This window comes from Procambarus clarkii, chromosome 59, assembly GCF_040958095.1.
Source record: "Procambarus clarkii isolate CNS0578487 chromosome 59, FALCON_Pclarkii_2.0, whole genome shotgun sequence".
Lineage (NCBI taxonomy): Eukaryota > Metazoa > Arthropoda > Malacostraca > Decapoda > Cambaridae > Procambarus > Procambarus clarkii.
The window spans coordinates 22,447,462-22,505,488 of record NC_091208.1 but is presented as its reverse complement, the minus strand read 5'-3'; the positions used below and the strand labels follow the sequence as shown (position 1 = coordinate 22,505,488).

The window sequence follows — 58,027 nt, the reverse complement described above, 5'->3', positions numbered from 1 at the left end:
CTCTGTAGGGGTTGATGGGTCCTAGTAACTCTGTAGGGGTTGATGGGTCCTAGTAACTCTCTAGGGGTTGATGGGTCCTAGTAACTCTCTAGGGGTTGATGGGTCCTAGTAACTCTCTAGGGGTTGATGGGTCCTAGTAACTCTGTAGGGGTTGATGGGTCCTAGTAACTCTGTAGGGGTTGATGGGTCCTAGTAACTCTCTAGGGGTTGATGGGTCCTAGTAACTCTGTAGGGGTTGATGGGTCCTAGTAACTCTGTAGGGGTTGATGGGTCCTAGTAACTCTCTAGGGGTTGATGGGTCCTAGTAACTCTGTAGGGGTTGATGGGTCCTAGTAACTCTGTAGGGGTTGATGGGTCCTAGTAACTCTCTAGGGGTTGATGGGTCCTAGTAACTCTCTAGGGGTTGATGGGTCCTAGTAACTCTGTAGGGGTTGATGGGTCCTAGTAACTCTCTAGGGGTTGATGGGTCCTAGTAACTCTCTAGGGGTTGATGGGTCCTAGTAACTCTGTAGGGGTTGATGGGTCCTAGTAACTCTGTAGGGGTTGATGGGTCCTAGTAACTCTCTAGGGGTTGATGGGTCCTAGTAACTCTCTAGGGGTTGATGGGTCCTAGTAACTCTCTAGGGGTTGATGGGTCCTAGTAACTCTCTAGGGGTTGATGGACCCTAGTAACTCTGTAGGGGTTGATGGGTCCTAATAACTCTCCACAGGTTGATGGGCCCTAGTAACTCTCCACAGGTTGATGGGCCCTAGTAACTCTCCACAGGTTGATGGGCCCTAATAACTCTCCACAGGTTGATGGGCCCTAGTAACTCTCCACAGGTTGATGGGCCCTAATAACTCTCCACAGGTTGATGGGCCCTAGTAACTCTCTAGGGGTTGATGGGCCCTAATAACTCTCCACAGGTTGATGGGCCCTAGTAACTCTCCACAGGTTGATGGGCCCTAGTAACTCTCCACAGGTTGATGGGCCCTAGTAACTCTCCACAGGTTGATGGGCCCTAGTAACTCTCCACAGGTTGATGGGCCCTAGTAACTCTGCACAGGTTGATGGGCCCTAGTAACTCTCCACAGGTTGATGGGACCTAGTAACTCTCCACAGGTTGATGGGCCCTAGTAACTCTGCACAGGTTGATGGGCCCTAGTAACTCTCCACAGGTTGATGGGAACTAGTAACTCTCCACAGGTTGATGGGCCCTAGTAACTCTCCACAGGTTGATGGGCCCTAATAACTCTCCACAGGTTGATGGGCCCTAGTAACTCTCCACAGGTTGATGGGCCCTAATAACTCTCCACAGGTTGATGGGTCCTAGTAACTCTCCACAGGTTGATGGGTCCTAATAACTCTCCACAGGTTGATGGGCCCTAATAACTCTCCACAGGTTGATGGGCCCTAGTAACTCTCCACAGGTTGATGGGCCCTAATAACTCTCCACAGGTTGATGGGTCCTAGTAACTCTCCACAGGTTGATGGACCCTAGTAACTCTCCACAGGTTGATGGGCCCTAGTAACTCTCCACAGGTTGATGGGTCCTAGTAACTCTCCACAGGTTGATGGGTCCTAGTAACTCTCCACAGGTTGATGGGCCCTAGTAACTCTCCACAGGTTGATGGGTCCTAGTAACTCTCCACAGGTTGATGGGCCCTAGTAACTCTCCACAGGTTGATGGGCCCTAGTAACTCTCCACAGGTTGATGGGCCCTAATAACTCTCCACAGGTTGATGGGCCCTAGTAACTCTCCACAGGTTGATGGGTCCTAGTAACTCTCCACAGGTTGATGGGTCCTAGTAACTCTCCACAGGTTGATGGGTCCTAGTAACTCTCCACAGGTTGATGGGTCCTAGTAACTCTCCACAGGTTGATGGGTCCTAGTAACTCTCCACAGGTTGATGGACCCTAGTAACTCTCTAGGGGTTGATGGGCCCTAGTAACTCTCCACAGGTTGATGGGCCCTAGTAACTCTCTAGGGGTTGATGGGCCCTAGTAACTCTCCACAGGTTGATGGGCCCTAGTAACTCTCTAGGGGTTGATGGGCCCTAGTAACTCTCTAGGGGTTGATGGACCCTAGTAACTCTCTAGGGGTTGATGGGCCCTAGTAACTCTCCACAGGTTGATGGGCCCTAGTAACTCTCTAGGGGTTGATGGGCCCTAGTAACTCTCTAGGGGTTGATGGACCCTAGTAACTCTCTAGGGGTTGATGGGCCATAGTAACTCTCTAGGGGTTGATGGACCCTAGTAACTCTCTAGGGGTTGATGGGCCCTAGTAACTCTCCACAGGTTGATGGGCCCTAGTAACTCTCTAGGGGTTGATGGGCCCTAGTAACTCTCCACAGGTTGATGGGCCCTAGTAACTCTCCACAGGTTGATGGGCCCTAGTAACTCTCCACAGGTTGATGGGCCCTAGTAACTCTCCACAGGTTGATGGGTCCTAGTAACTCTCCACAGGTTGATGGACCCTAGTAACTCTCCACAGGTTGATGGGCCCTAGTAACTCTCCACAGGTTGATGGGCCCTAGTAACTCTCCACAGGTTGATGGACCCTAGTAACTCTCCACAGGTTGATGGGCCCTAGTAACTCTCTAGGGGTTGATGGGCCCTAGTAACTCTCCACAGGTTGATGGGCCCTAGTAACTCTCCACAGGTTGATGGGCCCTAGTAACTCTCCACAGGTTGATGGGCCCTAGTAACTCTCCACAGGTTGATGGACCCTAGTAACTCTCCACAGGTTGATGGGCCCTAGTAACTCTCCACAGGTTGATGGGCCCTAGTAACTCTCCACAGGTTGATGGGCCCTAGTAACTCTCCACAGGTTGATGGGCCCTAGTAACTCTCCACAGGTTGATGGACCCTAGTAACTCTCCACAGGTTGATGGGCCCTAGTAACTCTCCACAGGTTGATGGGCCCTAGTAACTCTCCACAGGTTGATGGGCCCTAGTAACTCTCCACAGGTTGATGGGCCCTAGTAACTCTCCACAGGTTGATGGGCCCTAGTAACTCTCCACAGGTTGATGGACCCTAGTAACTCTCCACAGGTTGATGGGCCCTAGTAACTCTCTAGGGGTTGATGGGCCCTAGTAACTCTCCACAGGTTGATGGGCCCTAGTAACTCTCCACAGGTTGATGGACCCTAGTAACTCTCCACAGGTTGATGGACCCTAGTAACTCTCCACAGGTTGATGGGCCCTAGTAACTCTCCACAGGTTGATGGACCCTAGTAACTCTCCACAGGTTGATGGGCCCTAGTAACTCTCCACAGGTTGATGGACCCTAGTAACTCTCCACAGGTTGATGGACCCTAGTAACTCTCCACAGGTTGATGGGCCCTAGTAACTCTCCACAGGTTGATGGGCCCTAATAACTCTGCACAGGTTGATGGGCCCTAATAACTCTGCACAGGTTGATGGGCCCTAATAACTCTGCACAGGTTGATGGGCCCTAATAACTCTGCACAGGTTGATGGGCCCTAATAACTCTGCACAGGTTGATGGGCCCTAGTAACTCTGCACAGGTTGATGGGCCCTAATAACTCTGCACAGGTTGATGGGCCCTAATAACTCTCCACAGGTTGATGGGCCCTAGTAACTCTCTAGGGGTTGATGGGTCCTAGTAACTCTCCACAGGTTGATGGGTCCTAGTAACTCTGCATCAACCAGCAGAAGGCAAGAAAGAGCTAAGGGCTAATAACCGCAATAACGCGAAAGATTAAGGGAGAAAGAATAATTAAAAAAGTGAGAAAAAGAATGGGAAGATAAGTGAGGCACTTTGGGTAGAGTTAAATTAGTTGAGGAAGAGGAGGAGAGAGGTGATGGATGGCCCACTCACTCACTCACTCACTCACTCACTCACTCACTCACTCACTCACTCACTCACTCACTCACTCACTCACTCACTCACTCACTCACTCACTCACTCACCCACTCACTCACTCACTCACTCACTCACTCACTCACTCACTCACTCACTCACTCACTCACTCATAACTCGTGAACACAGGAACTCTGCCTTTGGATGCTGTTATCTTCATTTGTCTTTTATTCCTTACCTTTTTAAACCTTTTTATTTCTACCTTCTCTATAGTCACTTCAATATTGTCCCATCACTCTCTGCTCCCTACGTCTTGCATGGCATCTTGCTTTCCCTCCTTGTCTCAAGACACTGTCTGTTACCTGTGGATCTTTGTGCCCCTCTCAGCCCTCCTTCAAGTTTCTTAGTGAGGGCGCGAATCTTTCAGGTAGATTACCACCCCCCTTGATCTATCTACTTCTTATCTACACTGCTACAGGAGTTCCTGTTCGTGTGAGGTCTTGTTATGACTCAGTTTTACTATGAGGGTTCCTCGAATACCAGTCTTTTTCCCCTATGGAGGAAACTTTGGGACTTTGTGGGACTTTGTGGGATTGTGGGACTTTGTGGGGATGTGGGACTTTGCTATATTACTGAGCTTCGACCTGGGTTTATTCTTTTGAGATATATACAAGAGTTGTTACATTCTTGTACAGCCACTAGTACGCGTAGCGTTTCGGGCAAGTCCTTAATCCTATGGTCCCTGGAATACGATCCCCTGCCGCGAAGAATCGTTTTTTCATCCAAGTACACATTTTACTGTTGCGTTAAACAGAGGCTACAGTTAAGGAATTGCGCCCAGTAAATCCTCCCCGGCCAGGATACGAACCCATGACAAAGCGCTCGCGGAACGCCAGGCGAGTGTCTTACCACTACACCACGGAGACTGCTTCTTCTTCTTTCTCATCCTCTATATCTGCCTCATCCGCGTCTTCTCCTGATGTTTCTGCTTCTCCTCCTGCTTCTGTACCTTGTCTGCTGGTCCTTGACCCTCCCCCCCCCTCGCCAGCAGCCTGGGTACACTCAGCCTCCGTCTTGACCTGAGACCTCACAGTTGATGATGTAAATATGTGCTCTCTCTCTCTCTCTCGCCCCAGACATGATACACATCTTTGTGTGTGTTTATTGACACACACACACACACTGACACATACACTGACACACACACACTGACACACACACTCACACTAACACACACACTCATACTGACACACACACACACAGAATCTGTACACCAGTCGATTGACAGTTGAAAGGCGGGACCAAACAGCCAGAGCTCAACCCCAGCAAGCACAACTCGGTGAGTACACACACACACACACACACACAGAGGACAAAGAGTACTGGGAAGACGGGACACCACGAGCGTAGCTCTCATCCTGTAACTACACTCAGGTAATTACACATCCGTACCATCATTTACTCACATTTCCTCCTTCACAAACTCTTCCTCCCTTTCCGTCAGTCTACTCCCCCCTTCCCATACCTCCGGCCTCCCCCTCCCACCTTCCCTTTCCACTCCAGATAACGAACTAATAACGTGTACGATAATCATTATACACCATACACCTCCAACATTTAAATTTTCCCGCCAACCAAAAACGTCCCATTTAACTGTCGTTCGTCGCGATAACGCGCAGTGATTTTTTTAACATTAAGTTTTACAGCTAAGATAATTTTTTTAATATTTTCCAGATGAGATACGAGTTTCCATCAGAGATGATTTTTGTCGCACGTTATTTGTAATTAGCGTCGAGTCTTTGGTCGAGAGGAAAGTCGTCTCCGGCGACAACAGTTGTCGTATCTCTTTCAAACATTTTTGCCTGTTTTATCGGGTTTTTGGAGGCTTATGTTTGCCTCGTTTTATACGTGTTTACTCACTTATTTGTGCCTGCAGGGTCAAGCTTCAGGTCGTGGACTCCGCCTTTCTGGTTATAGGTCATCTAATATAACGGCGCCGACCAACGTGGTCAATGTATTTATTATTAAAGTTATGTATGAAGGTGGTGTCAACACACACACACACACACACACACACACTAGTGTGGGCTGGGCGGCGACAGGTTCACAGTACAGAGTGATGACCTGTCCGCTGCTGTACCGCCGCCCGCCGCCCTCGCTTTCATTCTCACCTGAGATACTGGCTGGTTGTGTGGCCAAGTGGCGGCCAGGGCGTGGGCGTGGCCAGGGCGTGGGCGTGGCCAGGGCGTGGGCGTGGCCAGGGCGTGGGCCAGGGCGTGGCCAGGGCGTGGCCAGGGCGTGGGCGTGGGTTTGGGAAGGTAGATGGGCGTGAGAGTCGTATATGACGGAAGGGGGGTGAACTATCAGGAGAAAGCGGCAGGCCATTACGACTATATAGCCCTGGGAAGGGGTCAGGATAAGCTGCGGGTTATTCATGCCCGTGCCACCTCTTCAAGTATGTTTATTGAGATAAGCAATAAATACATCTCAAAGGGATAGAGTAGCTTAGGCTATTTCTACCCTCCCGTGCCACCTCTTGGGTGGCTTAACCTTTATCAATGACGATAAGGATTAGGGATGGGACGGAGGGGAAAGGAATGGTGCCCCAACCACATAGACGGTCGGGGGATTGAACGCTGACCTGCATGAAGTGAGACCGTCGCTCTACCGTCCACCACAAGTACGAAGCCAAGCATTATCTTGGTGACGCGAGTTGTGCTGCGGTCCAGGGGCCAGATTCACGAAGCAATTACGCAAGCACTTCCGAACCTGTACATCTTTTCGCAATATTTGGCGACTTTGTTTACAATTATTAAACAGTTAAAGCACTCTGAAGCACCAGGAGGCTGTTTATAACAATAACAACAGTTAATTGGCAAGTTTTTATGCTTGTAAACTGTTTAATAAATGTAACCAAAGCAGGCGATGAGTCACAATAACGTGGCTAAAGTATGTTGACCAGACCACACACTAGAAGGTGAAGGGACGACGGCGTTTCGGTCCGTCCTGGACCATTTTCAAGTTGATTGTTGATCTCGACAATCGACGAATTGATAGTCGACAATCGACTTGAGAATGGTCCAGGACGGACCGAAACGTCGTCGTCCCTTCACCTTCTAGTGTGTGGTCTGGCCAACATAACCAAAGCCGTCCAAAATTGAGGAAAGATGAACACGTTCGTAAGTACCTGCGTAACCGCTTCGTGAATCAGGGCCGTGAGCAATTTGTGGTGTGCTAGCAATAATGAACGCCAGATACCGTTTAGTCTCACCTCATCACCTCTCTCAGAATATATTTTATAATTCTTAAACATCAACCTCACTTACGGGCTCTCCATAGCCCGTGCTACATGGACACTTCGTCCTGAGTAGCTAAATCTGAAACAACATGAACCTCACACGTTGCAAAATCAACATCCATACATATCTAACACAACTTTTACACACTATACAACCCAACCCATAGCACGGGCTATGGTGAGCCCGTAACACCTTCCGCCGAAGGTATTATTTACACGGATAACGTTGACTTTCAAAGTATTCTCGAGTCTGGGAACAGGAGCGATGTTATAATGGACCACGACGAGCCTTAAGGCCCAATCTTCGTCAGTGTAATGAGAGCAGGAGTCGTGGTGAAGGCTGTGGGCCACAGTGTGGGTGAGGCGGGGAGCTGGTGGTGTAGTACACTACCTGCTGGGTGTATGGGCTGCTGGTGGTGTTAGAGATTCAGCTACTCGGAACAAGTTCCAAGTAGCACGGGCTATGGTGAGCCCGTAGTTACCTGGCACAGGAGCGGTGCTGAGAGAGGTCGTTGTATGTGCTGTTGTTGTTGTTGTTATAGATTCAGCTACTCGGAACAAGTTCCAAGTAGCACGGGCTATGGTGAGCCCGTGTGTGTGTGTGTGTATTCACCTGTTTGTGCTTGCGGGGGTTGAGCTTTGGCTCTTTGGTCCCGCTTCTCAACTGTCAATTAACTGGTGTGTGTGTGTGTGTGTGTGTGTGTGTGTGTGTGTGTGTGTGTGTGTGTGTGTGTGTGTGTGTGTGTGTGTGTGTGTGTGTGTGTGTGTGTGTGTGTGTGTGTGACCCTATGACTCTAAGCCTTAAACCATATAAAAACAATTAGGTCAAGTGATGTTAGAGACCAAGCAAAGATCGCAATAGACCTCAGTGCATTTACCTTGAATAAGAAAGAGTAATTTGCACAATTTAAACTTATAATGAAAAAATTGTATAATTGTTTCCTGAGATAAAGTTATATTTTCTCTCTTTACATAACTTTTATATTTACTATTGCAATGGACAGTAAGGTACTGGTAACTGTAAGAGTACCCACAGTGGTACTGGAAGTACCCAAAGTGACAGTGGAAGTACAAATGTTGGCAGTGGAAGTCCAACTGATGAAAGGGGAAGGTAGTTAAGACTTCTTTATGCATATGAAGGTGGTTGATGAACTACCTACACGAGACACTATAAGTGTCTTGTGTAGTATGAAGTGAAGTGTCTCAAGACACTATAAGTGTCTTGAGGCTTCAGTATGAGCCTCAAGACTTGGTGGAGATTGAGTAGGACTCTCAACTTATATACAAAGCAGGCGATGAGTCACAATAACGTGGCTAAAGTAAGTTGACCAGACCACACACTAGAAGGTGAAGGGACGACGACGACGTTTCGGTCCGTCCTGAACCATTCTCAAGTCGATAGAGAATGGTCCAGGACGGACCGAAACGTCGTCGTCCCTTCACCTTCTAGTGTGTGGTCTGGTCAACTTGTATACAAAAGTCAGGGAGCTTCTCTCTCCTTCTCCTGCTTCTCTTGGTTTACCATCTGTCAGTGTGGCCTCATATTAAGTCATGCACAATCATACCCTTTTAGCACACAATAACTCTCATTTCCACCTAGCATTTACCTAGCAGTAAAATAGGTACCTGGGTGTTAGTCAGCTGTCACGGGCTGCTTCCTGGGGGTGGAGGCCTGGTCGAGGACCGAGCCGCGGGGACACTAAAGCCCCGAAATCATCTCAAGATAACCTCAAGATATAACCTCCACATTCAGACGTATATATAATGCCAGTGAAACCCTATTGAAAGACCTGGCATTACGACCGACTGAATAATTTCACTGTAACAGATGAGGCACAAATGTGCTCCTATTTATTACCTTTCATAAATGGTAATTATCTAATAATTGGTCCGCCTCTCAACTGTCAATCAATCAACTGTTACTAATTTTTTTTCACACACACACACACACATCCCCAGGAAGCAGCCTGTAGCAGCTGTCTAACTCCCAGGTACCTATTTACTCCTAGGTAACAAGGGGCATCATGGTGAAAGAAACTCTGCCCATTTGTCTCTGCCGGCGCCGGGAATCGAACCCGGAATCTAGGATTACGAGTCCAGAGCGCTGTCCATTCAGCTATCAGGCCCGCCATATGTGTGTTGTTGTGTCTGTATGTGTCTTTCTCGGGGCTCTCTCATCACCGTGGTCGCTCTGCCTACACAGACACACTTAAGTGTCTCGGGCAGGTCAAGTCAAACACTTGCCAGAGTCACTTCTGGCACTCACAGTTCCTTTCACACTCTCAGCGGTCACTCCCGTCACTCTCACCTCCTTCACGCCACACCTGCAGCACACACCTGTGTGTACACAACCCACACCAAGCCTGCAGCACACACATGTGTGTACACACCCCACACCACGCCTGCAGCACACACATGTGTGTACACAACCCACACCAAGCCTGTAGCACACACCAAGCCTGCAGCACACACCTGTGTGTACACAACCCACACCACACCTGCAGCACACACCTGTGTGTACACAACCCACACCAAGCCTGTAGCACACACCAAGCCTGCAGCACACACCTGTGTGTACACAACCCACACCAAGCCTGCAGCACACACCTGTGTGTACACAACCCACACCAAGCCTGCAGCACACACCTGTGTGTACACAACCCACACCAAGCCTGTAGCACACACCAAGCCTGCAGCACACACCTGTGTGTACACAACCCACACCAAGCCTGTAGCACACACCAAGCCTGCAGCACACACCTGTGTGTACACGGACAAAAATCCGACACAGGGACCACGAACGAGACGTAAACACTGTGAAGGTGATGTGACTGTTAATGGTGAATGTAACCATAATGGAGTGACATGTGGGTCAAGAGACCAGGCTAACAGGCGGAGTGTTGTTAGTGTTCGTTCATTAGTACATGAAGATCGCTCAGTCTCGACATCGGAGGTCAACCCTAACATCCCTCTGTCTACCAGCAGCGACCAACATGTCAGAGAACAGGAGACTGAAGTGGCTGGGAGCCAGAACGCAACCTTGTTTAATCGTTTGTAACAGCAAATGCGTAAGTCACTTCCACTCTGATTATCGCTTCATGCAGGTCGGCGTTCAATCTCCGACCGTCCAAGTGGTTGGGCACTATTCCTTTCCCCCCTGTCCCATCCCAAATCCTTATCCTGACCCCTTTCAAGTGTTATATAGTCGTAATGACTTGACGCTTTTCCCCTGATAGTTCCATTCCATCCTGGTGAGGACCTTTCCTGCCATACAGACCAGAGAAAGTCTTCAAGACGTCCACTTCACCTTGTAAAGGTGAATAAATCGTTGAAGTCTTAAGTGATACACTTATGTTTCCACATCTCAGAGAGCATCTTAGTGAGCCTCTAAGTTACCTTTGGTCCGCCCAACTTGTAGACTTCAGCCAGACTGGAGTCACCTCCACGAGTGTTCCAACTGGACAGCAGGTCACTTGGAGCCAGACGCTTGGGGCTAGACTCACTTAACTTTGCAGGATGATTGGTGTCAGGTAGAGTACTGTCATAGGCTGGTCGGCGATTGGCCCCATTGTTCCCATTATCCAATTAAAAGAGGGTCGGCATCCATGACGTTCCATCATGTAATCAGTGATGAGAGATGAAAGGTAGCTGGCCCAGTCCCTAAAATATAATGTTCTCACCTTGGAATATGCTAGATCACCATATTCCAAGCAGAATAAGCAGTCTATCCTCCTAAAATGAAAGTACTTATAGTAGTAACTATTTAGTGGAAGGTACCAACATGTTGTGATGGACCACCATCCCTACATAGTAGTAGGCATCCATCAGTCTCAGGAGACTATGGAGTTACGCTCTGGTTGTCGGTCTGGAGAGGCCTCACCAGGGCGCAAAGCCTGGGTAGGTTGATACGGGGGAGAAGCTGTTACCCAAGCAGCAGGTCCCCCCTCTCATACTGTATTTTATATTAATGAATTTGGACAAACCAAAAAAAAAAAATTTTTAACTGCTAGATAAATATTAACCCAACTTAATCTCTGCCAGCAATCATCGGCCCAATAAATGCTATTTTTGGCCTAACATAGCATATATATATATGCTATTCTAGATATTGGAATATTTGTTTGGTTTCAACTTTTTTTCAGGACGCTATAAAATATAAAATTAACAATGTAAAAAGTGGTTTACTGGTTCTCCATCAATACATCTTGATGCTTTGGACCAAATAGTTACTATAAGTATCATTTCAGGAGGCTTTGGGTTGTATCAGGACCTGCCATAGTCCCTGATACAGTTATTTTTTATTATTATTATCATGAAAGATATTATTTGATAATATTTTAGGTAGGAGAGCGAGTGAGTGAGAGAGGTGCGATACTCGTCACATTACTGGACCCTGGCGACCACACTCACGCGGAAAGTGGTAATTGGCGAATGGCATTCAGAACTGCACGCCCACATCAACACCCACATTCACATCAATGCCCACGGCCACATCTACGCCCACATGCGCATCAACGCCCACACACACGCACACGCGCGTGTGTGTGTGTGTTGGGTCAAGGGGGGGGGGGGACACTCGGGGCCCCCGGGGCCAGGCCAGGTCAGCCCCGCGGGGTCTGAGAGCACTGTTGTGTACGGGACCAGACGCCCCGTGGACCATCACACTGCTAATGTACACACTTCCAACACTTTCCTCTATACTGGCTGGAAGGTCTAGACGCACGCGTGTGTGTGTGTGTGTGTGTGTGTGTGTGTGTGTGTGTGTGTGTGTGTGTGTGTGTGTGTGTGTATTCACATAGTCCACTACATAATATTCTTATAAAGGAGAGCGGGGCCTAGGACAGCATTTTGGGTTGAATTAAAAAATAATAGCTTAGTGGACGAAAGACAGTATTTTATTTATATTTAGAAATCCATTGAGCTTTCGTGTCTCTATAAAATAACATATAAATTGACATAGACATTGAAATACATTGAAATATGGTGTTTATTAATCTTGTTTATCTGTATCTATTGCTACCCAGTCTCCCAATCTTTATGTACCCAATCTGAACATCTTTACCATTGTGATCATTGCTGTCTTATATGTGCTGTCAATCTACTGTATGGTGTCTATTAATCTTGTTTAAATTACTAATCAAGCTGTCAATGTAATCAATCAGAGCTTTAATATAACAATGTGCTTTAATATACTTACTAAGCTCTCTCATCTCATTTTTCTCTTGCAATGTATCTTTATCATTTATCAATTCTGATAGAAATTACCTACTTAAAATTATCTGTTAGATTAAGGACCTGCCCGGAACGCTGCGCGTACTAGTGGCTTTACAAGAGTGTAAATACTGTACTATCCAATGTATTCTCACAAACCCAATGTACCTTCTTGGATATATATAAATAAATAAATAAATAAATACATAGAATTTGGCATAAATAAATGCTGCTATACATTCATACTCGTATAAAAAATACAGACTTATAAAGATGCTTGCATACATAAATACTATTATACAGACACTAGAATACACAGATATAATTATACATATATACTGATGTATAGAGATACTCACGTAAATGGTATATTATTGCAATTTTATACATTTGAGCAGCGGAGACTTGGCACAGCTGAAAGCGTTGTGTTTGTTTACATTTTGCCCGCCATGATGGGGTCCCTTTTATTTAGAAATCCGTTATATAATCACAAAGCCATTCTGTAGTCTTCTAAACATATTTCATATATATCTATTTTTTTATCCAAGATTTATTATTTCAAATTTTTAACTATTTATCCAATTAATCAAGTAGAAATTGAGTTTATAGAGCATGCGAGGAGGACTTTCCACCTATCACGGTAATAACGAGGTCACACACCTTTAACAAGGTCAGGCTAGGGGGGATCACGGACCTTGTCTGGTCATTAAACACTACTGTGAGGCAGAGAGGTGCCAGTGGACAGCCTCTCACGCCTCAACAAACACATGGAGTTCAAATCCATTCTCTCAATTTTGTTTTGAATGAAGCCTAATATAATTAGTATTTTTTGTGTTATTCTGAATTCTAAGGTTGCAGAAGGAGGTAATATTAATATATATATTATATCCAGAAACGAAGTCATATGTTAAAAATAACTGGAAAAGTAATATTAGTAGTGGTAGTTATGTTTGGCATTTACCAGTAGTTATTATACACAATTATTCGAAGAAATTACCTTCACATAAAAATCATTATTTGTAATTTAAATGGAATAAATATCATAATATTGATAAGCCAATTGCTTTATTGTAACGGGACCAATTATGTCATTTAGATGAAAGGATTTCTTAAATAACTCTCGTATCCCCCACTACATTTTGATAAATTTACAACTCGTGTATATTGTAACTACGCCTGTTTGCGTGTGAATATATATTATATAACTGTTACACGTATATACTCAAATGTATTCTTTAAGTTGAATATCCCGTCTACGGCAGCCATTACAGTGACGTCGTCAGGGAGTCGGTTACGTCCCGATGGTCAGGGATTCATTTCTCTTCCGCGCATCTTAGCCTATTATATAAAATCTGATAACTTGAACTATGAACTTCATTATCATACAATACAAATTACAGTAACTTTTCAAAAGATACTGTAATTGTTATTACATAACATACACATATATATGTGTTTTAATTATCACAAACACTTTGAATTAAGCAGTTTAGTGAGTGGTTTCAGTCACAGCAGAAGTATTCGAACCATACGAGTCTTAGTTCAACCTGGATGATGACTGAACGTCTGGCTGCGACGCGTATTCAACAGCTGCTATTGATACGATGTCTGGCGCACATATCACTGGGAATACAGGTAAGTTGATAGTTGTTTAACAGTTAACAGTCCAGGATGGTGCAGTGGTAAGAATTCGTTTGGAGCCCCGAGCCTCGCTAGCGATTTGGTCCGGGTTCCTGAACCCTGGCCAGGGAAGATAGTCTGGATTCCAAAGGACACCTAATATTTATGTGTGGCCACTGGGCGTTGATAGTCTTCCCCTTGGTCCTCTTCGGGGTGAAGGTTCGGTAGGGTAGCCAAACTTTCGCAGCAATGTGAAGCAAAATGAACAAAATATCAGTTAACAAGCTATATAAAGCAGTAAGGTTTATAGTTCCACAACTCTGAAACATCGTGACCCCCAAAACCTACAACGTTACCAAACCCTGACCTTTTGTACCATTGTAGGCTTCTTTAGAAACTTATTTATAACCTAAGAATTGTTTTTCGACTAGGCTATCAAAATATATTAAAATGTGTGTTTTTGAAGATGTATCAGTAAGTTGTCATTTATGGATAAGCAACGCTACATGAGATATGTTAATGTAGGTTAGGATGAGAGCATGTGTTTACCAGCGACCTGAAGTGGGGACAACGACCACCAAATATGGCGCAGGGAGGAGGCGCGTAAAACGATACACCAATCTAAAACTACGATAACTAGGAAACCAGACAAACCCATGGCAGGCATAACGATGACGACGATCTTTCGTTCTCTAAAGAGGCTGAACAAGACGATTTCATATATAACAAACACCACAGTAGGACAAACAAGGGGCCCGCGCGGCCTGAGTCCCAACACATACCCAATTTTAGGACAAATTCTCCCATTCAGAAAAACCTTCATCATTTCTTTTTACCCAATTTTAGGACAAATTCTCCCATTCAGAAAAACCTTCATCATTTCTTTTGAAGACAACTTGGATAATAGTGTTTTGATAATAAGAGAACTAGATGCTATATAAATTGTCATCCACACAGCTGTGGATCCTCTAGCGACTGAGCTACGAGCAGTCTTAAAAAAATGTAAGATTCCCGGAGTAACTTCTACTGCCAAGCTGGAATTAATTACTTTCCCTGACTACTACTGAAGCTAAGAGGAGTTAGTGATCAACGCCTATAATAATAATAATAGAACAATAAAACAAATTAGTTTGTAAACAATACGACAATAAAACAAATTAATTTGTAAACAATAGAACAGTACAACAAGTTTATAAAAGAACAATAATACCAACACCAATAATAAAATGAATCAATAATTGAATAAACAGACATATGCATCGAAAACAAATTATTAAAAGCCAGAACAAATATACGTATAAAAGCCTATGGAAAAATCTATCACGGGATTAATTTCCCCCCAAAGCCTATCAACAAAGGCGCGTGTGATAGCATTACTATTTTGACTCTCTTCCTGTCCAATGTCAGAAATGTGAAATGAAATGAATAATTACTTTATTTAAACAGAAAATAATGTTTTAATCTTTCAGATAAAACATTAAGCCGTTCCCTTTTTTTAAAGCCTAATGTATGTATATATATATATATATATATATATATATATATATATATATGTATATATATATATATATATATATATATATATATATATATATATATATATATATATATATATATATGGCAGAGGAAGAAGTGAGGGGAATGCAGGTAAGGATTGGGTTGGACAGGTTCACAAGGCTTGGGTATATACATGCAAATGTTCACCTCTCGCTGCTCTCTGGCCTTGCGCTCTATCCCTGTGACTCTGACTCTATATTGTTAGCTCTAATGCTTTCCCACTAACTCCCTCTCTATCTTGAATGTCTCTCAAGCTCTAGTTCTCTATGTAGCTCTAGTTTTGTTTGTTTATCTTTCTGCCTGTCTCTCGCTCTGTCTATTTCTGTAACTAGTTCTCTCTCTCTCTCTGTCTCTGTCTCTCTCTGTCTCTGTCTCTCTCTCTCTGTCTCTCTCTCTGTCTCTCTCTCTCTCTCTCTCTCTCTCTCTCTCTCTCTCTCTCTCTCTCTCTCTCTCTCTCTCTCTCTCTCTCTCTCTCTCTCTCTCTCTCTCTCTCTCTCTCTGTCTCTCTCTCTCTCTCTCTCTCTCTATATATATATATATATATATATATATATATATATATATATATATATAGAATCTCGCTAGCTCTAGTTCTCTTTCTCTATAGCTGTACTCTTTATAGCTCCAGTTTTCTATCTCTAAAGCTCTATTTCTCTCTCTGTATCTTTAGTTCCCTCTCTATCTCTAGTTCTCTCTTTTTGTATCTATTGCTTTAGTTCTCTCTGTATCTCTCTAATTCTACTATTTTAATTCTCTTACTAACTCTAATACTCAATACCAGCTCTTTGGCTCTATGATTCCAGTCAAAAAATGGCCTCTATTCAGTCAAAAGTTTCCACGAACAAGTAAAATCGTCCACGAAACAAAAAAAATTGTCCACAAACACAAAATCGTCCACGAAAGAAACAACATTGTCTTCAAACAAGCAAAACTGTCCACACACAACATTTTCCATGAACACGTAAAATTCTCCACGAACAAATACACTATACTCAAGCAATTTTGGTTCCAGAACAAGTAAATGTTTCCCAAGAGAAGTAGAAATGTCTCTTGAGTCCCTTTTTAATGAAACTCGATCATATTAGAGGAAAATAATATAAATTCGAGGCCAATCTCATCCGCTCTAGAAACAGTGTTCCCTCAACAATATACTCATTAATAACTATATCTTCTCTCAGTTCAAGAAACACTGAATAATCTCGTTTCCACAAAGATAATCTTCCCCATATAATAAAAATATATTTCTTGCAAGGTAAATCACCTTTGTTCTAGGAAAAGTGTGCATAATGTACAAGAAATTAGTTTCAATTTAATAAATATGGTTCATGTACCCCTGTCTGTACTCTCGGTCTGTTAGGCAAATCATCCCAAAGAATGAAAATAGTACCGCGTGTCTGGGGGATGATAAAACTCTGCCTCTTTCGAAGGAAAATAGTTATTTTTTAATATAAAATGTAGCCTGTGGAGTATTGTTATTGTAATCACATGTTAGGAGGGTCAGAAGGCGCCGAGAAGGGCGGGAACTGTGCTTGGCGGGAACTGTATTTGGCGGGAGTGTGGGCGGCCGCTCAAACATTATTTTATTCACGATTAACAAATACCCGTTACAATCAATGTTTACTTGAAATGTTTGGGTCTTAATCGCTTATCTTAAAGGGGAAGTTATTCTCGCGTGATTTTTTGTCTTATTCATCGTATCTGCTATTCATGATAAGTTGTTTTAATAATTTGCATCTTGGCAATGTGGACACTATGTTCGCCAATCAGGAGGTAGGAGGGCGGTGACGTCATGACCGAGGGGACCAATGCATGTCTGGGTGTTCGGTGAACTGAGCCAATGGGAAGCGTTAGAGTGAGTGACGTCACCGGGCGGGCGTTTCATATAAAGGGCGGGTGTTGGAGGGGAGTTACAGGAAGTGGACAAAGTTTGTCAGTTGCATCTGAGCCACCGAACAGTCAACACAGGTAGGTCGCGCCCTCAACCTCCCAACCCCATTCACCAGTCAACGATTTCCCTGGAGCAAGTTTCTCCAGCCATCAGCAGCTTCCTTATTTTAAGTAAGCTGCTGAAAAAAAAAATTCATTATATATCTTCTTTGGAAGTAATGTTCAAAAATAATAGTTTTAGAGCACGTAATATAGTAATTATACTTTATCCAGTCACCCTGTAATTATTCTCTTGTACAGTAGTGGAACCATTGAGCAAAGGGAGACGTAACTAAGGAGTAGTAGGTCGTATTAACACGTTGTAAGTGTGTATGGTTACCGTCTCTATGGTTGCTGTTGAGGAGCACTCTCTTCCTCCCGGCTGTCATTGACAACAAGAGATGTGCCCAGAGTAGTCCAACACTGCTCCCTGTTGCCCACAACGGCTCCCTGTTGCCCACAACGGCTCCCTGTTGCCCACAACGGCTCCCTGTTGCCCACTGTTGCCCCCAGCAGCTCCCTGTTGCCCCCAGCTGCTTCCTGTTGCCCACAGCAGCTCCCTGTTGCCCCCAGCAGCTTCCTGTTGCCCACTATTGCCCACAGCAGCTCCCTGTTGCCCACAGCAGCTCCCTGTTGCCCACAGCAGCTCCCTGTTGCCCACAGCAGCTCCCTGTTGCCCACAGCAGCTCCCTGTTGCCCACAGCAGCTCCACTGTTGCCCACAACTGCTCCCTGTTGCCCACAGCAGCTCCCTGTTACCCGCAACTGCTCCCTGTTGCTCCAACCTGTTTCCGTTGACCACAACTCCCCACCAACAGTAATCATTGACCAGCTAAGATAATCCTTCCCACCTCAACGCACCAGCTGTCTATTGACGCTCTGACCCACAGATCGGAGCCGTTGGCCACCGCTGTCAGTCGACGCTAACCGTTGTTAATCGACGCTAACCGTTGTTAATCGACGCTAACCGTTACCAATCAACGCTAGTCGTTACCAATCAACGTCAGTCGTTGCTAGTCGACGCTAGGCGTTGCCAATCAACGCTAGCCGTTGCAAATCTACGCTAACCGTTGTTAATCGACGCTAGCCGTTACTAATCAACGTCAGCCATTGCTAGTCGACGCTAGCGGTTGCTAATCAACGCTAGCCGTTGCTAATCGACGCTAGCCGTTGCTAATCGACGCTAGCCGTTGCTAATCAACGTTAACCGTTGTTAATCAACGCTACCCGTTTCCAGTCGAAGCTAACGGTTACTAACAGAGGGCACCCCGTACCCACCGTTGCCCGTCACGTGGTTCCAACTTTATAATACCCCGCTAATGCCCAAAAGTTTCCGTCATTAGCATAATACCGAATTCTTAAAGAGAGGTTTAAGCGATATATAATGTCGACTTCAGAGAATATTTTAACCGTATTTAACTTAGTTTCAAACTTGCCTGTATATTTTAACGCTAAATGTATTTGTGTATGAACCTTGAAAAATACACCTCTCTGTATATATATGTATACACATCTTATCTTGAGATGATTTCGGGGCTTTTAGTGTCCCCGCGGCCCGGTCCTCGACCAGGCCTCCACCCCCAGGAAGCAGCCCGTGACAGCTGACTAACACTCAGGTACCTATTTTACTGCTAGGTAACAGGGGCATAGGGTGAAAGAAACTCTGCCCATTGTTTCTCGCCGGCGCCTGGGATCGAACCCAAGACCACAGGATCACAAGTCCAGCGTGCTGTCCGCTCGGCCGACCGGCTCACATGCTGGTATATTTTTTCCCGTGGTTATAAAGGTATGTTTTTTCCATTTTATGTAAAATATGTCGTTCCCTCATTATTAAATTTGACAGTGACACGGTGTGTCTTTGTGAAATATATATATATTTTGAAATATATGGAAATTATATATTTCTTCATGTTTATCTATATAAAAGTCTATATAAATTGTATCATATGTGTTTGGTTGTCACAAGTTGGAGGTCAGACGTTTTGGGTTAACTTCACCGAAATTTGCACAGGGAATGCTGATGGGTAGGGGCCTAACATGGATGGGTCTGGGTTGGCCCCATTGTTCTCAGTAAAGCGTGGCCAGCGCTCATGACGACCCAAATAAAGTAGGTGGTGACTGGAATCGGGTTGACCCTCCCCCCCAAAAAAAAAACTAATTAAAATCAATAATTTGTCTATTTTGTAAAACATTATGCACTGACATCAGCAAATTAATAAAAAATTATACTCATCATAATTTGCTCATAGTGACCCAAGCACTGGGTTGACCAGCTGCCGGGTCGACCCGAGCACCGCCGGGTACACCCATCTAGGGCTGCATCTATAGGTCACATATGCAGAGCATTGCAGGTTTCTCAAATAGGAAAATCAGTAGGAGCCGTAAGGAGGTTTCGAACTTATGCGCGAGGTACAAAGCTACATTCGAACCCTCTTCGCGGCTCCTACCCATTTTCTCATCCTGTTCGTGTGATTTCTTTGTGCATTTCTCATTTGGGTTCAGATATATATCTTTATTTTATACTTAGTTAAGTTGCCAGTGATGAAGTAGTTAGGGGAACACTACGGAGCGGTGTAGTGGGTGAATAGGGGACAGAAAACGGGTAGAAATGGGTAAGAGAAAACGGGAAGTGATGGGTAAGACAGAAAACGGGTAGTGAAGGGTAAGACACAGACGAGGTGGTAAGCGCAGGTAATCGCCAGAAGTAAGCGCAGAGCATCTAGACAGAGTTGGCTGTCCACGTTTCCTTTCACCTGACGCACCTGTTCACCCAGCAGTAAATAGCTCCCCGTACCGTAGCCGAACGCGACGCCATCACTTAAATATATTTCACAGATATTGATTGTGTCATATATTAAGCATATAATGTATACCATTTAGTATATCAGGCTATACCTCTTCTAGTCATGGTCAGAACCTCAAATACAGTTTAGTATTTATTACATACAATATACTTCAAGAGTTTGCTGATTAGACTTGTGAGAGCTTGGTCCAACAGGCTGTTGCTTGGAGCGGCCCGCAGGCCCGCATGGCCACCACAGCCTGGTTGGTCCGGCACTTCTTGCAAGAAATTGTCTAATATTTTCTTGTCCAATTTTGTTCCTTCAGTGTTTTTCATGGTTGGTGGGAGGGTATAGAACAGCTGTGGACCTCTGACGCTTAGACAGTGTTCTCTGACTGTGGCTATGGCACCTCTACTCCTCTCTGTACCTATGGCACCTCTACTCTTCACTGGTTCTATTTTGAATTTCCTTCCATACCATTGGCTCCAGTATGTTGTTAGTTTACTGTGCAAATTTTGGACTCGACCTTCCAGAATGTTCCATTAATATATTACTCGACACCTTTCTCTCATGTCCTGCCAGAGAGTACATTTTAAGAGCCTTGAGACGGTCCCAATAGTTAAGGTACTTTATCCTGTCTATGTATGCCGTGTATGTTCTCTGTATTCCCTGTATGTCAGCAACCTCTCGTGCTGTGAAGGGGGAAGTGAGTACCGAGCAGCACTCAAGACGGGACAGCACAAGTGACCTACAAGTCAGAGCACTGTGGTGGGATCCCTGGATGTGAAGGTTCTCATAATACATCTTATCATTGTCCTGGCCGACGCTATGTTTGCTTGGTCTTGCTCACTAAACGTTGGGTCGTCTCATAATCAGTACTCCCAGATGCTGTATACCTTGTTTGGTCTTATATATGGAGATTTGATGATGTGTACTCATCTAGTTGTGCTTGCGGGGGGTTGAGCTCTGGCTCTTTGGTCCCGCCTCTCAACTGTCAATCAACTGATGTACAGGATCCTGAGCCTACTGGGTTCTGTCATATCTACACTTGAAACTGTCTATGGAGTCAGCCTCCACCACATCACTGCCTAATGCATTCCATTTGTCAACCACTCTGACACTAAAAAACTTCTTTCTAACGTCCCTGTGGCTCATGTGGGTACTCAGTTTCCACCTGTGTCCCCTTGTTCGCGTACCACCCGTGTTAAATAATCCATCCTTGTCTATCCTGTCAATTCTTCTGATAATTTTGTGTGTGGTGATCATGTCTCCCCTAATTCTTCTGTCTTCCAGCGACGTGAGGTGCATTTCCCGCAGCCTTTCCTCATAACTCATGCCTCTTAGTTCTGGGACTAGCCTAGTGGTATACCTCTGAACTTTCTCCAGATTCGTCTTATGTTTGACAAGATATGTTTACCTGAATTTACCTGAGGGCTACTAACACTAATGACCTCGACGAGGACAGGACGCCGGCGGCTTGTCGAAGCCGCCCCCCCCCCTTTGAATTGATGATCTTTTCCAATTTTCCATACTTTTCCAGTACGGGCTCCATGCTGGGGGCTGCATACTCCAGGGTTGGTCTTACGTATGTGGTATACAAGGTTCCGAATTCCTTACACAAGTTTCTAAATGCAGTTCTGATGTTAGCCAGCAATATATGCGTGTGTATGTGTGTGCGTGTCTGTGTGTGTGTGTGTGTCTGTGTGTGAGTGAGTGAGTGTGTGTGCGTGTCTGTGTGTATATATATATGTATGAGGACATGTATGTATGTACACAAGTGCACATAAAACCACTTAATAGCAAGAAAACCTGCCTCTCAATCAGCTAATTACCGGACAGTTAGTGTAAATTGCTGTGCTAGTCCCAAGGGTGACGGACGGGGCTGTTATTGGGTGAACAGACTCATCAACACCACCTGAAAGGGACCTGGGAGTCAATGGGGATTAGAGCAGGAGTCTAGGGCATTGATATCAACGAGGAGGGAGTCTAGGGCATTGATATCAACGAGGAGGGAGTCTAGGGCATTGATATCAACAGGAAGGGTGTCTAGGGCATTGATATCAACAGGAAGGGTGTCTAGGGCATTGATATCAACAGGAAGGGTGTCTAGGGCATTGATATCAACAGGAAGGGTGTCTAGGGCATTGATATCAACAGGAAGGGTGTCTAGGGCATTGATATCAACAGGAAGGGTGTCTAGGGCATTAATATCAACAGGAAGGGTGTCTAGGGCATTGATATCAACACGGAGGGAGTCTAGGACATTGATACCAACACTGAGGGAGTCTAGGGCATTGATATCAACGAAGAGGGAGTCTAGGGCATTGATATCAACAGGCAGGGTGACTGGGGTCCATGATATCAACGTCTGGCCTGAGGAGCTAAGTGTGTGTAGTGGTAAAGAGTTCGCATATTTACTAGCAGGGAAGGTTCCGGAGCGCATAGAGCAGGGGTAAAAATATTTGCTGGCAATTGGCTAATTTTTCACGTCCATTTAACCAATCGCACGAGTCGAAAGCAACTCTAGAGAGGTGACCAATCACATTGCGTGGCTCGGCAATCTCATGGACTAATCAGTTGCGCAGTTAGGAAGCAGGAATCACTAATCCCTGGCGAGGAATAATATCTCTGGATACCAATCCCTGAGTGTATTCGCGCACTACCCCTCAAGAGCCGACCAATCATAGGCGGAAGACGCTGGCTAGAAGAACCAATCACAGTACCTTACCTTGAGGTGCTTCCGGGGCTTAGCGTCCCCGCGGCCCGGTCGTCGACCAGGCCTCCAGTAGAGGCGAATCCTCTACTGGTGGATTCGCAGTAGAGCGAATCCTTCCCATATTTCAAGACCAATGATAAACCCAATAAAATATTCCGAAGGAAAAGTATTCGAGGTTATCTGAGAGACAGAGGAATAGATAGAGAAATAGATGAATAGCGATAAAGATTGATAGGGAGAGAAAGAATGCGCATCTCGTTGCGACACTGGAAGAGTCTTGGAGCTGGAAGAAGCGTTGAGAGAGCATTGAGATCCAAGATTGGATCCCGCGGTAAGTGTTGGCGTGTAGGTGCACCGGAGAGCTCCAAGGACACACACACACACACACACACACACACACACACACACACACACACACACACACACACACACACACACACACACACACACACACACACACTGACAAAAGTGTTGATCAGTGACGAGGATAAATTACGAGGGAACGAGCAAGCATAATATTAGACACAAAAGCGAATAGTCAGTTATTGGAAATGTGAATGTATACATATATATATATATATATATATATATATATATATATATATATATATATATATATATATATATATATATATATTCCATGGAAAAACTATATAAATGGAGGTTAAACATACTATTGAACCAGAGCTGCCTTGATGGAGTGGCTCTCCCCAGTGGAATATACGATCTATCTTGAGGTTATCTTGAGATGATTTCGGGGCTTTTAGTGTCCCCGCGGCCCGGTCCTCGACCAGGCTTCCACCCCCAGGAAGCAGCCCGTGACAGCTGACTAATACCCAGGTACCTAATTTACTGCTAGGTAACAAATGTATGGAGACAAATCCTATGGAGATGGAGACAAATCCTATACAAAGACTCCACTCATAGATTTGGGGAACAGCACACACACACACACCCTCCCGGAGCCCAGGAGCTGAAGCCCAACCAACGCATACACAGGTGATCAGGTAAGTACAGTTTGAATGAAAGTATTATTATTAGTAACAGTCTCCGTGGTGTAGTGGTAAGACACTCGCCTGGCGTTCCGCGAGCGCTATGTCATGGGTTCGTATCCTGGCCGGGGAGGATTTACTGGGCGCAATTCCTTAACTGTAGCCTCTGTTTAACGCAACAGTAAAATGTGTACTTGGATGAAAAAACGATTCTTCGCGGCAGGGGATCGTATTCCAGGGACCATAGGATTAAGGACTTGCCCGAAACGCTACGCGTACTAGTGGCTGTACAAGAATGTAACAACTCTTGTATATATCTCAAAAATTAGGTGAGGATAGTGGGAGAAAGAATACTAAAATATGGGTATGTAAGTCCGTAGATTATCACCTAGTTAGCTTTTTTTGACACACTGTACTCCACTTCATATAGTCTAGGGCAGCTGCACTAATGCAGATGTACCTCATGTATTAATAAAAAAAATACGGTACGGTGCTATTAATACGGGCTCACCATAGCCCGTGCTACTTGGAACTTGTTCAGAGTAGCTGAATCTATAACAACAACAAGGGTGCTATTTTGTAAATAAACAATAACCATATTCGTTTTCCATGGCTACAGAAAACGGGGAATGGAAATCCTTCAATCCTTCAAAAGGCAACTTGTAATTAATTTGGCCGGGAAAGATCAAACACAAAAAAATAGGTGTACAAATTTTCCAGATTTTAATTTTTGGAACAGATTTTTAACCTGTGACCTGGGGCCAGATTCACGAAGCAGTTACTCAAGCACTTACGAACGTGTACATCTTTTCTCAATCTTTGACGGCTTTGGTTACATTTATTAAACAGTTTACAAGCATGAAAACTTGTCAATCAACTGTTGTTATTGTTATAAACAGCCTCCTGGTGCTTCGGAGCCCCTTAACTGTTTAATAATTGTAAACAAAGCCGCCAACGATTGAGAAAAGATGTACAGGTTCGTAAGTGCTTGCGTAAGTGCTTTAGTGAATCTGGCCCCTTAAGGAGTATATGAAGCCTAGTGTAACTAGAGCTGAATAACAAAATTGAATTTGAATTTTATATTTTGATTCACGAAGCAGTTACTTGCGTAACTGCTTCGTGAATCTGGCCCCTGGTTACCAGCTGAGCGATGCTTCCCGCGCTACACAGCCGCCACGTGGGCGACACTATGTAAACAGTCAGATCAGCTGACCTGTGTTTACATTGCCACGCTCTTCACGTAATTATACAAAAAATAAATCACAATTTAGTTACTTCGACAGTTTGTGGCATTTTTACTTTGGGAAGTTGAACGTATTTTATTTCCTGATTTTTTTTTTCATTGGCGTATAGAATTTAGAGTTTGTTCTGTCTGTCTGTCTCTCTCTCTCTCCCCCTCCCTCTCTCTCTCTCTCTCCCTGTCCCTGAAGCAGCGTGGCCCCTGGCATCGCTCTGGGCTGCGACATTCCCACATCAGGTTTGATGAGTTGTGTTTGCCAATTATGAATGAATGTTGGAGCCTTTGATGCAGCCGTGATTGAGCATAAACACTGCAACGTAATTATTTACACGCTTGTAAAAGAATTTTAAAACAGCTTAGTTTTCCATCCAAAAGCTTTGGATAATTTTGCAGCCACGAACCATGCAATTCACGACAGCTTTGCAAAGCTTCAAGCTGCAAGTACACTGAACAAGCTGATGGTGGAACATGGTTAAGAGGTTCTTAGCGTTTGGAAAATAAGGCAAAAGCTTACTCAAGCAACTTCAAGACAAAAAACAGTCTGAGCCGCTTGGGGGAAAAAAGTCTATTGTGATATTAATGATTTTCTTTTAATTGGGCAAGATAGAACTGGTCGATACCTGAGTTTGTAGTCTATGTTGTTGTTGTTGTTCTATGTTACTACTCTCTCTGTCTGTCTGTCTGTCTCTCTCTCTCTCTCTCTCTCTCTCTCTCTCTCTCTCTCTCTCTCTCTCTCTCTCTCTCTCTCTCTCTCTCTCTCTCTGTCTCTCTCTCTCTCTCTCTGTCTCTCTCTCTCTGTCTCTCTCTCTCTCTCTCTCTCTCTCTCTCTCTCTCTCTCTCTCTCTCTCTCTCTCTCTCTCTCTGTCTCTCTCTCTCTCTCTGTCTCTCTCTCTCTCTCTCTCTCTCTCTCTCTCTCTCTCTCTCTCTCTCTCTCTGTCTCTCTCTCTCTCTCTCTCTCTCTCTCTCTCTCTCTCTCTCTCTCTCTCTCTCTCTCTCTCTCTCTCTCTCTCTCTCTCTCTCTCTCTCTCTCTCTCTCTCTGTCTCTCTCTCTCTCTCTCTCTCTCTCTCTCTCTCTCTCTCTCTCTCTCTCTCTCTCTCTCTCTCTCTCTCTCTCTCTCTCTCTCTCTCTCTCTCTCTCTCTCTCTCTCTCTCTCTCTCTCTCTCTCTCTCTCTCTCTCTCTACCGTCCACTTAGGCTGGACGGTAGAGCGACGATCTCGCTTCATGCAGGTCGGCGTTCAATCCCCGACCGTCCACAAGCGGTTGGGCACCATTCCTTACCCCCGTCCCATCTCAAATCCTTATCCTGACCCCTTCCAAGTGCTATATAGTCGTAATGACTTGGCGCTTTCCCCCTGATAGTTCCCTTCTCTCTGTGTTTACCTGTTTCCGTCAAGAGGAGACAGAAGACCTAGGTAGGAGCGTGGAGGTAGTAAAGAGTGTCGACTGGAGGCAACAACTGGAGAGAACGAGAGGTAAATGAGGCACTAAGGCTGTAGAGGAGCTGGAGAGGGGGAAGAACAGCAAAAGAGGAGGAGGAAGGGCAAAAAATAGAGCAAGGGGGGTGCAAATGTGAGACCCCCCTGGCTCTTCCCAGCGGTTCTCAGTGTTCTAAACAGGAGAAAAGTTATCCCAGAGGGATTCGTAATGACCGACTGGTCGCAATGGTTCATGCAATTCCCAGAAATTCACTGAAGGGTCAGCGGTATTAGCTCTTGGTCCCCGCCTTTCTAACCTTGATAATGTGTTATGTCCACTGCATACATTTCTCTGTAACACACACACACACACACACACACACACACACACACACACACACACACACACACACACACACACACATACACACACACACACACACACACACACACACACACACACACACACACACACACACACACATACACACACACACACACACACACATACACACACACACACACACACACACACACACACACACACACACACACACACACACACACACACACACATACACACACACACACACACACACATACACACACACACACACACACACACACACACACACACACACACACACACACACATACACACACACACACACACACACACACACACACACACACACACACACACACACACACACACACACACACACACACACACACACACACACACACACACACACACACACACACACACACACACACACACACACACACACACACACACACACACACACACACACACACACACTCTTCCCTGCTCCCCCAACACAGTCAAAGGGTAGCTGAGCAACCTCCCCTCACCCCCTTACCCCTCAGTGAGAGGTGAGAGAATGCCTACCAGAGGCGAAAACCTGCTCTGTAGGATGAGAGTCGACGCCGAACTACAAATTGTTAGGAGGATTGCCGCGTCCATTGTTAGTGGCAGCAACAGGAAGGTGGAACGAGAGAGAGAGAGAGAGAGAGAGAGAGAGAGAGAGAGAGAGAGAGAGAGAGAGAGAGAGAGAGAGAGTCAACCACTATTCCCCCATCAATTTCACCCCTGGTCTAATCCTCCAATCACCCACCACCCTTATACTCAGACCTTCTTAACAAGCGTGTTTAAATGGTTCAGTGACGTAATGACTGTTACTGCTGATTGACTGACTTTCTTCTCCTGTTGTTAACATGTTAGTGCTTGTTTCACTTGTGTTTTGTAAACTGCTTAAGACCATTATCAGATTGCTGATCTTGAATAGCATTATGTACTATGAGTGCCACGAATATACCATGGGTGCCATTAAGAATATGTTATGGACGCCGGGAATATTTGATGGCACCAAAAATATACCATAGGCGCCAAGAATATATCGTGGGCGCCATGAATATACCACAGCCACCAAGAATATATCGTGGGCGCCATGAATATACCACAGCCACCAAGAATATACCACAGACACCAAGAATATACCACAGCCACCAAGAATATACCACAGACACCAAGAATATACCACAGACACCAAGAATATACCACAGCCACCAAGAATATACCACAGACACCAAGAATATACCACAGCCACCAAGAATATACCACAGACACCAAGAATATACCACAGCCACCAAGAATATACCACAGACACCAAGAATATACCACAGACACCAAGAATATATCACAGCCATCAAGAATATACCACAGACACCAAGAATATACCACAGACACCAAGAATATACCACAGCCACCAAGAATATACCACAGCCACCAAGAATATACCACAGCCACCAAGAATATATCACAGACACCAAGAATATACCACAGACACCAAGAATATACCACAGCCACCAAGAATATACCACAGACACCAAGAATATACTACAGGCACCAAGAATATACCACAGGCACCAAGAATATACCACAGGCACCAAGAATATACCACAGCCACCAAGAATATACCACAGCCACCAAGAATATACCACAGACACCAAGAATATACCACAGCCACCAAGAATATACCACAGGCACCAAGAATATACCACAGCCACCAAGAATATACCACAGGCACCAAGAATATACCACAGGCACCAAGAATATACCACAGCCACCAAGAATATACCACAGGCACCAAGAATATACCACAGGCACCAAGAATATACCACAGCCACCAAGAATATACCACAGACACCAAGAATATACCACAGCCACCAAGAATATACCACAGGCACCAAGAATATACCACAGCCACCAAGAATATACAACAGCCACCAAGAATATACCACAGACACCAAGAATATACCACAGCCACCAAGAATATACCACAGCCACCAAGAATATACCACAGACACCAAGAATATACCACAGCCACCAAGAATATACCACAGACACCAAGAATATACCACAGACACCAAGAATATACCACAGACACCAAGAATATACCACAGACACCAAGAATATACCACAGCCACCAAGAATATACCACAGCCACCAAAAATATACCACAGCCACCAAGAATATACCACAGACACCAAGAATATACCACAGACACCAAGAATATACCACAGACACCAAGAATATACCACAGACACCAAGAATATACCACAGCCACCAAGAATATACCACAGCCACCAAGAATATACCACAGCCACCAAGAATATACCACAGACACCAAGAATATACCACAGACACCAAGAATATACCACAGGCACTATGAATATACCACAGCCACCAAGAATATACCACAGACACCAAGAATATACCACAGCCACCAAGAATATACCACAGCCACCAAGAATATACCACAGACACCAAGAATATACCACAGACACCAAGAATATACCACAGGCACCAAGAATATACCACAGCCACCAAGAATATACCACAGCCACCAAGAATATACCACAGACACCAAGAATATACCACAGGCACCAAGAATATATCACAGACACCAAGAATATACCACAGACACCAAGAATATACCACAGACACCAAGAATATACCACAGACACCAAGAATATACCACAGCCACCAAGAATATACCACAGACACCAAGAATATACCACAGCCACCAAGAATATACCACAGCCACCAAGAATATACCACAGACACCAAGAATATACCACAGGCACCAACAATATACCACAGACACCAAGAATATACCACAGGCACCAACAATATACCACAGACACCAAGAATATACCACAGACACCAAGAATATACCACAGACACCAAGAATATACCACAGACACCAAGAATATACGTTATTAACCCATTTCATAAGTAAAGGTTATGACACATAATTTAAACTCGATGTTGTGAGCGATTACTAAAGAAAAACAGTAGAAAAAGAACTTAAACTTATGGGAACTGAAGTGTGAGAAGCTAACCTCATTACTCAGATATATTTGATCACTTTATTTATTAGTTTTATAATAATAATTATTATGAACACATATCTTGCTTCATCTTCCAACATCTCGTTCATTAAGCATTTTCCTGCAAGTTCTTTGGTGACTCGTGGCTATTAAAATACCAGAAGATATTAAGACGAGAAGGTGTTGAGAGCATCATAAGGATCTCATCTCTGGTCGCCATGACAACCCGAGCAACCGCTAAGCATCCATGGAGGAATGTGTGTGTGTGAATGATCTGAAATGATTATTGCATCTCTCTGGTCGGAGGCTGAAGGCCACTGAAGGATATATATCACTCGGAGGACATAATTTGATATTTTTATTATGATAATGAGGAAAGTTTAGCCATCAAAGGATCATAAATATGGTATAGATTTATTATATTATTAGTCTGTAAGTTACGCGGTTATCTGATTTTCGAACTCTGGTATTTCTGGTGCAAGTGTATGTGTGTCAGGTAATATGGAGTGTTAGGAGGTGTCTGTAGGTGTGAAGGTGTCTTAGGGTGAGGGGTAGGGGTGTAGAGAGATAGTGGGGGTGTGTGTGGGGGTGTGTGTGGGGGGGTGTGTGGGTGTGTGTGGGTGTGTGTGGGGGTGTGTGGGTGTGTGTGGGTGTGTGTGGGGGTGTGTGGGTGTGGGGGTACAGTAACATGTAGAGTCTCCAGAGTGATAGTGAACAAGAGGTCCTAAACAATGCTATACAATCCTTGAAATGTACAGCCAGGAAAGTTTAATTAATTACACACACACACACATTATATATATATATATATATATATATATATATATATATATATATATATATATATATATATATATATATATATATATATATATATATATATATATATATATATATATATATGTCGTACCTAGTAGCCAGAACTCACTTCTCAGCCTACTATGCATGGCCCGATTTGCCTAATAAGCCAAGTTTTCCTGAATTAATATATTTTCTCTAAATTTTTTCTTATGAAATGATAAAGCTACCCATTTCATTATGTATGAGGTTAATTTTTTTTCATTAGAGTTAAAATTAACGTAGATATATGACCGAACCTAACCAACCCTACCTAACCTAACCTAACCTATATCTATAAGTTAGATTGGGTTATGTAGCCGAAAAAGTTAGGTTAGGTTAGGTTAGGTAGGTTCGGTAGCCGAAAAACAATTAATTCATGAAAACTTGGCTTATTAGGCAAATCGGGCCTTGCATAGTAGGCTGAGAAGTGAGTTCTGGCTACTAGGTACGACATATATATATATATATATATATATATATATATATATATATATATATATATATATATATATATATATATATATATATATATATATATATATATATATATATATATATATATATATATATATATATATATATGATGAGTGGTAGAGATGAGGACAAGGCAGGTAACAAAGAGTGAGGCACAGAAATACAGAGAGACACAGCCACCTGCAGCAGGAGTCTTTGCATTGTTCATGTCAGAGGCTAATGGTGTCTTTGTTTGGGGGACCATTTTGGGGGAACTGGTGTGAGGAGCTGTGGGGGGTAGTGTGGGTGTGACCCCTGCTCTCTCTCTCTCTCTCTCTCTCTCTCTCTCTCTCTCTCTCTCTCTCTCTCTCTCTCTCTCTCTCTCTCTCTCTCTCTCTCTCTCTCTCTCTCTCTCTCTCTCTCTCTCTCTCTCTCTCTCTCTCTCTCTCTCTCTCTCTCTCTCTCTACACTACAAGGTGATCGTGACACAACTAGCACCGGAAAGTTACTTAAACCAAATAACTTCTTCTGTATGTGGGAAGGTGTTGACCATAATAAACTACTAAGGAACCCAAACACTCGGCCAAGACTGCTTACACAGCTTGAGCTGGAATATCACCAGAATAAGCAGCACCGGACTGGAGTCCACACCTCGTCAAACACAAAATAGAATTAAAAAATACAGAGCTTCGAACCATACTGTTTGGACAAGATATGACAGCTCAAACGCGGAGTCCTAGACAAGAGAAGAGCACATGATCACATCATACAAGATACTGTGGGGGTAATGGATAATGTGGAGAGAACATTCAGTCCAGCTTATAATGCACCCCAACATCTCCGAGACGGTGCATACAGAGCTAAACCTCATTACCTGAAGGTAATCACTCACACATCAACATAATAAGCTATACCGCCTCCTCTCTCTCTCTCCCTCTCACCTCTCTCTCTCTCTCCTCCTACCTCTCTTCCTCTTCCTCTTCCTCCTCCTCCTCCTCTTCCATATAAGTTAATTAGCAACCTGAGCACAAGGCAACACTCCAACACCGCTAATGTTTGTCTTTCATTTGACTTTTTGTATGTTTTAAATCTATATTTTATGTTGAGAGTGTCTTTGTTATATTGGGGTGTTACCTGGGTAGGTGACTCTGCCTCCTGGCTAATCTGGCAGGATTAGGAGGATCTAATCCTGCTGATTAGGACCTTCTGATGCTGTCTTCCTGATGCTGTCATCTTCATGCTGTCCTCCCCCCTCATGCTGTCCTCCTCATGCTGTCCTCCCCCCTCATGCTGTCCTCCTCATGCTGTCCTCCTCATGCTGTCCTCCCCCCTCATGCTGTCCTCCTCATGCTGTCCTCCTCATGCTGTCCTCCTCATGCTGTCCTCCTCATGCTGTCCTCCTCATGCTGTCCTCCTCATGCTGCCCTCCTCATGCTGTCCCCCCTCATGCTGCCCCCCCCCTCATGCTGCCCCCCCTCATGCTGCCCCCCCCCCTCATGCTGCCCCCCCTCATGCTGCCCCCCCCTCATGCTGCGGTTCATCAGCACTCCTGCAAGCATGACCAAGTGCAGAATTAACTTACAACATCATTACATGTGCAAATTTCTCGCCGCTGATTTAGAATTATGCATTAGGAAAATATTGAGTTTGTCCCGTCTAGAAAATGTTGTGGCTTTCACAATGTTTGGGGAAAGTTTTTAAATTTACGGCGTGTGTAATGTTTTCAAAATAACATTAATCAAACAGCGTGTGTATATATATATATAATATATATATATAAATCTATTCCTTTTGCCTACAGGTCCTCAATTATGTCGTCTATCTCCTCACTCGGGCGTGCGGGCGTGATGGTGCTTCCCGCCCTGCTGTTGCTGGTCCTGGCCGCCCACGCCCACGCCGGCCCACTGGCTAAGAGGGTATGTACACACCCACACACACACAGTATATATATATTATGAATACAGTGCATAGGAGATTGTAAAGAAAGTTAGAAGTAGCGAGAGGTAAACAGTAGGTCTGTGAGACAATGTTTGTGTCTCCAGTCCTCGTCATCCACTCAAACTTCGCGCCAACATGGCCGCCTTTGTCATGAAAATGGCAGCGGTAATGTTGCTCTTGGTTCGTCATATGTGCCATTAGTACCTGTGTTTCCTGTCCTAGTTAGTGTGATGGTGTGCTCCACCATGGGGTTAGTTGCGTTCACTCTATGTGTTGCTGCTTTGGGTTTTTTGACAAGGGGGGAAGGGGGGTTTATAGGTCTGGTAGGCTTATCTAGAAGCTCTCATGCTACGGTGACCCGGAATTATAAGTTTTTCAGTTACTTTCTTTTACATATTCTCTCTTTCTCTCTCTTTTCTTATATATCTATTTGTTTGATGTTTACCTTTTCATGCTGGTGTTCTTCCTGCTGTCCTCAATACTCTCCGTCACATTATACGGACTGTGTTATGTTATAAATTATATTGTATTATACTGATATTTTACATCAAATGATTACATTAAATATCTCGTCTCTTGCAGGATATTGGAGACCTCCTCGAGGGCAAGGACAAGCGACCTTTCTGTAATGCTTTCACAGGTAAGGCAGAGAGAGAGAGAGAGAGAGAGAGAGACAGAGAGAGAGAGAGAGAGAGAGAGAGAGAGAGAGAGAGAGAGAGAGAGAGAGAGAGAGAGAGAGAGAGAGAGAGAGAGATGGTCCAAATGTTAGGGCACCATTCCTTCATTCCGTCATTTGCCCTCCCGTGTGCAATATAGTGTTACCGAGAGCGGTTGAGTCTGACAGTACCCTTGTCTGCCGTGTTGCAGGGTGCGGCAAGAAGCGGTCAGACCCCGGCCTGGAGGGCGTGGCCTCCAGCTCCGAGCTCGATGCCCTCGCTAAACACGTCCTGGCTGAGGCCAAACTGTGGGAGCAGCTCCAGAACAAGGTACTCCATCTCCGTCTTCTCCTTCCCATAGCCTAATGACGTGAATAATAACTTCTCGGTGTAAAAGCTTCCTGATGTTATTACCGCATCTTGACCTCAGTTCGAGCCTCGCGTTACTTATTAAAACGTATTTGTAGTATTATGAATTATTTCAGATGGAAGTGATGCGGACCCTGGCGGCCCGCATGGAGAACCACCCACTGTACAGGAGGAGGAGGTCCGCCCCTCAGGACCCCCGCCACCACCTCACTACATCTCCCAAACAAAAGGTAGCGACACATCTCGCCCATTTACGGGCTCACCATAGCCCGTGCTACATGGACACTTCGTCCTGAGTAGCTAAATCTTTAACAACAACAACATCTCGCCCGTCACTAGTACATCACTTTCTTATAATAAGGTGCCATACAAGTTACAGCCCCGCTCCTGTGCCAGGTAAGTCCACTACGGGCTCACCATAGCCCGTGTTACTTGGAACTTTTTGTTCTCAGTAGCTGAATCTATAACAACAACAATGTGCCATAGGTAGACCTATTCTAGTTGAGGCGTAGGTGTAGGCGTCGGCCTGGCTGGCTAACTGTTCACTACCCAATACTCTTGTCCAACTGAGATTTCAGAATGTCGTTTCTTCAAGAGTTCTAATTTATGTAGCCATTTAAAAGTACACAACCGGTTAGGAAAGACCCCTAGTAATGGTCTGGGGGTCAGGCCATCACTGGCCTACCCCCATTGGCACATAAGCACACTGACCTCCATTATCCATTGGAAGATAAGCGCGGTATCTACCAATGATGTTCCCATGACATTTTCCACATTATTTTGACCATCTACATACGGAGTCTGAAGTGACTGACAGGGAAACTCTCTCACACTCAAAGAAAACAATATCTGATAGTTAGACGCAAGTGATGTATCTCCTTTGTTGAAAATTGGAACCACATTAGCAACCTTCCACGACTCTGGCACTCCGCCTGACTCTAATGATTTATTAAATATAGTAAACAATGACTCGCAAAGTTCCTCTTTGCATTTCTTTAGTACCCTGGCAAACACTTCGTCCGGCCCCTGGGATGTAATGCATAATGTAGACCTGTGTGCTGGCGGAGGGTCGCGCCACCGTCCCCTCACGAAGCTTGCTCACCTGTGTGTGTGTTCTCCTTCCACAGGTGGAGTCTGAGAAGCAGTAAGAGGAGATAAGACGAGTGTGGTGGTCTCCCCCAGGGGTAACGAGCCAATATTCCATCCCTCGGGGGTTTAAGGGGAACCACCACCCCCCCAACTCATCACCACCTCCCTGTTACGACCCCTACCCCTCTCCACCTGCTCTACAGTCACCACTACACTACCACTCCTCCACAAGACTCATCTTACTCATCACGCGGTGTTATAAAGTAGTGTACATTTGGTCCACTGGAGTACCTATCGACGTAATATATAAAACTGATCAACAAACTTGTTATGGCCCACCAGTCAACGTATACTTATTGAAAATGTTTTAGAAATCAACAAAATATGTTTACATATATATATATTTTTCCTCATATGAAAATGTTTGCTATTTCACTGTATTTTTAGATGTTCTAAACATGCCGGTCGTGTGCCGCCGACTACGATGTTACCTTCGATCACATACGGTAGCGGGGTTGTTCCTGCTCTTGGAACACTGTTTGGGAGAGTCCGGGGCTCAGATCACTGTGTGGGAGGTCCCAAGGAGCTCTGATCACTGTGTTGACTGTCCTGGGGGCTCAGATCACTGTGTGGGAGGTCCCGAGGAGCTCTGATCATTGTGTTGGAGTTCCTGGGGGCTCTGATCACTGTGTTGGAGGTCCAGGGGACTCTGATCATTGTGTTGACTGTCCTGGGGGCTCTGATCACTGTGTTGGAGATCCTGGGGGCTCTGATCACTGTGTGGGAGGTGTTGGATCAGTGAGTCACACCTCAGTAAAGTCTTACTACCGACTTTGTGTTTAGGAGATCTGACCTGGGATTGTATGGCCTGGTGTTAAAGCAAATTACAGCCTTTACGTTCCTCCGAATATGAGTTTTATTATCCTCTCTCCAAACTCTTCATGTAGCAAGAACAAAAGAATAACAATCTATAGAAGTGCTATTGGCTTACGGGTCCTATATATAAACATCCCTCCATTCGTTCCTACAGCCCCGCTCCTGTGCCAGGTAAGTCCACTACGGGCTCACCATAGCCCGTGCTACTTACTGTACAAAATAATTAGTTTTGTACTGATGATCAGTGAGTTAACTACTATGATGTTATCTGATAACTTGTTCCATAGGTCTGCAAGTGTTCCCAATGGACATAATATCCAAAAGCAACGCCATTCACGTTGATTCACTGTTGAAATATCGACACTTCAATACTGTACCCACTGGGTCTCTGAACTAGTGTTTATCTAATTATTTTATAAACATAATGCTATCCAACTTATATCCAGTGTTTCGTGTTCTATCAGGAATTCCACGTACTAATGCTAATAGTACCAATAATTAGTACTAATGCCAATGCTAATCTGCAGCAACTCCACTTGCCACTGGAACCTTTTTTTCTGGTGTTTCACGAACAACTAATAACATCCGCCAGGAGCCAAACAGCTTCCCAAATTACGAGCAGCCTGGAGCCAGAAACAGGGACAGTGTTTCGTCATGGAGGTGCCGGATTTGATGCCTCGACCGTCTGCGCCTCCTGGAGGTCCGCTTGCTGAAGGCGACCAACTTATTTGGCATGCTTATTGTTTACGGTTCCCGGCTCGGGAGTACCCGGAGAAGTATGAGTGATTCGTGTGCTTGGTTTCTGTCTGTGTTGTGTGTGATGTTTACACGCAGTGCCTGCGTGTACAGGGGGGTGTGTCTTTGTCTGTGCGTGTGTGTGGTGTGGGTGTTTGTATCCTGGGTCCTGCGTGGCCTGTTTTGTTGTGTTTGCGATTTGTTTTGTGCTTTGCCTTTCGTATGGGTGTTTGTGTTGTGGTTGTGGGTGTTGGGTGTCCATTCTTTCCTGTCTTTGAGCGCGCTCCGTGTGTTGTGGTGGCGGGCGTCTTGGTGTGGGGTGGTGTGGTGGTGTGTGTCGTATGGGTTGTGTCTGCGTGTGATTATTTCTTTGTCCTTGTAATTGCTTTATTCTTTGTACCTATTTTCTGTTATGTTCTAATATGTAGTTTTTGGATTTCATGTTGTTATTGGTGCCCTCATTTGTGTCCGGTTCTGCTCCTTTGTGTCCAGGGTCGGACTGGCCGTGATTGTGTTCTCATTTACTCCCATTTTCTGTTCTTGGGGTGTTAGGCTTTCTGTACATTTGCTGTAATTTTTATGTATTTTTTCTTGTACATTTTTGTTATTGTCCTTATGTCATTTATTTGTTGTGTATTATATGCATTTTCTGTCCCATGCTGTTGGTGGGTTTCTTTGCTTGTGTCCTGTGTGCTTTCCTGTGACCCTTTGTATGTATTTTATGTCTGTTTTATGGTGTTTGCTTTAAGCACGATTGTTTGTATTTATATGTTGTTTTGCACTTCTTCCCTGTGTTTGTACTTTGGTGTTTTTATATCAATAAAAAAAATAACACTGGATATACAACGAACAGCCTTATCCGACGTTATATGACGATATTTATTTATTTATTTATATACATAAAGGTACATTGGGGATTAACAGATAACATAAAAATTAAGTTGAATTTACATTCTTGTAAAGCCACTAGCACGCAAAGCGTTTCGGGCAAATCCTTAAACTAACAGATAATTTGTAGATAATTAACAGTAAAATTGACAAAAAATTTTTACAGGTACATTGCAAGAAATTTTGACACAAAAGTAGATTAGAATAATACACAGTTTTTAGTTTAGTTCATTTATTATGCACCCCATACCCATCTTGTGGGCGGTAGTGGAAAGGGTTACAGAGGCACATAATGGGCTCAGAATAGCAATAATTGCTGTTTGGCTATTAATAGTGCATTGATATCCTCAACAATAGATAAAATGAAAGTAATTGCAGAACTCTACCTAATACATGCCTGGTATATAACCTTATCATAAGCTACGGGATTTGTAGATAAGTGTTTAAAAGGGAATTCTAAAGTAATTTGTTGGCAGAAAAGAACACTATCAACAGTTGTGAACGCCAGCTAGCGCACAAGTACAGGAGCGCCTAAAATTAACACATAAGACATGTAGAGACAGGCGTGTATCTTCTGACTTTGTTTTTATTAATTAATATTACATGTTAAGCGTTTACTGTTAATACATATTATTATATATAAGTATAACTATCACACAGTAAATGTAATAGGAGTCTACCCAAAAACTGGCCACAGTCAAGTGTTTTGTGCGTTCGACCATGTTTGTGGCCTTCAGATGCGAAGTGTAAACACTGTCGGGCGACGTTCTTATGAAGCCAGGATTATGTCCATCACATCACTCAACTTCATTTAATAACTATATGCCTGTTAACTAGAAGATTTTAACTGTTAATAGTCTTACATTAGGGTTTTAATATTAAGTAAGTATTGATATATATATATATATATATATATATATATATATATATATATATATATATATATATATATATATATATATATATAATAAAATCAGGCGAAATATTCACTTTCTTTCACGTTTCTCTGTGGATTTTCCGCATAAAAATGATCAATTTTAGCCAAATATCCCAAGTTTGCTAACTGTAGGTAGTAACTAAGTGATTGTAACCTATCCACCGCTGCCCACTGGATGGGGGGCGGTGTGCAGGACAAACATATAACTTGTGACATTAGCTCTCCACATATGTCAGTTGCTTAATTTAGAACCTGTACTTGTGGTCGATCTCGAACCCATTGTTGATGCGACAACTTATACTGAATTTTGTAACTAGCTCATCAAGACTGTAACTTGTTTAGCTAAATGAATTGTGAATAAATGAATTATTTAGCTTTATTATTTATTATTATTTAGCCGCCCATTTACAAAAGCACTAACGATGCACTCATTAGTATGCTTAACTCGATTCATACAGCCCTTGATAAAAAGGAGCTCCCTGTTGGGTTATTTGTGGACCTGCGTAAAGCTTTTGATACTGTCAACCACCATAACCTTCTTCTTAAATTACATCATTATGGAGTCAGAGGGCACTCCCTACAATACCTCGAGTCCTACCTTACTGACAGGCTCCAATATGTTTCTGTGAATAATACAATTTCTCCCACCCTACCCATCAACATTGGTGTTCCTCAGGGCAGCATACTTGGCCCTCTCCTCTTTCTCATCTACATTAATGACCTTCCAAATGCCTCCCAACACCTCAAACCAATTCTATTTGCTGACGACACAACCTTCATTTACTCCAGTCCTGACCCTCTTGCTCTAAATGCCACAGTAAATACTGAGCTAAATAAAGTCCATCATTGGCTAACTGCCAACAAACTCACCCTTAACATTGACAAAACCTTCTATATTCTGTTTGGCAATAAATCCTCTAGTCTTATAAATCTCAAAATAAACAATACCCAAATTTGTAACAAATTAGATGGCAAATTCCTTGGCATTCTCATTGACAACAAGCTGAATTTCCAGGGACACATTCTAAATATATCAAAAAAAGTTTCAAAAACTGTGGGCATTCTTTCTAAGATCAGATATTATGTACCACGCCCTGCTCTGGTGACTCTCTATTACTCCCTTATCTATCCTTATCTCAACTATGGTATTTGTGCTTGGGGTTCTACTACCCAAAATCACTTACGTCCTCTAATTACCCAACACAAAGCCGCTATTAGAACAATATCCAACTCTGGCCCCAGACATCACTCGGTACCCCTACTCAAATCTCTTAATATGTTAGATATTAAGTCACTGCACATTCTCTCATGTGTATTATACATATATAAAACGCTAAACTATAATGCCAATCCTGATCTTAAAAGCTTCATAGAAGGTTGTAACAGAACCCATGAGCACCACACCAGAAATAAATACAGTTTTGATATTCCTAGAGTACGTCTTAATCAAACTAGAAATGCTCTGCAATTCAAGGGGCCCAGAATGTGGAATGACCTTCCCAACCATGTTAAAGACTGTCCCTCTCTCAACCAGTTTAAGATAAAAACTAAACACTACCTAATAAATTCCCTGTAATCTACCTCACTCCTCTATTGTCAACCCATGTCTGTTATTTTCTTTTTTTTTTTTTTCTTTTTTGTAATCAACACTGTTTGTCAACCTATTGTATTTGTGCTGCTTTTTCAGTCATGTTCCCCCTTTTTTTTTATCTTTATTTGTATTTGTTCTCAACATCTTTTATTCTTTATGCTCAATTAGTATTAAGTTCTAGATATTAATGTTTTTCTTGCCCGAAACGCATTGCGTAATAGTGGCTTTAGGCATTGTATGTACTAGCTCTATCTATATATCAATCCATTAATGTAACATCACTTGTATGTATATACCTTACCTGAATAAACATCTGAATCTGAATCTGAATCTGAGCTAAATAAATTGTCCCTGAGCCCATTATGTGCCTCTGTAACCCTTTCCACTACCGTCCACAAGATGGGTATGGGGTGCATAATAAATAAACTAAACTAAACACTCAACAAAGAACAATACATCCTAACCAGTCGTTATATAATGATATTCTCAACAGTAGATAAAAGAAAATTAATTGTTACCTAATACCAGAATAGTATAAAAGCTTATCATAAGCTACGGGATTTGTAGATCAGTGTTTAAAGGGAATTTGGAAGTAATAATGATACAGCTGATGCCATCTGTCGGCACAAGAGAACACTATCAACTGGCTGGTCAATAATGGCCATAAGATACAGCTTACACCATCTGTTGACATCAAATTACACTTATAACAAATTACCCCACAAAATACAACTAACGCCATCTAGTTTTTTTCCAACGCACTATAAATAGCCAAACAGCAACCCATAAGGCGGGTTGTTGTGCTCGGGTAGGAGGTTCCAAGCTCCGCCCACAGATGGTATGGAGTGCATAATAAATGGCATGTTATTGGTAGGCATTCTTTGTTGACATTTACACAACAGCCAATCACAGGAAGGGATCAGCTATAGGTGCCATCCACTTAATAAATCATCTTTATTCAGCACACCATCCTTGCTTATGACATTCTGCTTCAAGTTTAATCTACCTAAAAAGTGAAAGGTTAAGAGTTTTAAAAGCATTAATAAAGTGATAATTAAATACTGCAGGATGTAACGAGTGTTACAGAAACATGGGCTGGCTACCTAGCTTGTGACGTCATCAGTGAGGGTTGCCTTACGCAAATAATATCGATGATACAATGCTCCGTTCTCTTATTGGACTCGATTATTCAGTTAGATGGAAATTTCTGTCTTGTACAAAACGAAGAGGTTGTATTTGAAATAAAGAAATTGTTGTGCAAAAAGACGTATTTCTTAGTTTGCATATAATTTATAGAAAGAGTGTTGCCATTCCCAGCAACAGCCAATCACAGGAAGGTATTTGCTAAGAGTCCGTCTCCTTACTGACGTCTTCAGGAGCGACACACAGATCTAGCTTTCTGTTTCATCACTTGTATATAAAAAATATGAATATTTCGATTACTATGATTATTAAAGGAATGAGATATAGCAGTTGTTACACAAAATAGCTAAAGTTTGCCAATAAAAAGACATCATAGTGGATTTTGTAATAGTTTTATGGAAAGCGTTTTTTATAATTTTTCTAAATATCTTCTGATATTGGTGTTGACTTCTCAATTTGTGTAGCTAATACTTGAAGGCTTTTCTCCAGTTCCTGGTAGATTTTATACCAGTCAGAACAATGAGTAAGGGCTCTGAGTATAATTGCGTTTATTTCACTATTCTTATCTCTGACCATTCATACACATTCCAGTGTTGGTGGGTTTAGTAAAACTTTCTGTGGTGAAGGAGCTGTTTTAGGTTCTCACGTAGACATGGAGGAAAGGAAGTGTACCATCGATGCCTATAGTTCATGGGTAAAGTTAACTCGGATAAGTAGATCCTTTAATAGCGACAATTCTGTGAGTTTTTTCACACATACGCATATATTATCGATGTATCTGCAGCAGATGCGACGTTTCCCTGTGGTATTGAAGGTTTTCTAGTGTTCATATTTAGAGTAACCATGGGTTTTATTTATGTTTTTAATACAACAAAAATTAATTATTATAATGTTTCGATTATTTCTTAGCCCCATTATTTCTGAGTGGGCCCAAAACTTTATTCCCCTAAATAAATGTACATTATTATCATTATGATTGATAATTTCCCGTTGTTGCAACCCGTTCTCGCAAATTCGTAAAGTCAATATTGACTTATTAACTACGTGCATAGGTGATATACTAAACCTAATAGATACCCTTAAAAAAGATTCATAGAAAACACCGACCTTACCTAACCTTGTTAGTATCTTAAGATAAGCATCTTATTGCTTCGTAATTACAATTATAACTTAACCTATACCTATTATAGGTTAGGTAATAATTGTAATTACGAAGCAATAAGACAGTGGCCATAAGATACAGTTTACGCCATCTGTTGACATCAAATTACACTTATAACAAATTACCCCACAAAATACAACTAACGCCATCTGTGTTTTTTCCAACGCACTATAAATAGCCAAACAGCAACCCATAAGGTGGGTTGTTGTGCTCGGGTAGGAGGTTCCTAACTCCGCCCACAGATGGTATGGGGTGCATAATGAATGGCATATTATTGGTAGAAACTCTTTTTTGACATTCACACAACAGCCAATCACAGGAAGGGATCAGCTAAAGGCTCCATCCACTTAATATATCATCTTTATTCAGCACACCATCCTTGCTTATGATATTTTGTTTCGACTTTAATCTACCTATAAACTGAAATGTTAAGTATTTTAAAAGCATTAATAAAGTGAAAATTAAATACTGCAGGATGTAACGAGTGTTACAGAAACATTTGCTGGCTACCTGACTTGTGACGTCATCAGTGGAGGTTGCTTCACACAAATAACATCGACGATACAATGCTTCGCCCTTTTATTAGACTATTATTCAGTTAGATGAAAATCTCTGTCAGGTACAAAACAAATCTTATTTTGTACAACCGCTTTGTACAAAGAGATTATAATGCAAAAGGACGTATTTCTTAGTTTGTATTTCATTCATAGAAAGAATGTTGGCATTCCCTGCAACAGCCAATCACAGGAAGGTATTTGCTACATGCTTGGTGACGTCATCAGGAGAGTTCAGCCCACCGAGCTGGCTCATAGCTTGCTGTTTCATCTTTTATATATCCAAAAATATAAATTTTTCGATTACTATGATAATTAAAAATATGAGATATAACAGTTGTTGCACAAAATGACTAAATTCTGCCATTAAATGAGCTTATAGTGGATTTGTAATAGTTTTGTGGGAGAGGTTGTTTGCTAAGGCGGTTGTTGTTCTCTGTTATACCAGTTGTCTAAATATTATCTGATAAGGGTGTTGATTTCTCTATTCGTGTACCCGTTGTTTATTAATACTTGAAGACTTCTCTCCGGTTCCCTGTGGATTTTATGCCAGTCGGAACAAGGGGCAAGGACTCTGCGTATTAATGCGTATATTACACCAGTCTGGGCATTTGGAGTAACCATTTATTCATATTCCAATGTTGGTGAGTTTACTATAAACTTCGAAACATTCCAGCGTCTGCTCTTTGTAACCTTCTGGAGATTTGCGCCAAGATGGCCCTATTCACAACCCCTTGAGGAGAGATGTCAGGCCTCGGGGGCTTGACGGCTGAACGGACAGAGCTCGGTATTCGTAGTTCTAGGGTCCGGGGATCAATCCCCGTCGAAGGCGGAAACAAATGGGCAGAGTTTCTTTCACCCACATGCCACTGTTCACCTAGCAGTAAATAAGTACCTGGGAATTAAACAGCTGCTACGGACTGTTTCCTGGGTGTGTGTGAAAAAAGTTTATTAATAGACAGTTGAGAGGGAGCCGAAAGAGCCAGAGCTCAACCCCCGCAAGCGCAACTAGGTGAATACATGTATACGCAGATAGACAGAGTAGCCATGGGTTTTATATTTTTAATTCAACAAAGAAATGAATTATTATAATATTTCGACAATTTCTAAGTCCCATTATTTATAAGTGGGCCATAAATTTATTCCCCTAATAAGTAAACATTATTATCATTATGATTGATTAAATCTAGTCCTTGCACTAGATGCGTACAATGGCAAGAACAGATGTGAACGTCAGCTAGCGCACAAGTACAAGTGCGCCCAAAATACTTTTAACACAATAGACATGTGTAGACAGGTTTGTTATTTCTGACTTTGTTTTTATTGATTAATATTACATGTTATGCGTTTACCTTTAACAAATATTAGTATATACAAGTATAACTATCACATAGTAAATGTATAGCAATCTACCTAAAAACTGGCCACAGTGTTTTGTGCGTTAGAGCATGTTTGTGGACCATCAGATGTGCAGTGTTTTCACATGCGGGTGTTCTTATGAAGCCCGGATTATGCCAATCACATCACTCAACTTCATTTAATAACTATATGCTAGTTAAATAGAAGATTTTAACTGTTAATAGCATTATATTGTGGTTCTAATATTGACCATTATATACATGTATACGTCTTGTGTACCAAGTGACCAGTGACCACTTGCCATAGTCTACCATAAGAGCCGAGGCGATGAGGAGAGAAAACGAGGCCGAGACGTAAACAAACTTCTGCCTGCACCTGAGAGACTTGGAGATTCTGGCGACGTTTTTTCTCCTCTGTCACCTGTTTCTTACCTCCCTGGTATGTGGTACCTCCTTTTTGGCACATCTCTCCTTCCATTTTAGTTTGTGGTACAAATTTACACATTTCAAGCACCCCTCTTCTGCCTCAGGTATGTGGTACCTACCTGTGTACAGCTATCGGACTCCTCGCCTTGCTATCTGTATCTTCCCCCTTGCTATCTGACTCCACCCCTTGCTATCTGCATCTTTCTCCCCCCTGCTATCCTTTGTCTTTCCCTACTGTGTGACTGTCACTGGTATGTGATGCATGGAAGGTCTTGGCTTGGAGTGTGTGAGACTCTCAAGCAGGACTTGGACTGCTGTAGGGTGGTATCGTCACTGGTTTTCTGGAGGCTCATTGTGTGTCGTCAGTCGTCTATAATGTATGTATTTTATAGTGTATTGTGATTGTTCACTTGGAGGCGGCTTAATTGATTCACTTAAGAGGCAGCGCAACTCTATAGTACATTGATGACCAGACCACACACTGATGACTAGACAACACACTAGAAGGTGAAGGGACGACAACGTTTCGGTCCGTCCTAAGCCATTCTCAAGTCAAAGTCTATAGCACAGTAATTAGTACAGTCTACTAAAAACCAACATAATTAGTTTGATTTCCTGGCAGAGCAATATGTTTGGGTATGGATTCTTACACCTGATGCCTCGAGTCATCTAGTGGTAGGGTAACGTTGGTGGTTTTCCAAAGGTCACTGGTCTCTGGACTTTGGCGCTGAAATACTTACAGTACCTGTGTTAGTGCATTAAACAAAGTATCAGGAACACTTTAAATACACTAATCAAATAATATACTTTAGTGAAATATGAATGATACTGTATATAATAGAAACCTGTAAAAAATAAATATTAGAATATTTCCCCGATTCAGTTCTTGTGAAAATCGTGTTATTTTATTCGTCAAATTGTAGGGATTGTTTGATTTAATTTATTCTATATTTGTTTTATGGGAGTGTATAATTTTAAACTGCTATTTTGTGAAAGTGTTACGACATCTCAAATTCATTATGAATACTTAGGTGTGTCTGGAGACTGGCAATGAAATAGGCCTCATTTTCTGTCTCCTGACACTAAAACCATGTACAGTATAGTGTGTATTTCTAAATCAAATGAAAATGATTCATGCCATAAGTTTTGCAATTTAACTTCAGCAAAATAAAAATTTGTGTAGTGTCACAGGAACATAAATAATTTTTAAGTGTCCGGGTATGAGCAACTTTACCCTAAATGTGCATCCATAAGATAGGGAACTGTTGTGGGTTGCTTCCTGTAAAAGGGTGACCTTGATCAATCTAACAGGCTTTCTGTCCCCTGATAATAGAAAACCAATAATATAAAATTATTACAAAAGTCTCGGCAAATAATAAATGTAGCATGGTAAAAATTACTGTAGGATCAGGATGTTCTAGGAGTGTTGTTATTGGTTCATTTACAGTCAGCATAGGGGCCCAACTGGTTCATTTACAGTCATAGATGAGCATACATATTTTTCAGACCCCTTACTGTATAAAGCTTTCAAGAAAAGAAAGGTATAATAATCTTGTCTTGTAAATTTATTTCGCCCTGGGTTTTTTTTGCTGCTTCCTAGGGCTTTCTTTGTGGCTGAGAACGACACATGGAGCATGGCAGTTCCTCCACAGCTTTGTGAACTCGCCGTAAAGATTGAAACGGAAGACACAAAAAAAGTCTGTTGCCTCCTTGACATGACGGTAAGTATTACTATATTATCATTTACAAGTATTTAAGTTTTTATTATTATATATGTTGTAATTCATCTGCAATTGTGTGTGTAAGATTTACTGTGTTAACATTTTCTTTTATAAGAGTTTACCAAACATAGTTGCTTTACAGTAGTCACTGTCACTGCAGTTACAGCAAAATGTGTCATGTTTTGCATCCTAGTTTTTTCCGTGAAAACCACTGAAATTGATTGTCATTATCTCGTGATCAAGTCGCTTTTATTTCTTGTAATTCTCTCGAACGTCTTGTGTTATAGGAATGAGATTAATGACATACATTCATATCTTAGTACTGTACAGTACTGTAAATATTATTTCAGTTGTGTACTATATTTTCTGGCATATACCTATTATACAAAGCTATTTTGTTGAAGAGCATCATATTTGTACGTTTCATCCTTTAAAGTGCATTTGTATGATTTTGTGTGTTCAGTAAATACAATATATACTCAGTTCATGGTGGATCAAAAGCATGAGTTCTAAAAGCAGGAAAATGCACTTAGTATTTAAATTAATTTAAGCATTTTGGTACATGAATTAAAGTAGGCAAGAGATAATGATAGATAAGGGAATTCATAATACTGTAGTATTAAATTAATTACTGATATTCTATACCAGAACTATATAAAGATTTGATGAATTTCAGATGGTGAAAGATCGTAATGGCAGTGAGATAGAAAACGTAAGTCTAGAGCTTAGTCCAGAAGCTCTCACTGCTACTATTGATTCGCTGGCTAAAGTACGAGCTCAGTTGGACTCTATTGCTAAAAAAACAAAGGCTTAAAGACTTCAGAATATACATCATCATTTTTATGACAGGCCTTTGAACAATTGTTTCTAAATAGTTTTCTTGTATTGTGTTTAATGCAGTACACCATATTGAAGGGCAGAATTATTCCAGTTGCCTGAACTATTAATTGTTAATAATTTAGTTTTTTAATTCAACCTTATAATTACACTTAGTTTTTTATTAATGTAATGAAGAATGAAAATGGGGAAAACAGACATTTTATAGGTATTATTGAGCTATTGTATATCAGTATGCACTGATGTTTCTAAGTGATAATTGAGTGGGGGAACAGGTGTGCAGAATCAAAACAAAATTTGGGAAAAGAAGAATTAAGAGAAAAGGAGAATAAAGAGGCAATAATAGTTAACACAAGTAAAGTGGCTGACTCCATGGCGATGGAGGTAGAGGAAAGAATATTACCGGAACCACGAGAGGGGGAAGATGGATTTTCTTTTCGTCCCCAGAGAGAGAAGAGGAGCATCAGGCCCCAAGAGACCACACCACTTACGTTCTCCAAACCAAAGTCAAAGAGGCGACATCATGACAACCAACGGAGGTGAGTATTTTATTACTGTACTGTGTGGATTTAAAAACCAGAGAAGTCGATATTGAAAAATAGAATACAGTGCGACTTAGATTATCTGAACCAATTAATACAGTTCTTCAAAATGACGAAAATCAGGATATCAAATAAGTTAGCAAGTCATGTTTGTGGTCGATTTTTATATTTATTCTAGTACCGTACACATGAGCTAAAAATACCTGTAATAGTGGTTTAATAGGAATGCATGGGGTGGGGGGGGATGTTAAGAACCAGAAATTTCTGTTTAGATGATCTGAGAATACAAAAAACAGGTGTTGGGATAATGGGGGGTTCAACTATATTAAGTATTTTCTTAATAATGTAACTTGTGTATTTGTTAAATGTTGGCAAAAAAATAATTTGTATTCTTAAATACTGTACAGCATAATAAATACAGTATAGGAATTGAAATTCCAAGGGTCATGTGTAGTAACTGGGGGAGTTCATAATATAAATGCTATGCAAGCTTTTATTTATTGTTTTGCAGATACTGTTTTGCTGTGTCAAATGGCGTAATTGGGTACCTGAATATATCTTTGTCCAGATTATTAAAATATTGTCTGTCATAGCTTTGCAGTATTGCTTCAAACACAATATTCAATCTTTTTGTAAAGTAGTCTATAAGATGAGATACTGTAAAAAATTTAATTGTGCAAATTAATGTAATAGGCATAGAAATGTGGTGATTACATTACCAAACATTTTGGCTTACATCTTACAATTAAAGGATATGAAGATTGAGTCAGAGGTATTCATAAACTCCTCCCCAACCACTGCCAAAACCACCATGGAGTTAGTGTTCACACCTGCCTGTACTCTATGAAATTTAAGGAAACTAACTAGATTCTATTACATTTTAGAGAATTTTTTTTTTTAATGGAGAAGTTTTTAATAAGAGAATGTTTGATGTACTTGGTTTGTGAGACAAAGCTTAGAAGAAACAAGAACAAAGGCTGGAGTAGAGCAAGGATTGTAAGAGTAGGAGTGAGCACTAAGCCATTACAACTATTTAGCACTGGGAAAGGCTGTGAGGATAGGGATTTAGGCTGGGACGGGGGAAAGGAATGGTGCCCAACCACTTGGACAGTCGGGAATTGAACGACGACCTGCAAGAAGCAAGGCTGTCGTTCTACTGTCCAGTCCAAGTGGTTGGGAATTAGGGAGGGAGTATACTTTTTTGTTGACTCAACTTCTCGTAGTGCAGTTCAAGGTGCTTATGTGTCATTTGAATTTTAAAGGGCTATGGCTATTGCATATGCTCAGTGTGATGACAGAAGTGCAAATGAAAGATGTTTTTGGGGAAGTTTACAGAGGGATTGGGGAAGGTACATGTGTATAAAATCTTCATCACTTTGCTGTATTCATGAAATTTTTATATCTTCTGCAGTCGGGGTCTTCTGGGCAAGGAAGGTTTCAAATTCCCACTGCTTGAGTATACAGACCACATGAAAGCCCAAATGGAAGTGGAAACTCACTTTAGTAAACATTTCACTTTCACAAAACCTTCAGAAATGGAAGGAAATGATGCTTGGACACTTCCTGCAGTAGAAACTATGTACACACAACCCTCTTGGCAGGTAAGGATTTTTGTTTTGCTCATGTCCTATTAAAGAGGCAGCATTGATTTTCGCCTTCTTCTTCTTCCCCACCTTCCGCAGGCTGTAAAATACCTTTCATGTCGTACAAGAAGACATCCCACTCGTAAATCCCTCGCAACTTCATGGGTAAGCACCCATAAAGGTGTGAGGAATTGCTTACTGAAGTACTACAGGAAAAGGGGTGTAAGATCTAGCTCTTTATGCCCTGCCTCCTAGCTGTTTGTACCTGGCACACTAATTACTCCTCTCAATATTAACATTTCATCTTGTATATTTTTACAGTTGTGGATGGAATGTGCTTCATTAACCTCTTCCTTCATTGCATTCCACTTTCCTACTGCCTGTACAGGGAATGAGAACTTACTTGCATCTCTTTTCGACTAGACTCGATTGGTTATCCAGCTTTCACCATTGTCCCCTTTTCCTACCTGCCTATTTAATTTATATAGGCTTCCTTTATCCACTTTATCTATTCTCTTTGAAATCTTGCAAGGAAACCTTAACAAATTTCAGGAGTGAGCAGATAAATAACTGCTGGAATTCAATTCAAATAAGTGCAAAATAATGAAAATGGGTAAGGGAGAAAGGAGACCTATATTTAACTACATCATAGGGGAAGACAATTACAAGAAATGAGAATTAAAAAAGACCAGGGAGTAGACATAATCGCAACACTAAGTGGGAACAGCTATGCAAGAACAGTACATGTAACCAAGCAGCTCACCACGTCTCGCTCGGTTCTACCCTAATACACAAGACGGAGCTGCTTAAGGTAATAAGCAGCTCCACCTATAAGAGTCGTGAAGTATAGTCAAATGCTCAGAAGAGTAATGGGAAAAGTTACTGTATCATAAAACAAAGATAAATATAGCATATACTGTACATGCACGTGTAGACCTGCATCTACAGAAACTCTCATTATTGTATTGTACACAAATGCATCAAGTATCTTGATGCTTTCAAAATTCATAAGCTGCTGAAGACATTTTAAATATGTAGAAATATTGTGCAAGTGGCTGCTTCCTTCATGAAGGGGAAGTGTCTAGAAGAAATGATGCCCTCAGGATGTACCTGGAATGGTGTTAAAACTATAGTTCAATTTTGTGTTATTCATTTTTAATATATTCAGCTTTTTAACTTATGGAAATTCTCTCTCTCTCTCAGGATGAAACGCTCCAGGCAATGAAGATATCATTAAACAAGACCAAAGAGCAGCTCAGTGACAAAGACATAGAAGTGTGGCATTCACACACTAACAACACAAACCCCACCCAGAAGGTCTCTTATGCAATCAGACGTCATGCTCAGCCAGAAATGGTTACTCAGGTAAAGCATTTTCTCTTTAGGAAGTCTAGTGTGTATTGACATTTTGGAACATACATTATATTTGAATTCTTTTGTGTTGCCTTGTAAAGTCTTCAATGCAGATATTGCTACAGGTTTTAGACTTAAGAGTTGAAAAATGTAATTACAAAGTGGAACATTTCCTGACAGAATTCTGGAGTAGTTTGTACGTGTGTTCAATGACTATAAGTACAATACTGTACTGTGTATTCATTGGTATCTGCTTGTAATACAAAAAATTATTGAAGAATTTTTAAACCTTTAACAGAATAGGGCTTTTATGGTGAACATTAATACTATTTTGTATGGGAACTGTCATCAGGCTTGGCTGAAGTTTTACGAGATAGTCAATGCATACCCCATCATCCCACCGGATGCAGAGACTGGGTCACAAGAGGATAGTTCTGATACAGTACAGCAACACCACAGTGCCACTTTGGATGAAGAAGTCGTACAGTTCAACTCCGTGCACTTGTGTGAGGCACCAGGAGCTTTTATTTTGGCGCTCAATCACTACTTGGCATTAAACAGATCATCCCTCAAGGTGTGTTAATTCCCACCAGCTAGTGCAAAGTTGGTTGAGAAGACAATCTAGAAATGATACTGTATACATTAAATGTATTATTACCTCATTCTCCTCAAACTATACATTTTTCGTTCATGTTGAGTGCACAAATGTAAAGTATTCGGTGGCAGTCATTAGGAGAAAGAAAAGTACTTAAAAAAAAAAAAAAAGTGGAAAGAAGGTTAAGAGAAATTTGTGCCCAAAAACATAAAATCATTGAGATTTAAAGATAGGTTGATAAATCCTGTAGATTTATTTTCAGTAAATTCAAGTAATTGAAGTACAGTAGTGTTTAGTATATTTAAAAAAAAAAAAAAAAAAAAAAAAAAAAAAACTGAAGTGAAATGTTTACATTTATTTGCATCAATATGGATGAATGTTAATGATTCATTACCTTTCAGTGGCAGTGGTTGGGTAACACACTGAACCCATACTATGAAGGTACGTCTCTTGACCAGTGCATAGCGGAGGATCGCTTTATCTATCTCACATTGAAGAAATGGTCATTTGGCAAAGATAACACGGGAGACCTGATGGTGCGGGACAACCTGGACAGCATTGTGCAGGATGCTCAGTGTCTTGGGCCTGTTCACTTGGTTACCGCAGATGGCAGTTTTGATTGCCAGGCTAATCCAGCTGAGCAAGAGAAGATGACTCATCCACTACATTTATGTGAAGTTGTCGGGGCAATGTGTTTATTGGCTCCGGGCGGCTCGCTGGTGGTTAAAAAATTTACCTTGTTTGAAAGTGAAACGTTATCTCTTGTATACTTGCTATGTTGTGTTTTTGAACGTGTTCACTTGTATAAACCAGGGACTAGTAAGCAGGGCAACTCTGAGGTTTATGCTATTGCCATAAATTATTGTGGCAAAGATAATTGTAGTGAGCACCTGAACAAACTGCTGGAGGTTTATGGGCCAGATATTCGCCCAGAATCAATGTTTGCACAGGAGGATATACCAGAGGACTTCATGCAGCAAATGAGGCAGTGTGCCAACATGTTCATGTGTTTTCAGGTCAGTACCATAGAGCGTAACTTGATGTTATTTCAGAGTATGCCAGAGTGGGAAAAACAGTATAATGAACTGCTAAAAAATAAAGCAACTGCCTTCTTTTTCGAACAAAATTATTGTGTGCCAATACCAGTGGATAAAACCATTACTGATGGTAATGTCAATAAGTCTCGACATCTTTTGGACAGTGATTGGAACAAAACTGGGAGTGCAATGCTTATGAGAAGTAATTGTGTGCTGTCAAAGCTGGAAATACTAAAGCAATTTATAGATTGTTATATAAAGGATTACTCAAATTTGAGACCAGGTCATGATATAAAAGGAAATAAAATTGTGCAAGCATCCGCAAGTTTTTCATCACAACACCTGGAGAAGATAGAGTTTGAAAGAATAAGAGGAAAGCCTTTCCATTATATCGATTCCTCCAAATTTTGTTCAGAAAGAGTAATCAGGATATACAGGGAGCTTCACCGTGCATGGGAGAAATTGTGCAGTGGTGGCAAGATCGTGTGCGACGATAGCCTTTTGGATTCGGTCCTCTGTCAGTGCCCGGGAGCCCAGGTGTTAAGGGGTGAGGCAATTCCTGGCCCTCATTCAGGTTGTAGAGCACTGGAGCAAGCTTTAGTGTTGTTGGAGAAGGGAGACGTTTCTGTTGGTGGGTCTATTGTGCTTCTCGACGTCCCTCTCCTCTCTCGGCTTCAGTACGGTTTACTTCTCGTGTTGGGGTCTGCCTTCAAACAAGTGCAAATTTATACTAGCCAGGAAGTTGGCAAGCAGTTGCCAGTACTTGTGCTAGATGGCTTACAGTCATTAAGTTGTCGGGAGGCTGTAGTACATGCACTTCACCATGCTGGCTGGAGTCCTGATGGTGGCTCTGGAGGAGCACAGGGCTTCCTACAAATAGTTGCTTTACCTAGTCTCATGGTAAATGAACAACTCCAAGCTATGTTTCACTACAATATTCATCATAGTATACATCTCGCCTTGGCTTTTTATAAAAATGCCACAATGCAGTGCTAAGGATGCATTTTGAACAAGGATTATAATTTTCTTCTACACAGGGTAAAAAAAAAATGGCTAATGAATGTGATTATACAGTATTACTGTACAGTACTTTGGTAACGGTTATATTTGGTGAGTTGGTAATCATTTTAAATAAACTTTAAAGCTGTTACGAAAAAGGTATTTTCTTTAGGAGTTTCTGTAGTTACAGTCGGTGGAAAAATCTTAGGTTTGCTAGATAAAACACTGCATAATAGTCGACTTGCAACAGATTGGTCCCGAGCACGACACCTTGGCAGGAGAAAGCATTTGGGCATGTTTTCATACATCCAATGCTTGTGGTAAGTTAGTGGTAAATGTGTACCAGAGAGTAGATATACTGTTGAGATGCATCCTGAGAGATAGTCAGTCATTCTCCATGGGCCTCAGTAGCCTAATAGACTTCAGGTTTCTGTCCCTGATAAAGAAGGGGGACAAGCCAAATTATATCGTGCTTCTGTCTTGCATTACTGTAAAGTATTTATTTTTCTTTATCTGTAATTTGCTTGGTATCATTGTATAAATGCTAAAAGCAGGCAATTGTTATTATTTTGATTGTCTTTCACTGTGATGGTAGTAGAGTAACAAATATACATGTACAAATCCTCTCAAATGTATTTTCTTGATGACCATATCTAAACTGAACGATAAGGCTTCTAACTACTCGCTGCAGAATTTTGTTGATGAGCAGTGTGTGTGAATCATTAATTACGTATGTGCGTTGTGATATAATGTGGCCATAGTGAGGGGCACTTCTGCCAACACACACAATGTTAGTTGAAGATACCATGAGAAAGTTCGAAGTAAACATAAAAATCAGACACCAAGGCCTCTGTAAATTTTAAGTTTATTAGTGTGACAAATTTAAATTTCATTGTACATGCTGGACGTGTTGGCCATTATAACAAATCCACTTCATACTAATTTTTTGTCATGAATTCACATTTTGTGATTCAAAGTAAATGTTGATCACTTCAACCATCAAAGTACGGTGAGCCTAGGGAATTCTGCAGGATATAATGTACAGTATTATAAATATGCTAGCGAGTCTTTGATATTGGGGTGTATGGGCATGCATATGTATGGGGTAGCAAGAATATTTAGGATGATTGTCCTAAACATAGTAGTTCTGGAAAATGTTTTTATAGTATAGGAGTAGAGAACTTGATGTGGCTAATAATGGTTAATAAGCTTTTAAGTGAAAATGTGTGTTTGTAAATATTTACTTTCAAAAGGCAGGTAATATGACAATATCTGATGGTCTAATGCATTACATATTTGCCTAAATTTACCAGAGGACCACCATTTCTCTAGTGGCCTCAACAGAGACAGGAAGCTGGTGACTTGTCAAAGGTCATCCCTCCCCCCCATTTATCCTGAGGTTATTAAGCTAGATTTTGAAATGCAGCAAAGGCTTCGCATTTACGGCTTTGGCGGGTAGGTGGTTCCGTGGGTTTATAACCCTATATGAAAGATGCCAACCCGTTCTCGCAAATTCGTAAAGTCAATATTGACTTATTAACTACGTGCATAGGTGATATACTAAACATAATAGATACCCTTAAAAAAATTCATGGAAAACACCGACCTTATCTAACCTTGTTAGTATCTTAAGATAAGTATCTTATTGCTTCGTAATTACAATTATTACTTAACCTATACCTATTATAGGTTAGGTAATAATTGTAATTACGAAGCAATAAGATGCTTATCTTAACATACTAAGTAGGTTAGGTAAGGTCGGTGTTTTCTATGAATGTTTTTAAGGGTATCTATTATGTTAAGTATGTCACCTATGCACATATTTAATAAGTCAATATTGACTTATTAAATTTGCGAGAACGGGTTGCAACGAGCACCCACCTGTTTTCTGTCATATATTGATGTTGAACTTTAAGCTGTTGCTCCTCATGTGTGTTACATATGATCTTTGAAAAAAGTGATTTGGAATCAATATTCTCCAAATTGTTCAGCACCTTAAAAGCTTTGATGATATCAGCTCCGTCATGTCTGGAAGCCAGTGTGATGAATTCATAAATTTGAATAGACAAAACTCTTTTTCTAGCAAAGACTGAATTTGTTAGAAAGGAATGAAAATAATCCTTAACTTTTAAAATGTAAAAAATTAAATTCTCAACACCTAAAGATACGTCACTAGATTCCGATTTACAGAATCATTGTACAAAAGGTTTCCTGTCAAGGATGAATGCGATTCTTGAAACACGAGATTTATTATAAACAAAAAGTGTGCATTGGTCTGTTCAATACCATATGCTTTGACCAGTAACTACGTGTGTAGACATGCTTGCCATCATTGCCTAGGGAGCTTGAAAAGAATAACAAGACTTCCAGATCCCAACAGTGGAAAAGCAAACGACAAATAATAGTGGTGTGGTTTTTAGTTTTACTCTATCACATTTTATTCAGTTGACCACAAATTAAAAACACCGGATCTAAAATTCTTTTGGATAACGGTAATAGAAAAAATGTGCCATGATAGGTAACTTGTGTATTTGGGAGCAATATAGGACACTAGCACCAACTTAGTCTTGCACTCCTTCCATTATGAAGAATGGTGGTCCATGCAAAGATTTTTGTCTTAAACATTCCTCCCATTATGTTTTACCACATTATCCACAGCATTTTTAGATAAACTAGTACTTCCTCTTTCAATACTTATTACATTACTAGTCATTTTCTACTGGTGTGATCATTCTTATAATTCATTCTTTATTTTAACTTCACAAATGTTAAATTTAATTTTTCTGTATTATAGCTCTAATTGTCTTCGGTGAGTATTCATTAAAGTAATTATTTCTTTGGTAATAGTAAAATTGTGATTAATATGTCTAAACTTTTTAATTTCTCCTAAATTGTTTATAATACTGTATTCATGATGCATTTTATATAGTCTTATGCACACAAGAGTTCTCTGCCACAATTTGCTATAAAATTTCTTCCAATAGAATTCGATCCTGCCCCTTGACTCCTATCCTCACGAAGGGTTGGTTGAGCAGAGCCACAAAACTACCAAAGATAATGTAGAGAGAAACAAAGTTGAATAAGTAAGGTGTATTAAAGATGATGTTTGCCTCTAGAGACTATAACAAATGTTGCAGATATACATGATTAATACTTGCAAAGAAAAAACTGAGGTCGGAAAGGTAATGGAGTAAGTATGTCGCAATATATTTGTACTGTATACTGTAGTACCAGTTTATTAAATAAGTTGCCATAGGTGTCTTGAATTTAAATTTGGGCTGATGGTGTCAGGGTTTGATGACTGCAGATTACTTCTAATCTTTTATGAAAAGTTTGTAAAGTGTTGTTTCTGGCTTGTGGGCGAGACTTCAGCATTGTGTTATTGATAAAGGGACATGTACTGCATTTACCTTTGTAAATTATTTTTCCATACACATGTTAGATATTTAGTGTCTAGGATGACACACGGCTAGGCACCTAGGAATGTGCATTATTTGTACAATATGACGTGGCTGTATCCTGATACTATGGGAACCTCCATCCCATTCTGGTCTATGGCCAGCAAAACAAGCCAACTCCAAATGCAATGAAATTAACAGCAAAACAGAGACATGTCATGAAACCTTCCATCAAGAAGTTTGGCACTTTTCTTGTACCGATTGAGGATGGGGAACCTAGCTGGGCTAATGTCAAAATCAGGCGAGGGGTTAGGCTGCTCTACTATTTCAGGTCAACGTTAACTAAGTCAGAGACTGGATGGCACCAGCTGGGATTTCCAATAGTTCACAAAGAAACCAAGACAGGCTACAATCTGAAGATCCAAATCCCTAGCAAGCAGACAATCTCTACAGCAGGCCTGAATCTGAAGTTGTGAAGTTTCAGCTTGTGCATAACCACTTTAGTAAACAGTCCTTGGAGCCAGATTTGGTCCAAAGGTGGTAACAGAGGTGCCCCACTCAGAACCCCCTCCAATTCCTGTAGTCCAGATTGGAACACGCCAATAATCAAGGGGATACAAGCCATGACTGGCTTGACACCACCTGGTGAACACTGTGGTCATCTGGGACATTGAACAGAGTATGCTAGTACAGTATTGAACCACAAAAGATGTAAAACAAACTTTGGGGGAGAAGAGTTCTTCTCAGTGATGGGGCAGGCAGCAAATGCCACAAGACTGCCACTGGAAATAACTTGGGCAAAGCATCCGGCTGCTTTAGTTGGCAACCAGGGGCCAGGTTCACGAAGCCGTTACGCAAGTACTTACGAACGTGTACATCTTTCCTCAATCTTTGACGGCTTTGTTACATTTATTAAACGGTTGACAAGCATGAAAACTTCCCAATCAACTGTTATTGTTATAAAC

General features: G+C 41.9%; 3 protein-coding genes across 4 annotated transcripts; 2 read left to right on the top strand and 1 right to left on the bottom strand.

Annotated features, from left to right (window-relative positions):
- Positions 1-17,344: 17,344 nt before the first annotated feature.
- CCAP (Crustacean cardioactive peptide) lies at positions 17,345-36,235 on the top strand. The gene is made up of 6 exons (XM_045758749.2): positions 17,345-17,457; positions 33,077-33,191; positions 33,796-33,853; positions 34,081-34,199; positions 34,355-34,468; positions 35,366-36,235. The coding sequence occupies exons 2-6, from the start codon at positions 33,087-33,089 to the stop codon at positions 35,384-35,386; spliced, it is 417 nt and encodes a 138-aa protein (XP_045614705.1). The 5' UTR covers positions 17,345-17,457; positions 33,077-33,086; the 3' UTR covers positions 35,387-36,235.
- Positions 22,134-22,643, bottom strand: LOC138353748 (leucine-rich repeat-containing protein 40-like). Its single transcript, XM_069307142.1, has one exon. The coding sequence runs from the start codon at positions 22,641-22,643 to the stop codon at positions 22,134-22,136; it is 510 nt and encodes a 169-aa protein (XP_069163243.1).
- An 8,432-nt stretch (positions 36,236-44,667) lies between the features above and the next one.
- aft (cap methyltransferase 2) lies at positions 44,668-54,295 on the top strand. Of its 2 annotated transcripts, none has more exons than XM_045758563.2 (8): positions 44,668-45,010; positions 46,598-46,718; positions 47,395-47,430; positions 48,003-48,094; positions 49,509-49,698; positions 50,884-51,045; positions 51,386-51,607; positions 52,030-54,295. In XM_045758563.2, the coding sequence occupies exons 2-8, from the start codon at positions 46,632-46,634 to the stop codon at positions 53,659-53,661; spliced, it is 2,421 nt and encodes an 806-aa protein (XP_045614519.2). In that variant the 5' UTR covers positions 44,668-45,010; positions 46,598-46,631; the 3' UTR covers positions 53,662-54,295. The 2 variants fall into 2 exon arrangements, with proteins under 2 accessions (XP_045614519.2, XP_045614518.2); XM_045758562.2 differs by lacking the exon at positions 44,668-45,010 and adding an exon at positions 45,154-45,374.
- The last annotated feature ends 3,732 nt before the right edge of the window (positions 54,296-58,027 follow it).

Excerpts from the sequence above, each read along its gene's own strand:
- LOC138353748 (XM_069307142.1), bottom strand. The coding sequence starts at position 22,643 with ATGCGCTCCGGAACCTTCCCTGCTAGTAAATATGCGAACTCTTTACCA.
- aft (XM_045758562.2), top strand. The coding sequence starts at position 45,256 with ATGCATGGAAGGTCTTGGCTTGGAGTGTGTGAGACTCTCAAGCAGGAC. Across the intron at positions 45,375-46,597 it reads TGTCGTCAGTCGTCTATAAT|GGCTTTCTTTGTGGCTGAGA; the intron begins GTATGTATTTTA and ends GCTGCTTCCTAG. Across the intron at positions 51,046-51,385 it reads AGCCAGAAATGGTTACTCAG|GCTTGGCTGAAGTTTTACGA; the intron begins GTAAAGCATTTT and ends AACTGTCATCAG.
- CCAP (XM_045758749.2), top strand. The coding sequence starts at position 33,087 with ATGTCGTCTATCTCCTCACTCGGGCGTGCGGGCGTGATGGTGCTTCCC. Across the intron at positions 33,192-33,795 it reads CCGGCCCACTGGCTAAGAGG|GATATTGGAGACCTCCTCGA; the intron begins GTATGTACACAC and ends CGTCTCTTGCAG. Across the intron at positions 34,200-34,354 it reads GGGAGCAGCTCCAGAACAAG|ATGGAAGTGATGCGGACCCT; the intron begins GTACTCCATCTC and ends GAATTATTTCAG.